Consider the following 72089-nt stretch of genomic DNA (forward strand, 5'->3'; position numbering starts at 1 on the left):
ATACTGTTTGCAGACCTCTGCATTAATTGATGCCACCTTTGAGGAAATAGAAAGGAAGTCGATTTAACATGAAGCGACGGATGGCACAAAGGGTTAATTGCTGCACTAATAACTGAAAGGTTGGCAGTTTAAACCCACCCAAAAAAGTGAGACGGGAGATCTGTTGCCAAACAATCATAACCTCGCAGTTCTGTTCTGTACACGCAGCTGTCCATGAGTCAAAATCAACTTGACAGCAAGTACCACCACCACCCATGCTTAAGTCATCCTGAAATAGTCAGTGTTCAATTGTGATAATGACCACCAAGCACTTGATTTTTAAGGTCGGAGGGTCACTTGACTGCACCAATCTCTGAAATCCTTCTTTTGACTTGCACACATATGACCTGTTTTTCTGTTTCATAAGTCATCATATAAAGGCTTCCTGTGCACTTGAATTAAATGGCCATCGCAGGCATAAACCTAGGTAGCTCCAGTGTTATGACTGAAATTTCAGGCATAGAATTTGAAGGTTCAACTAGGAAGAAATGGGTAGCTGCTAAAATGAAAATGCCTCTTAGAGGTCAAAACAATATAATTGTTATGACTATAATATTTTAAATTATTTATTAATATACATTCTCTTATACTCCTAAAAAAAACCCAATAAGGTAAATATTCTGAAGATAAGGAAATTGATGTTCAGAGTTTCGATTCCTCTTCCCTAGTACATGCCTAGTACATGCCTAGTCATGTAGTACAAGCCTGGTGTAATAGTGATTACACATTGGGTTGCTAACATAAGGTCAGCAGTTCAAAACCACCTGCTGCTCTTCAGGAGAAAGACAAGACTTTCTACTCCTGTAAAGAGTTATAGACTTAGAAACTCACAAGGACAGTACTACCCTGTCCTATAGTGTGGCTGTAAGTTGGCATTGACTTGAAGGTAGGACGTTAGGTTTGTTTGAGTACGTGCCTACTAAATGGTAGGCCTAAGCTTCAAATCCAGAGCTGGCTGATTCTAAAACGTGAGGGTTCTCTAGTGTACCTGTTTTGTTTTTTGTCTGTTGTATATAATGAATCTCTAACTCTTTTAAAAGATATTAAGGAGATTTATTAAAGCCATTTGTCATTCAAATGGTAGAGCATGAAAACTTTAGCTCATGCATCCTGGGAAGGGGCATAAATCACACAAAATGATAGGGCTATAGGAAGAACTACAAAAATAATATTCTGATTGGTTATGATGTTTGAGATCAGTCAAAATGGAACATGGCAAAACATGACAATTACTGTTATTGGTTGTATTAATAGAACTGAACATATTAATTGGCTAAAAAACACAAATATAAATTTCTGTTACTTTGGAAGATGCCACACGACTGTCAAAATAATGGCAGGATGATGGCATGAACGCTTCTGTTGTGACTAGGTGGTTAAGCATTACTTCACGCAGAGCATTAGATCATGCTGGAGATTGAACATAAAGCATTTGATAAAGTTTGATTACAGATTTATAGACTTAGCTTAACCACAAAACCTTAAGAATAGGGTTGGTTCCTAAGCAACAGGCTTGAATCTATGTGAAAGGTTAATGATGATCTTTCAGAATTAGACAATTTTATACTAGATAAGATTAAGATGCATTTTTTGTTTTATATCCCATGGATGGCAGTGGGTATGGGTACCAAGGCCTTTAACAATTTACTTACTAGCTTAAAGTTGTTCTGGTAAGACAGTTTGAAGAAAGGGGAAAAAGGAAGGGGGAAAAAAAGAAAGAACATTGGTTAATTAATGACTGAGAAGATGCTAAGAAAACATGAATTGACAATAAAACATAACAAACAAACATAAAACCTGATTTACTTTTTTCTGGGTTGGCCTGCTATATAGAACTCCAGATTTGGTGTTTCTTAGCTCAGTTGACATGAAATAGGATGCCTATTTCCTTTTCCAAGGATTGTCTCTGAAATGAGGGAATAATGTAGAACAGAATAGAGGCAGAACTATGCTTATCTGCTAGTGGCAGGAAGTGGTTGCATGGGTAAAGATTGCAACCATCAGTGTCATTAAGCAGTGAACAGGCTAATGATCAGAGCAACAAGTATCTGAACTCTAAGCTGGGTAGTTGTTTATTACAGGCTTTTTTTGAAGTTGTGCCAAGATATGTTCGAACATACAGAACTCTCCAGAAAAAAATTTCGTGTTTGCAGGAGTGTATGTTGGCTTAGTGTTAAATCCAAGCTGAATAGAAAGTTTTGGTAACTTTCCATCAGGACTTCGTTCCAGTTGGGAGGCTCAGAAATCTCAATCACAAGTGGAAGAAGCAAACACAGAGTGTTTGAGATCACATAAATGAAATTTCCTTTGAAAGGTCCACTTGGATAGGAGTCAGGGTTGAGGGTACCATTTGACTGGAGGTGTAAGCAATATCATCAGGTTGCTTCTCTCTGGAGAAATCTCTCAGATTTGTGACTTAGGTGAAATAGACCAGCTAGACTACATCATGTTTTAGGAAAGACAGATACCCCTGCAGAAGTCTCATGGAAACCTACTAGACCACATGTCCATCTCTGTCCAAACATTGTGGCTTGGGGGAAATACAAGACATTCATTGGATTAAGCGTGCATAAGTTTCTATTGATTATCTAGAGACATATTGATGAACTGCTTAAGTAGGAATGCACACAGACCCTTCCTTTGGTGTATACTCCTAGATCTGTATCTATAAGTAAGGAGGATGAGATGATAAAAATGGGTGCCTGGACTTGTTTCAGTGTTACTGAGTCATGTTATGTGATACCACAGGGCCAAATTCATGATTTGTACATGGTTGATATTGTACATGGTGAATATTAGGTCAACATACTTTCATCTTATTTGATGTTATTTGAGATATCTTTGAATCTTCAAAGTATCTCAGACCAGAGGCATAGCCATCACCTGAATGCTTCTTATAAATGCATGAAGGCTTCTTATGAATACAGAATTCCAGACGCCACCCCATATGTATGAGGGGGCTTCAAAAGGCTCATGTAAAAGTTCCATAATCTTTTAATTTCATTTATACCTTAAACATTGTGTAGATCATGACCTAGGACAGAGTAAATAGGCCCAGTAAGTAGTTCCTGGTTCATATAGTAACTCTTTTAGGTGCCGTGGGTCATATGTTCTCTGCCATGCCATGCTCAAGTCAACATAGGCAAATGTAACTTAATGGGTGTGGATGTGTTCCACTAATTCTATATTCAGAAAAAGAGGAGGGAGGCTAGATTTGACTCTCAGACAGCACTTTGCAACCTCTAGACCAGAGGAACAGACATCCTGGCAGAGATTGAAGTCACCTGCTTCTTATGTCTGCTTTGGATTTGGATTTTCATATGGATTATTATAACATTACTTGGAATTAATCTTTTCATTTATTTCTTTACAGTTTGCATGAGCATCTATTAATTGGGAGGTATTTTGGTATTGTTCAATGTTGTTGAGTCTGTTCAGACTCATAGCAATCCCACATACAACAGATGAAACACTGACCTTCATCCTCACAATCGGTGCCACAGTTGAGCCCATTGTTACAGCTACTGAGTCAATCCATCTCATTGAGGGCCTTCTTCTTTCTTACTGACTCTTTACCAAGTATTATGTTTTTATCCAGGGACTTACAACAAAGTCTCACTATCCTCTCTTCTACAGTGCATTCTGGCAGTACTTCTTCCAAGATAGAGTCATCCCTTTGTGATAGTTAGGTTTATTGTACCAACTGGGCCTCCTTAGGAACATGGGGGTAGAGTTTAATCAGGCCACAGCCTGATTGGAGGACAAGTGAGATAAATGCTGAGGCCAGCAACCCATCTCTCTCCCTGGTAATAGGGCCAATGTGCTGCTGCTTGAGCTAGTTCTTTGCCTTAACCATGTGCTGCACTACTTGTGGGCCAAGCCAACCCACGGATCATGTTTCCTTGCTGTGCATCATTATAACAGGAGGCTCCTTTGAGATATGCTTCGCTACACTGCTGATGGATCGTGTCACCGTGCACACTTCCCTAGAGCTCGAGACCCCATCGGGGCCTGCTTTGCTACATTCCTGTGCTATACTCCTATGCTATTGACTATTGTTGTCTGCTGCCTGGGTCTGACTCTGCCTATCTAGCCTGAGGAAAGATTCCACTGTCTGCTTCCTTGACCTTGGACCAGCAGACCATGTGAGTTGAAGAGCCTTCAGTATATTTAGTGTTCCACAAAAGTTTGAGTTGTACTGAACCCTCTATACTGCTGTTCAGACTAATTTATCATTACATTCCTTCTCATTGTATAAGCCAATCCTAATATATATATATTATATATTATCCTGATATGTGTGTGTGTGTATGTATAATCATAGGTGTCCTGGTTTTGTTTCTCTAGGTAACCCTGCTTAACACACCCTTCTTCTGTCAGCCCATGATATATTCAGTATTCTTCTCCAAAATCATAATTCAAATGAAGCAATTCAACTTCACTCTTTTTCATTGTACCACTTTTGCAGGCACATAACGCAATTGAAAACACCATTAGATGCACCTTAGTCCTCTAGAATTTAAGTCTTCTTAAGCATCTTCTACTGTGAGCCCTTTTTTGCCTGATATGTTTGTAACATGTGCCAAAAAGATTCATTATACATTTAATTTTGAGTTAATTGTTGGTCATTACATGCTCAGAACCCTTTCTATGTTGCTATATTTTTCATGACCTCCACATTCAATTGCTTGACCTCGTATGAGTCTGTGATCCCAGTTTAAGAAGCTTTGCTCTAGATAACCTGGATGACATCTTTGATCTTTAACACTTTATAAAGGTCTCTTGTGTTGGATTTGCTCATTGAAATATGTCCGTTGTCTTCTTAGCTGTTGCTTCCATGGATGTTGAGTGTAAATCCAAAGTAAAATGAAATTTAGGCAAGTCCATAATTATTGATGGGATCAAAAAGAATTCCTGTTGTAGGGAACTATGACCATGTTCACAGTGTACCATCAAAGGTCAGCCATCTTTAGCAAAGTGTTGGCTCATCATACCCATGGCAGACCCAAATACTGTCATGAAGAGTAAACCATCCAGGATGTAGCTGTGATGCAGACTTGCATGAGAGTGAACACTGTCCCTCCATGGAACCTTCCCCTTATCCCCAGTTCCTTCAGATCAACTTTTCTTTTGCTTCTTTCACAAGGGATTCCAGGCCATGGAGAGGCCCCTGCAGTGGTAAGCCACACAGAACGCCGAAGCCTGATGCCTGCTCCCTCGGTGGCATTGCTGCTCTCTTCCTTTTACAGCATATGTCAGATCTGCTACTGCTCCCCATCAGCTCACGTGCACACACACTCTTTCCATTTTCCCTGGAGCTTCCTCCTCTCCAGTACTCCTTTTATTTTACATCTAGAAAAGCAGAGACTCTGGGGAATGATGGGAAGAAGAGAGCGGCTCCGATTTGTGAACTGTGTCTGCAATTGCTGTTCCTGTTGCTGAGCAGGTGGAGAGGCAGGCTGTCTTAAGCTTTGAACCCCACTTCTGAGTTTCTGCTTTACTCAGATCACTTAGCAGTTAAAAATGTTGGCTTCACATATGGCACCCAGAACCTCAAGAGCAGAAAAAGGCAATTCAACCCTACTGGCACAGTGAGTTACAAGTTGAACTGCTAACCACAAAGTCATCAGTTTGAAACCACCAGCTTTCCATGGGAAATAGATAAGGCTTTCTGATCCCATAAAGAGTTGCAGTCTTGAAAACCCACAGAGGCAGCCTCTACTCTGCCTTATAGCTACACCTTATTCCTCTAGAATCCAGGACTTCTTATGCCTTTTCCACTCTAAACCCATTTTGTCTGAGATGTTTGCCTCAAAACTGAGAACTCTGTGGGTCAGAACTGACCCAAAAGCAGGAGCTATAGATACATGGACTCGGTCCCCTTCTGTGTTTACCTGTGTTCCCTCCTTCTCCACCATCCCATCCCTTCTAATGCTTGCTTTATTAAAAGCCTAAGAATTCACTCATGCCTCAAAATTTCAGCATGTCAGCTGGCCTGCCCCCTTCCGAGAACAAGAATCAAGAAGAACAATGAAACTTCTCCACATGGGGCACTGTATCTGGATTATTATGGGGATCTCCCTTAGGTTCAAATGACGAGAGACCCAATTTTGCTTAACTTGAACAACTTCAAAGGGTCACACCACATTCTGAAGCTTTCCTTCCTCCAAAGAAAGAATCAAGGAATCAGTTCAGAATGCCACAAGTGTGTGGCATAGGTGTTTTCATTAAAAAATTAGCCCACATTTGTTGAACATCTATTAACCTTTTCTTTTTTTTTAAACGTTTTATTAGGGGCTCATACAACTCTTATCACAGTCCATACATATACATACATCAATTGTATAAAGCACATCTGTACATTCTTTGCCCTAATCATTTTCTTTTCTTTCTTTCTTTCTTTTCCATTTTCTTTTTTTACATTTTATTAGGGACTCATACAACTCTTATCACAATCCATACATATACATACATCAATTGTATAAAGCACATCCATACATTCCCCGCCCCAATCATTCTCAAAGCATTTGCTCTCCACTTAAGCCCTTTGCATCAGGTCCTCTTTTTTTTCTCCCCTCCCTCCCCACTCCCCCCTCCCTCATGTGCCCTTTGTAATTTATACATCATTATTTTGTCATATCTTGCTCTATCCGGAGTCTCCCTTCCCCCCCCCCCCTTCTCTGTCGTCCCTCTCCCAGGGAGGAGATCACAAGTGGATCCCTGTAATCAGTTCCCCCTTTCCAACCCACTCACCCTACGCTCTCCCAGCATCGCCCCTCACACCCTTGGTCCTGAAGGTATCGTCCACCCTGGATTCCCTGTGCCTCCAGCCCTCATATGTACCAGTGTACAACCTCTGCCCTATCCAGCCCTGCAAGGTAGAATTCGGATCATGGTAGTTGGGGGGAGGAAGCATCCAGGATCTGGGGGAAAGCTGTGCTCTTCGTCGGTACTACCTTGCACCCTGACTGACCCATCTCCTCTCCTAAGCCCCTCTATGAGGGGATCTCCAGTGGCCGACTCTTGGGCCTTGGGTCTCCACTCTGCACTTCCCCCTTCATTCAATGTGGTATATATATAAATATATATACATATATATTCTATTAACCTTTTCATAGGAGTCTGAAAAGATGTCCCAGCTGGTTTTCCTGATTCAGCTATCACCCTGCAACCCCCTCCCCCCAATCAGTTCTCCATACAACAGCCTGAGTGATCTTTTAAAAACATAAATCATATCATTCTCTTGCTCAGAACCTCCAAGGGCTTCCAATTTCACTTAAACTAAAATCCATACCCTTTGCCTGTTTTTCTATTGGGTTGTTTGTCTTTTTCTTGCCAATTGGTAAGAGCTCTTTGTAGATTATAAATATCAGTTATCTGTAGTGCAAACATTTTTCTCAAATCTGTTGTTTGTCTTTAGACTTTGTTTTAGTTATCTTTTGTCATATAAAAGTTTTCCATTTTCATGTAGTCAAATATGTCCACATTTTGTTTTTATGACTATGGTTTACGTGTCTGGACCAGGTATTGTTCTTCACATGGTCATTCATGTAGTCCACCTGTATTGTTGTTCTAAGTATTTTGTGTTAGTTATGTTTTATGTTGAAGTCTTTGCTCCATCCAAAATTTGTATCTGGCCAGAAATAGGAATCTTAATTTTATTTTCCTCGAGCTCAAGAGATGAACTATGACCCATAGTCTGGCTGCCTGTTTTTGTAAATAAAGGTTTTTTTTGAACACAGCATGCCTATTCACTTACCTGTTGTCTGTGGCTGATTTCACAGTATAATAGTAGAGTTGAGTAGTTGCAGCAGGGCCTATGACCCACATAACCTAAAATATTTACTAGTTCTTTATAGAAAAACCTTGCCAGCCCCTGCTCTAGATGACTAACCATATATGCTGGCACAGTTTGTTCAGTAAACCAGCCCCTGCCCTCTGTAATGAAATTCTATCTTTGTTGTCAATGAAATTCTAATGTCCTATGATCTAACTGATCTCTTTGCTTGTATGGTTTGATTACTGTTACTTTATATCCAGAAAAGCATATCCCACCTCACAGTTCTTATTTTTCGTGCTTTTCTGTGCTATTCTTATATAAAGCCCCTTCCACTTGAATTTAAGAAATTTTTATTCTGTTCCCCAAAGTGAAAAAAACCTTGTTGGAATTCTAATTAGAATTTCATTACATTGATTATGTATTTGAGGGAAAGTGGATATATTTACAATGTGGTCTTCCTATCGGTCAATGCATCTGTGTGCTCATTTCTTATCCTAGGTCTTGCACTATGTTACATACTTTCATTAATACAGGTATCAGTCAGAGTCTGGTAAAGAGGTAGAAGCCACACCTGTAATTTTAGCAGTGAAATTTTATGTAAAGAACTATTAACTGGGGTTGGGGGGAGAAGTCATCAAAAGAATTAAAAGTCAACTTAATGAATACAGAATAACAGGTGTAAGAAAGTCGGTCTCTAGGGCTGAAGGAAAGTACACAAGGATGGAGGTAAGAATTTGGAAACGAATTTGGACCTTGTTGAAGAGTGCATGATAATCACAGGAATATTTATTATGTAGTCTAGGATATGAGTTCCTTTCAGGTACAATTTGTCCCTATGGATTTTTATAAGAATTGTAATATTGAAGGAGCTCTGGTGGCTCAGATGGTTAATCAGTTTGCTGTTAACCTCAAGTTTAGCAGTTTGAACCTACCAGCTGCTTTGTGAAAGGAAGATGAGGCTGTCTGCTCCTGTAAAGGTTATGGTTTCGGAAACACTATAGAGCAGTTCTCCTCTGCCCTGTAGGGTTATTGTCAGTAGGAAGCAGTGGGCTTTGGGATTTTATTGCAGTTTTGTTCTCATTCTAATGTCTAATTTTTATTGATACCAGAGAGTAAAGCAGTTGGTTTTTGTATATTCCATTCCATCTTTACTAAAGTCTCTAATTTCCTTGATGGGTATATTTTTAGAGCCTTGGATTTTTTTGGATATTCAAATATATTGACAGAAAGGAGAGAAGTTTATCTGTTTGTTTTTTAGTATTGATAAAAACAAATTTATTTTCTTGGAGTATATATACTGATTTATTGCTCTTTTTATGAACCATTTTATTAGGGGCTCTTATACCTCTTATAACAATCCAAATATTCGTTGTATCAAGCACATTTGTACATATGTTTCCATAATCATTCAAAACATTTACTTTCTTTCTATTTAAGCCCTTGGTGTCAGCTTCTCTTTTTTTTCTTCCCTCTTCTACCCGTCCCCTCCCACCCTAGTGACCCCTTGATAAATTATTATTTTTATATATTATACCATCCACTGACTCCCTTCTCCCATGTTTCTGTTGTTCTTCCCCCTCAGTGGTGGTGGTGGGGCTGTTAAAACATCAATCATTGCGATCAGTTCCCCTTTTCTCCCCCTTCTCCCTCTACCTTCCCACTACCCTCTTGGTGTCATTACTCCCCTTATTGTTCCTGAAGGGTTTATCTCTGCTGGATTCCATGTGTTGGGAGCTCTTATCTGTACCAATGTACTTGCCCTGGTCTAGTCAGATTTGTAAGGTAGAACTGGGGTCTAGGGGATAGGAGGGATGGGGCGGCGAGGAAGCCTTAAAGAACTAGAGGAGGCACGCTCGGAGCCCTGTCATTGGGTCGCCCGCCCCGGGTCGTCTGCCGAGTGCGAGGCAAGATGCTGAGGCGCAGCCTGGAGAGCCGGGACGAGCAGACCCGACAGCTGCAAGATGTCGTAACCAATGTGGAGAAGGACTTTGGGGAGTTGTGCCAAATCTTTGCTGCGTATGTGCAGAAAATGGCCCGACTGCGAGACAAGGCAGACCTCCTGGTGAATGAAGTCAACGTGTATGCGTCCACAGAGACCCCCAATTTAAAGCAGGGCCTGAAAAACTTTGCCGATGAATTTGCCAAACTTCAGGATTATCGACAAGCCGAGGTTGAAAGACTTGAAGCCAAAGTAGTTGAACCTTTGAAAGCTTATGGAACCATTGTAAAAATGAAGCGGGATGACCTCAAAGCAACGCTAACAGCAAGAAATCGAGAGGCTAAGCAGTTAACTCAATTAGAAAGGACACGTCAGCGGAACCCATCTGATCGACATGTTATTTCACAGGCAGAAACGGAGTTACAGAGAGCAACGATGGATGCTACTCGAACAACGCGCCATCTGGAGGAGACTATTGACAACTTTGAAAAACAAAATAAAGGACATAAAGAATATATTTTCAGGATTTATCACGATTGAAATGTTATTTCATGGCAAAGCTTTAGAGGTCTACACTGCTGCCTTCCAAAATATACAAAAGATTGATGAGGAAGAAAATTTAGAGGTTTTCCGGAACTCCCTGTATCCACCAGATTATTCATCTCGATTAGATATTGTAAGACCAATTTCCAAGTCACCTCTGTCAGCTAAGGGTATATCTGGAACAGGCCAGGTATCCACCTGTAGGCTCAGAAAGGACCAGCAGACAGATATTGATGATGAAGATGATGAAGAACTACACACTACAGAAGAAAATTAATTTTCTTAAGACTACTTCTGATTTCTGCGTCCATCTTAAAACGGCTCAGAATCTAGGATTACTAAATTGTAAAGCTTTATACTAGCCTGATATATGGAACCTCAAAATGATATGCTACAGGAAATGTAAAAATAATTAAAGGAAATGTATGCTGACCCAAAATGAAGGTTTTAAAACATATTAGACAGCAGCCATTTCAATGTCCTGCCTAGTGTTATGTGAGCTCTTTGTGTAAGGTCCTTCTTTAAGAGAATATATTTCTAAGTATTTCATTTTAACCATGTAGCACACCTGAAAGGTTGCTGCAAGAGGTGACAAGAAAAAAGAAAGAGCTTGTAGTTCACTCTGCTGCTTTTAGCTCAAGATACCCGATTTTTATCACTTAAAAGACCTCCTCTCCCAGTCAATTTGGTTAAATTCGGCTTATTTTGTGAAGCCCTAAAGGAAAATAGACCTGAGTTCTTTTTCCCTCCCCTGTAACTGTTACTAAAACATTCCCGCTATCATTTGATCTACAAGTTTACCTTGCAACAATCATGGGATCAGAATTATTTAAAAATAAGACACCACGATATCAATGTTTTGCAAATATGCAGAAAGCATATATCTTGGGCTTCTTAATGTTTTTTATAGGCATATTCAACTTCTAATTGTGAAACAAAACTGCTGTCAAACTAAAAGTGGTACATGGTACAACTCGTGGAAAGCTAATATACGTGGTACAACCTGTGGAATATTGCCTAAGGAAATAAGTATATGTGGGATATAAAAAATCATTAAAAATTCTATTAAAATGTTCCCTAATGACCATCTAGTGAATAAGAGGGTACACAAGGGGCTTCAGAAAGTTTGTGGGAAATGGAATTAAAAGATAATGGAATGTTTCCATTAATTTTAAGAAGTCCCCTTGTATAGTCACTTGTTCCTAAATATGAAACCATTGAATAAGTCTTTCAGTATGTCTGATGCACTTCTTCTTAAGGAGGGAGACTTTAATTGTGATATTTCACCGATATCAGCCAGGTATATAAAAATTACAAGATTTGTGAGTTTTGGGGGGATAACCTGAGAATAAAAAAATACCTTCTAGAACAAAGCAAAAAGAACTAGAGGAATGGCGTGTGTTTCTGCACCCTGGCTTCCTCGCCCTATCCCTGGAAACCTTGGGTGAGGAGATGTCTGATTGTCCACAGATGGGCTTTGGGTCTCCACTCCGACCCCCCTCGTTCACATCACTATGATTGTTTGTTTGAGTCATCTGATGTCTGAAATCTGCTCCCACCAACAACTTGCAATCATACAGGCTGGTGTGCTTCTTCCATGTGGGCTTTGTTGCTTCCCTGCTAGATGACTGCTTGTTTAACATCAAGTCTTTAAGACCCCAGGTGATATAGCTTCTAATAGCCAGGCACCATCAGCTTTCTTCACCAAGTTTGCTTATTCTCCCATTTTTACGTTAGTGATCATGACAGGAAGGTAAGTATTACAGAAGGACAGGTTATTAGAACAAAGTGTTGTTGCATTTAGGGAGGACTTAAATAAAAGCCCAATGTCCTTCTACTCTCTTGATACTTAACATGTAAATATATGTACGTAGACCTAGATCCCTATAACTATATATTAACATATTTGCATATATACAGTCTGACTATGTATTTTGCCTTTTCTAAATTAACCACCCAGCTGCCAGAGAGTCTTTCAGTGTCATGGCAATCCTCTGTGTCCAGTTACAACCATGCTCCCTCCATAAGAGATGCGTCCAAACTCCAAACCGCTGCCATCAAATCCAACTCACAGCAACCTTAAGGAGAGGGTAGAACTATAGGTTTCTGAGAGTTTAAATTTTTATGGAAGTAGGCAGCCTCATCTTTCTCCCTTGAAACAGCTGGTAAATTCAAACCACTGACATTGTGGTTAGCAGCTCAGTGGAGAGCTGTAGCCTCCTGTGCCATCAGAGCTCCATAGGCTAAGTTTTTTGAAAGATTATCCTTTCTTCTGAGGTGTTTCCAAATGAAATTGAACCTCCAACTTTTCAGCTAGTGGCTGAGTACATGAACTGTTACACCTACTGGCTGTCCTCTAAAAGAGCCAGGGAAGCTGTGTTCTACAAAGCACTGGTGGGGCCCATCCTCCCGCCTTTCACCAACTCAAACTGCTTTGTGAGGAAAAGATTTGGATGGAAAGACACAAAAGATGGAGACCAGTTGGAAGAGACTGTTGAAGTAATTGAAAGTGGAAGTATAGTAGAAATGTCTGTTCTACAAAGTCCAGGATTCTAACAGATAATAATAAGAACTTATAACCCCATCCATGGGTAGTTTAATAAAATATCTTAGGTCAAGAAACAACTCCTATCAGACCAGTTTCATAAGATCAGGGAAGAAAAATAATTGGGTGCATATAAGAATAAGTTGGTGAGTAAAACATTGAATATAGGGTGTTGCTTGGGATATAGGTGTGCATTCCTGGGTCATCCAAAATATCTTCTATTTATGTACCCAGACAGTAGAGGTCGGGAGCATTGTCCTTCCCTGACCATCACTTTCTATCAGCTTCTGAACTACACTGTCCTGAGCGACTGAATGGCCACATTAATCAAGAGTCCAGCTTCAGCATTGACACAGACCAATGGCGAAGGACACTCCACATTGCTGCCTGGGTCACATTAAGGAATATGAAATGGTTATGCTTTTTTAGATGAACTAACAAATGATTTTGAAGAGCGTCCCTCCTGTCATGGAAATGCAATGAATTAAGGTACAGTAAGAAGGTAGTGAGAGCCTTGCTGACATGGCTGAAAACTCTGTGGACAAGCTGATTGCAGGTCAGGGGAGGAAATAGTGCAAGACCTAAAATGATTTGGGGATTTTTCTACAGTATAAAAAAAGTGACAGTCAGTAATGAATTTCTTAAATTCACGGAACCACTCTAGTATTTAAAACTGAACCTTCAGTATTTATGCGCTAGCAACAGCATAGATAGCTCATTGGTTGTGTGCCAGAAAATTGTGTTAAGTGTCTCATAAGAAATCCAGGATAGATAAACCCCTTAGGAACAGTTGTGGGAAAAGTAACACCATGAGGGGCGAGGGAGAGTGAGGGAGAAAGGGGAAGAAAGGGGGAACCAATCATAATGATGGATATATAACTACACCCCCTGAGGGGAACAAATAACAGAAATGTGAGTGAAGGGAGAGAGCAGATGGTGTACAATATGAAAATAGCAACAACAGTATATAATTGATCAAGAGCTCACGAGAGTGGGAGGTTGGGGGAGAGGGGGGAAAGAGGAGCTAATACCAAGGGCTCAAGTAGAAAGAAAATGTTTTGAAAATGATGACAGCACAATATTTTCAAGTGTGCTTGATACAATTGATTTATGGATTGTCGTAAGATCTGTAAGAGCCCAATAATTTGATTAATAATAATAATAAAAGAAATAAGTTCTATAGTTAAAATAAACCAAGTGAAAAAGAAGTAACTTATTTTTCAGTTACCTATAGTTGCTGTTAAGGAGCCCTGCTGGTGTTGTCAGGTTAGCGTTGGAATGATAACTGCACTATGCAGTTATCAAATCATTGTTATGTTTGAGCCACTTTGTCAGTCCATCTCATGGATGGTCTTCTTTACTTTAATGAGCATGATATCCTTTTCCAAGGATTAGTTCCTCCTGATAGCATGTTCAACATAGTGAGACAAACTCTCACCATTCTCACTGCTAAGGCGAAGTCTGGCTGTGTTTCTTTAAGGGCATTAATTCTTCTCTTTTTCGTATTTATTGTCTAGCTTTCATATGCATAAGAGGTCATTGAAGATACTGTGGTTTGGATCAGGTACACCTTAGCTTTTGAAGTAGCATCTTTACTGTTTAACTCTCAAAAAGGACTTTTATGGCAGATTTGCCCAATACAATACTTTATATGACTTTTTATTGCTGCTTCCATGGATGTTGATAGTGGATCCAAGTAAAATGAGACCTTTGGCAATCTCATTCTTTTCTCTGTTGATTATAAGTTGCTTATTGGCCCAATTGTAAGGGTTTTTGTCAATTTTCTGTTGAGGTGTAATCTATACTGAAGGCTGTCTTTGATCTCTTCAGTGTCAGGTGTCCTCAAACTACGGCCCACGGGCCACATGTGGCCTGCTGAGGACATTTATCCGGCCGACCGGATGTTTTTGCCCCATTTGGTTGTTTACTTCAAAATAAGATATGTGCTGTGTGCATAGGAATTTGTTCATAGTTTTTTTTTTTACTATAGTCCGGCCCTCCAATGGGTTTGAGGGACAGTGAACTGGCCCCCTGTTTAAAAAGTTTGAAGTCCTCCTTCATTTCAGCAAGCAAAGTTTTTGTCATCTGCATATCATACAGGTTAATGAGTCTTCCTCCAATCTTGATGCTACGCTATTCTTCATATAGTCCAGCTTCTCAGATTATTTGCCCAGTTTATGTATTGCACACATATGGTGAAAGAATGTGTCCTTGACCTATATAATTCCTGGTCTTAATTCATTGTGCCCCCTACTTGTGTTTCATCAAGGTCTCTTGATCTATGCACAGGTTCCTCATGAGAACAGTTATGTATTTTGTAATCCCATTCTTCCATGGCCTCTTCTGGTCTTCCTTTTATTTCTGGCTGTTGACTGTCAGTGTACCTTTTTTTAAATTAAAAGATCATTTTATTGGGACCTCTTACAACTCTTATTACAATTCATACATCAATTGTTTCAGGCATATTTGTACATAAGTTGTCATCATTCTTTTCTAGACAGTTACTTTCTATTGAGCCCTTGGTATCAGCTCTTCTTCCCACCCACCCCCTCGTGATCCTTTGATAGGTTATAAATTATTATTATTTTCATATCTCACACCAACCAGTCTCCCTTCCCCCATGGTTTCTATTGTTCTTCCCCCTGAAGGGGTGTGTGTGATTGTGTGTTGATCATTATAGTCGGTTCCCCCTTCCTTTCCTCCCTCCCCCTTCTTACCCTTCTGGTATTGCTATTCCTATTCCTGGATTCCGTGTGTTGTGAGCTCTTATCCCTTATCTATACCTGTGTATATGCTCCGGTCTAGTTCGAAATGAAAGGCAACATTGGGGTGATGATAGTGGGGACTAAGCAAGCCTCTAGGAACCAGAGGAATATTGTGTATTTCATTGGTACTTTACTGTGCCCTGGTGGACTCATCCTTTTCCTGTGACCCCTCTTTGGAGGGATGTTCCATTGTGTATAGATGGGCTTTGGGTCTCTGCTCCAACCCCCCCTCCTTCTCAACAATGTGTTTTTGTTTGTTTTTTAACTGTCTTCTGATACCTGTTAACCAGTCCTGATGACACGTCATGATCGCACAGGCTGGTGTGCTTCTTCCATGTGGGCTTGTTGTTTCTCTGCTGGATGGATGCTTGTTTCACTTCAAGCCTTGAAGACCTCAGAAGCTATATCTATTAATAGCTGGGCACCATCCGCCTTCTTCACCACATTTACTTAAGTACCCATTTTGTCTTTGGTGATTGTACCGGGAGGGTGGGCATCGCAGAATGACAGTTTTTTAGAACAGTGTTCTTTTATTAAGGAAGTGTATGAACAGGGCCTTGAAGTCCATCCACTCCCTCAGTGTATTGCCATATAAATACATGTACATAGACCGATACCTCTATTTTTATGGATTTATGTATTTACATATAGACACACCTATGCTTATACCTCTATCCATAGCTTTGCTTCCTAGATCATTCCTGTTTCCTTTTACCTTCCTTCTTCCCCACCATCATGCTCGCCCTACTTCTGCCTCATAGTACTTCCTCTCAGCTAGATTGCTCTTGTTCCAACACCCCCAGGATCTCTATATCCTCCTTGTTGATTTTAATTCCCTAGTTGTTCTCCTGTCTGTGGTGTTTGCTCACCACACCCTACCCCCACCTTCTTCTCCTCCCAAGTCCCTCTGAGACCATTAGTCCCATTGCTTTCTAATCAATCTTGCTTCCCGTGCCTGTCTTATATAAGTAGGTATACCAATAATGGCACAGACCAAACAAATAGAAACCAAAAGATTGGGAAAAAGGGGGAAAAAAGAGAGAGAAAACATAGACTTCTAGGTCTGTCCGCTGCCTTTATGACACTCTCCCCGTTGGTCCTGGGGGGATTCCGGGATCTTCCCCTTCTAGCCTGAAGTCTATTTTGGGGGACTCTTTAGGGACTTTGTGACTTGGCTTTGCGCCAGTTGCTGATCTGTTATGTTCCCTTCTTGATTTGCCCCACTGCAGTGTTCAGACCATACTACCTCCCCACTGTGTGACCCCAGTATTGTCCTCAGTCACAGTATGCTCCAGTGAGAGGACATGTGATGAGCTGTTGTTGGCTCTGCAGTCCTCTCTGTGCCTTAGCAGCTCTGTGCAGGAATGCCATCCTCCGTGCTTGGTGTGCTGGGGTCTTGGTTTGCTTCTGTGTGGGCATGGTGTGCTGGCCCCTTTCCTCAACTTGTAGATTTAGTATTGTTCTGTGTCTCACATACTTTGAGAGTGGGGTCAGTGTGGCTCTGGTTGGGGCCAGCCTTGTAGCCCAATCTTTTCATGCCTTTCTCCACGTGGTTATGCTGCCCCATGCTTTGGTGTGCCGTGGTGGGTCTGTATGTACTCTCCCCTGGTGGGTTAGTGCCCTGCTCCCCCCCCCTCCCTGCCATCATCTCACTATGGCCTCCCTTTTTCTCTCTCTCCCTTTCCCTTTTCCCCTTCTTTGTGTTGGATTAACATGTACCTCCTTGGTTTGGTCTGACCTGCACCCAACTGCCTGTACCTCAATCCCTGTATTGTGAGATAAGTGACTTTTCTTCTATACCTACTGGGCTGGTTATACTTACCTCAGGGGACTCATGTTGTACTTGATCTTTTGTGATTGGTTGACTTAATTTCTTCCAGGTCTTCATATGATCATCAGTGTTTTTGTTGATAGGTAGTACTCCATTGTGTGTATGTGCCAGAGTTTATTAATTCACTTGTCTATTGATGGAAATTTAGGTTGTTTCCAACTCTGCAGATTGTGAATTGTGCCACAATAAACTTTGGAGCACAGACAACTGGTCATGTTTTCTTTCTTACCTCTTCTGGGTATATGCCTAGTAGAAGGATAGCAAGATCATACATAAGGTATATCAATTTCCATTTTTTAAATATCCCAAGATCGCTTTCCACAGAGGCTGTACATATCTGCACGATGACCAGCAGTGGAGGAGAGTTCCTGCCTTGCCACATCCCCTGCAACATTTATTGCTTTCTGATTTTCCGATTTGGGCTAACCTCAAGAGGGTTATATGATATCTCATGGTTGTTTTAATTTGCATTTATCTGATAGTTAATGATCAGGAGCATTTTCTCATGTTCATTACCCATATGGGTCTCCTCCCTAATTTAGCTTCTTTTCAGTTCTTCTGCCCACTTCCTGAGGGGGTTAACTATTTTCCTATTTTTGTAGGCCATGAGGGTATTGTAGATTTTAGTAATAAGCCTTCTTTTTGTTGTGTCATTGCTAAAAATTCTCCCCCAGCCTGTGGGTTGCCTTGTTACCCTCTTGTCTTTTGACACACACAGGTGTTTTATCCTTAGTAGATCTCACTTGTTGATTTCAGGGTCACCTGTGTGTATACCCTTCCCTATTGCAGTTAGCTTATGTGTTCCCTGGGCCAAGGTTCTTAGGTTTATCCTGATTCCTTCGTTGATGGTCCTGATAGTTGGGGGTTTTACTTCTAGGTCTGTGATTCACCTTGAGTTTGTTCTTGTTCATGGGATGAGATAAATATCTTGTTTCCTTTTTTGACATGTGGATATCCATTGTTTCCAGTACCACTTGTAAAAGAGGGCATCCGCCTCCCACTTGATGCTTTTGGGGTCCTTGTCAAAAATCAGGTGTCTATATGCTGATGATTTTATTTCTGGGTTTACTGTTCTTTTCCATTGGTCTGAGTAGCTGTCATTATGCCAGTACCATGCTGTTTTAACCACTGTGGCTATGTAGTAGGTGTTAAAGTCAGGTAAAGTGAGCCCTCTGACTTTGTCCTTCCTCTTGAGAAGTTCTCTGCTAATTCTGGGCTTCTTCCCTCTCTATATGAAGTTGTTGGTCAGTTTTTCCAATTCTTTGAAGAAGGTTGTTGGTAATTGAATTGGGATAGCGGTAAACTTGTAAAGTACCTTTGATAAGATTGACATCTTTACTATGTTGAGTCTTCCAATCCACGAGTATGGGATGTTCTTCCATTTGTGGAGGTTGCTTTTGGTTTCCTGTAGTAGGGTCTTACAGTTTTCCCTTATATAAGCCTTTTGTTTTGTCAGTATACCATTTTAAAATTATCGTTAACAAAACTTGACTTGAGTGTGGTGGCAGTGATATTGTTCAATAATCTCCTCATTTGTGGATCATTTTTATTTGAAGATAGCACACATATGGATCACTTCCAGTCAGTTGACCATATAGCTGTCTTTCAAATTTCTTGATGCTGACCAGTGCTGCTAGTGTTGCATCCATTCCTGGAAGCATTTCAGTTGGTATACTGTCAATTCCCGGAAGCTCATTTTTCATCAATATTTCAATGTAGCTTGAATTTCTTCCTTCAGTACCATTGGTTCTTGATCTAATATAAATTTGAATTCTATATGTATATAGACTTCACCAGATGGAATCCATAGGAATCACAGGATAATAAAGGAATCAGGTAGACTGTATCTATGGAAAGAGACGATCCAGAAGCTCACTACCATCAGTCAGAGCAAGGCACGGGCTGACTACTTATATGCAAGTTCAAATTGTAACTGGAGAAAATCCAAACAGTCTACAGGACACAAAATATACATTGTAAAGTCAGGAAGGGAAGGAAAGGAAAGACCAAATGGATGTAAAAAAAGACTCTAAAAATTGCTCTTAAACATAGAGTAGCTACAGCAAGTGAAAGACCTATAGTGAGAAGGGGAAAGAGAAATGAGTTAAGAAACTCTTTATTCTTTGACTATGCCTTGTAAGCATTTTAATTCGGAACAATATAAATATTTTCATAATTATAATACAAGAGTAAATTTTTAAAAATCCATCCATGGAATCCAAAATGAGATAAATGTGTTTTCAGTGAGTAACATACCATTTAAAGAGCAACCTCCTCCTCTTCGTCGTCTTCCCCGGCCCTCTGCTGCCGCAGCCATGAAGGTCGAGCCTGTGCAGCTTCAGCGGCTACAAGATTTACCCCGGGCACGGGCGGCACTACGCCAGGACCGACGGAAAGGTTTTCCAGTTCCTGAATGCAAAATGCGAGTCGGCATTCCTTTCCAAGAGGAACCCTCGGCAGATCAACTGGACCGTCCTGTACAGGAGGAAGCACAAGAAGGGGCAGTCGGAAGAAATTCAAAAGAAAAGAACTCGCCATGCAGTCAAATTCCAGAGGGCCATCACTGGTGCGTCTCTTGCTGATATCATGGCCAAGAGGAATCAGAAGCCTGAAGTTAGAAAGGCCCAGCGAGAACAGGCCATCAGGGCTGCCAAGGAAGCAAAAAAGGCAAAACAAGCTTCTAAAAAGACAGCAATGGCTGCTACTAAGGCCCCCACCAAGGCAGCACCTAAGCAAAAGATTGTGAAGCCCGTGAAAGTGTCCGCTCCCCGGGTTGGTGGAAAACGCTAAGTCGGCAGCAGAGACTTTCTAATAAAGATACAACTATAAAAAAAAAAAAAGAGCATCCTCCTCTTTCAAGTGACATAGTACAGAGTAAAACTGTCATTGTGGGTTTTCCGAGACTGTGAATATTAATGGGAGTAAATATATTTTTTAAAAACCCCAAAACTGTTTTCAATAACCATATTGTAGATGAGTGTTATCACTGTTCCTCTGAAGCAAATGTAGGATGAAACAAGTAAGCGTTGGATCATTGTCATTGAAAACCATAATTGTTAGCATTGGATAAAGGAGAGATACCATATATACTTATGTATAAGCCAAGTTTTTCAGAACATTTCTTATGCACTTGTTGTGGTAAAATTAGGTGCCTCGACTGATATTTGGGGCGACTTATACTCGAGTATATATGGTAGCTGTAATTTTAATGAGGTTAAATAAAACACTTTTATCTTTGAATTCAAAGAGGTTTCAGTATCAGTATGAACTTATATTTGAACTTATATATGCCTACATGTTTTACATCGTTCTTATAGAATGTATTATATGCCTATATAATCCACACAAGAGGCCATCAAAATGGTTGTGGCAAAATTCCATTATCTTGTATTTCCATTTTTCCATGAACATGTTGAAGTCCCTCGTATGTGCCATTTTAGGTTACACATTAGGCTGCTAACTACAAGATCAACAGTTCAAAATCATTAGCTGTTCAACAGGAGAAAATGAGGTTTTCTACTCCCATTTACAGTCTCAGAAACTGTGGAGAGGCAGTTCGAATCTGTGCTATACATTTCCTATGAGTTGGGCTAGACCTGATGGCAGTGAGTTTGGTTAGGTTTTGTGTCATGTGTACATTTATATGGCTGTGTGTGTGTACTGTCTTCTTTGAAAAGGCCTAGGAACAATGATTAAGTCATTAGCAATAGCAACCTCCGCACCCACTGTGTGGTTTCTAAATATTATGTCTCACAAATAAAAAGCCTCAGGGATACCAAGGCTCCTTAGAAAAATCGCTGATTTAAGGTCCAGATCCACATGGAACATTTATCATACCATAGAGAATGGACTTGAGCCAAGTAGAAGAGGCTCCCACTGGCCAGAGGAACAATGTGATTACCAATAGCAATAATAACTACAGTGAATTTCCTTGGATTGGAAAACAACAAATTAAATGTTTAATTCACATTACAGTTTTAAAAGCCCCCATTTATTATTCTTTAAAGAATTGGTGCGTGTGATGATTGTCACTGCTTTTCTCATCAGAGAGTGAAGTCAACTAGGCTGGAAACCACTGCTGATGCACAGCACCACCTAGGAAGACGTCTCATGATAACAGTGTGTCTGATAATGCCTCTGGATCCAATTGTGCTCAGAGATCTGGTGGACAGCAGGACATATAACTGCCACAAGGGGAACCTGTTCAGCAAAATCTGCTGTGTGAAACTCTGTAGGTCACATGAGCCAATTTCTTCCACAGTAATTACAATTTTGAAAAGACAGAAACCGGTGGGGAACTCAGTTGATTGAAGGGATTTTTAAAGAGCTGACAACTATCACAATGTGTAGCTCATATTGGATCCTTATTGGAGCAAACAAAATTCTAAGAAGTAAACTTACAAAATAGGGGAATTTGAACACTGACTGGATATTTGAGGATATTAAGGAAGCACTACGGGTTTTGAAATGGCTCATGGAAAAATTCCTTTATCTTTTCATTTAATTTCCACGAACTTTTTGAAGGCCTTTTTATGTTTAACTGTGGTAATAGCATTGTGGACATATTTTTAAATATGATGTTTTCTTTTAGAGATGTAATCTGTGGCAGTCATAGATCGAAAGGTATGCCTGAAATGTCCTTCTTAATAATAAGTGAGGGTGGGGAGGCTTGGTGAACTGAAAGTGTTCAAATTGTTGAAGCTAAGTGATGAGATGGATTTTTATTATTTTTATAATAAAACAGTTTAAAAAACATACTTTACATGATCTTATATTGTATATAATGTATTTGAATACAGTGTTCTTTGAAATATATCATTCTCTAATAAGTTCTCATGCTACATGTTTAGCCCATGGCTGGATCCCTCATCTTGTCCACTTTCCTTACTTCTGCTACCAGAGGAGATTTTAATGGACCATTAGAAAAGTTAAGAGGATCAATCTAAACTGCTGTTCCCCGACTTCTCCTGCACATACTGCATTTGATCCCCATTCTCCACCCAACAATGCATGGGCTTTGTAGTTTGGATTTGTGCAAACCTGATCATCTTGAGTGTAATTATACAGTGTAAAGTTTATTAAAGTAGCATGACTTCTCCTGGAGCTTTGTAAGTCATTTTTAGTGCAAAGTTTACATAGTCATTAATAGTCTGAAGGGTTAACTTAAATTTTTCCATTGCACTTTGTTGTATTGCATGGGGAAATTACATATTGTAGTAATGAAAGAGACAAGAATTCATGAAGGTCTCTTTGTAAAATTCCAAAGAAGTATTCACAGGGATGGCCTGAGGCATAGAAAGAGAATTTTTTCATGCACTGCCTCATTTTGTTTTGTGAACATGGATTATCTTGGACACTTATCCGTAGCAGAACATGTGCTCTTTGCTTTAGTGTTGCCATCAGGTTTTCAGGTGATGGCACAGTTTTCTAGCTGGAAGGAATGAAACAGGGATAAAGGAACAGGGCCCGGTGTTTCCATAGCATGATTTGTGAGACTCCCTGGGGTGACCCCTGAAGGAAAGGCTCTCTTAGCTAAGACAGGGTTAAGAAGCTCTTCCTTGTTGCCTGCATGGGCCATTCCCCACTGCATGTTGTTGGCTCCTAGGTCAATGGGGAAAGAGTGGACTCACTTCATGCAGTCATCGCAACAAAAATTCCTAATCCAGTAGCTCTGAGTTATAAAAGGCAGTGCAGCTAAGTCAGGGGGTCAGGAAATAGCCGTACAGTTGGTGAGAAATAGGAGCTCAAAGGCGGTGTGACAATTTCTCTCTCTTAAATTAAAGAAAATAGATCTGAACACTGGAAACCTCCCAGCCTCACAACTTCAGGTCCCCAGGCCCAAGTGTTTCTAATTCTTCACACAGGAAAAGTTAGAAGCCTCAGGACCAGCAGCAACTATAAGTCTGTCTCTTGATGGTCAACTCATTAAACTCTGTGAAAGCAATTTGACAGCAAGGGAACGTGTTTTGTCATTAGGGGTAGATTTAGCACTGCTGTTTGTTTTATCCAGGAAGAGGTGTGTGTGAAGGTGTCTGCATGTGAGTGAGAGTATATGTTTCAGATGGAGGTGACACTGAGTTTGTGTGTGTTATGGCTGGGTGTGAGGTGTTTTTTTTTTTTTTTAGTGTTTCATTACTATTTGGGTTTTGTGTTATTTCCACTGAAGAAATGCCCCTAAGCCCCTGAGTTTGCTTAATCTGGAAGTTATGTGATTCTCTTCTAAGTCAGTGAAATCAGCCAAAGTATAGCTTTCCTTCTGAACCGGTTTAAATGTAATAATTCCCATAAGCCAAAGAGAATCATCTCCACATGTGTGATATTTTCTTCTCCTTTAATTTAAGGATGGGTTGTCATTATAATTAAACAGCTTTATTACAGGGCACAAAGAATAACACATTTGAAATGCTTTTTCACTAAATTCCAGTTTAAATAAAGTTTTGCAAATAATTACTTTAGCATAGATTACTTTCCCATTCATCTTTATTTGAATTTGGGGGAATTCAAATATGTTTTCTGGCAAGTGCTTCATGACAAATTACTTGTGTAATTAGCAGTAAATGTGTTACTCTTATCACTTCTAATGTATAATAAGCAGAACCCAGCCATTTCTATTTCATGTGTTCTTTTTGAAGCCCTTTATCTCCCTTTTAAAAAAATCTTGTTTAATAGATCACAGACATGATCTTTTAAACTGTTTTCAGTAGTTATGCAAAATCTTCACAATAGTACTGGTGGGCAGACTACAGGAACTTCTCAACTTTAATCAGTCACAAGAGTAGGCAGGATTTAGAAGTCATTTCTCAACTCGGGATCACCTGCAGAAAATGACAAAGTCCCAGGGAAGACTGCTGAGTATAAAATGCCATTGTGTACATAGACTTTTATGGACTCTGAAAAGCCCTTTGACTCCTTGGAAATAGAAGCTATGTTGGAAGTGGAAAGAGTAGAAAAATTCGTGTGACATGTGCTTGTGAACACAGCACTGATGTTCAGGCTTGAAAAAGAGTGACGAGGTCCAGGAGGGGGCCTCGGAGCCACTGAAAATCTTAACTGCTTGCCCAGAGGGACTGGACTGAGACCTTGAATGTGAGGGAAAGGGCATCATGATCAGTGAGAGAGACTTTGAACTTTTTGCCAGTGACATTGACTTCAGAGCCCAAACCAAGCAACAAGAATCTAAGAACTGGAGCAAGGTCTGGAAAATGGGCTCGGCATGGGGATGAAGAAGCTCTGTTTAATTGGGCACATGATCAAGGGTAACTGCTCTTCAGGAGACACTGTCTCACTGGCATTTCTGGCAGCAAACCACAGCAGGCAGTGATGGGCTGCAAAAGGTTCACTGGCTTCTGCTGGTAGATGAAGCTTCCACACCTACCTGTGATGCTTCCCACTATATGACCTCAGACAGCTCGTTTAACTTCTCAGGCCTTCAGTTTTGTCACCTCCAAAACTGGGTCTTAGAATGGATGTCCTCAAGAACCTTTGCAGATGTTACACCCTGCAGTTCAGCACTGATAGACCAAGAGGGGAGGGCTTGACTTCCAAAGGATTCTAGTCAGTGGAGCTCTTTCCCCGAGTTTTCATCCTCTCTTCATTCCTGGGCCCCAGGCAGCTCTGGGCAGACTGTCTGGATGCCTACACCATTCATTTTCCAGAAACTGGAGGAGGACCTGTTAAGTCTGAGAGGGCTGGATGGCGTGAAAGAGAATGGCTTTGCAGGGACTGGTGAGGACTTCGAGGAGGCATCAGAAACTTTGTGGGCAAAATTCTATGATCTTTTAATTCACTTTTCCAATAAAATTTTTGAAGCCCCTTCATATAGAGGCTGAGTTCCAAAACTATCAGATTCCAGAACACAAGCCAGCAGCAGCTCCTACCAGAGTCCATGCTCCAGTCCAGCTGCATTGGGATGGAGCCCTCTCCTCATTGAGAGGAAGCAACACCACAGAGAGGACCATAGCATAAATATGGAAGGGGCAGTTCGGGCACAAATTTAAGTTGAGACTACATTGTATTAAGGGGTTACCAATGTGGACTTCACTCTACATTAGTTAACTGCTACTGGCACCTCTCGGTTTCCTATATATGTTCATGTACCACCCAATTAGCACCCCGTTAATGACTGCACACAGGCACCAGTTCTGCCCTGCCACTGAAGCCCTGCAGCCTCTTAACTACCCCCAAACTGCCTTCCCATGTCATAGAACCTTAATTAATACTCTCATTCAGGCAGAACAGAATCTGTTTTAAAAAATCAAATGGCTTTGGTGAGAAGATGCATGCAACTTGTCAAATACCACCAATCTCCTGGGCTCTGAAATCGTAACCCTGGTGATCACAGAGCTGATATGCTGGGTGACACAAAGGCTAGCACTACACAATCCATTTTCTACTTAGACTTGAAGTATTTCTCAAGAAAGACTGCTACTGCATATCCGTGTTTGTCATTGTTGGTCTTTTCAGGACCATGACATCCAGAAGCGAGGAAGCTGGGGGCGGAAGGTGAGAGCTGTGCATGAACTGGGCCTCGCAGTTCCAGTTCCAGCGAGGAATAATTCCTTGCTTGATGGTTTAAAAGGAACCTTTTGTGTGTCCAAAAGCCTTATCATTAGCAGACCGACCAAGTGGATTATTGACAGGATGTCATGGAGTGATTCTGATGGTGTTGGCTCTTCAGCTATACCTTAACTCTAATCTCAAAACCAAGAAAAAGAAACTAAACCTCCAAACTAACTGCCACGGAGTCCATTTCGACTCATTGCCGCCCTGTATAGAATTCCTGAGGCTGTGATCTTTAGAAAGACTGCTGGGTGGGTTTGAAGCTCTGATTTTGGTGTTAGTGACCCAGTGCTTCCCTGACAACCCTAACCAGAGCTCCTATTAAAATCTTACTTTTTTATTCAGAAGTGCGGCATTTGTAGGTCTTAACTGTGTATTGGAATTCTGTGGGGCTTGTTCATTGTACAGATACAGATTCCCCCTCCCGGATGGAAATTTCCAGGGGCAAGTTAGAGTGCTTGCACTGGGAACAGGTTCACAGGTGGGTCTGCTGCGTGGACAGGACTGGGAGCCTTTTGCATGGTGCTTGGCAGTCAGGTGAGGACGTCTTTTCCATTTGCCACTTCATTTGTTTCTGACTATGTACTGAGAAGGAAGGTCTGGTCTCTCTGCTGTATTGATGAGGAATCCCAGAGGATGTAAAAATACTTGAGCCTTTTCTGATCTCATTTATAACCCAGGGCCTGCCTGTCATTTTGTCCAAAGCTAGAGGCTGAGATACCTGTGCTTGGTTTCTTGCTTTGTAGTTGCTGTCTCAAATTTTCTAATAGTTTTTAAACAAGGAGCTCAGCATTTTTATGTTACATTCTTTCTGATGGCCATTTATCGAGCTAGTTCTGACCCATAGAGAACCTGAAGAACAGGGTAGAAATGCCCTGTGGAGTTCTGAGACTGTAACTTTTTACAAGAGTAGAAAGCCTTATCTCTCTCCCAAGGAGCCATCTGGTGGTTTCAAACTGCTGACCTTGTGGTCAGTACTTCAGTGTATAAACCTTATGCCACCTGAACCCCACAAACTCTGTGACTATTCCTGTTGCTTGCATCTTTTTGCACCTTCTTGCTTCAGCCATATTAAATCCATGCAAGGAATGGGGGTGAAAGGCTGGGAGGGGTTGTTTTCTCCAGTGAACCCAGGTCCTGAGTATACCAACCTAGCCACCTTGGAGGAAAATAACCACAGATGATAACTCTTCCACTTATTTAGCACTGTACTCTCATGAGCATATCAGAAATCATCTTACTTAATCCTTGCACAATTCACTATGATTGTTGTCACCATTGTATAGAAGAGGAGACTGAGACACAGAGAAACTAAGTATGAAACTGTGAGAGTCAGATTTTTATTGTCTATGGCAGTGGATCCTGAGACAGATTTTATAGGTGCAAATCCCAGTTCTGCCAGTGATCATCTGTGTAACCTTCATCCGGTTACTTGGCATCTCTGAATTTCCATTTCCTCACCAGTAAAACAGGAGTGCTAATATTTGTCTTAGAATTGTTTTTGAGAATCAAATAAATTAATAAAAATAAAGTGTTCAGCATATAATAGATGCTCAGTGAATATTGGGCACTGTAATAACCTTTGTGCTCAAGAATGTTACTCATTATATACTGAGAGAGGTATTTAAATGGTACCTTACTTAAGGATCTGAAGTGTTTTTACGGCACAGGATAATATAGTCAAGGTGTAATTAGCCATACGTTATGATATTTTTAAGTGATTCAAGTGACACTTCTTATGTCTAAGTGTAATCTTTCCCACTTTAGCATTTATCATAGTTTAATAACCATGGCATGCTGTTGAATTAAAATACTGTTCTGTCTGGGGACATGTTGACCCTTAGCATGGCAAAGCTGATCTGAAGCTCAGCTGGAGTCTAGAAAAAGCTTACCAGAGCTATTGAACACAAATGCTCCTCAGAAGCAAGAAGAGACCAAAAGTAATATAAGGAGCTCGTGTTCTTTTGGGAAAGTGAAACAGCTTCACACTTATAAGAGGAAAGGATATAGACCAGGGGTTTGGTTATAGTACTGATTGCATTATAACATGTTATAGGAACCCTAGTGATGCTGTAGGGTAAACATTGGGCTGCTAATGACAAGGTTGGTAGTTCAAACCCACCAACCACTCTAAGGGAGACAGATGAGGCTGTCTTCTCCCACCATGTCTAGAACTACTCTGAGTTGGAATCGACTGATGTCAGTGATCTTGGAGGTTCTCCTATTTCATTAATTCAGTATATGGTAGGAGAGGAGTGTGGGAGTAAGACTTTAGTTGTCATCTCCAGGTATCCGCTTCAGGATTCCCTATGTGAGCATGTCTAGGTTCTGTGTTCACTGCTATGCATGCATTGGTTCATAGAGTTCTTGTACAGATTGTATGGTCAGTAATGCTATCCCATTTTACAGATGAAGAAAATGATGCTCAGGCACTAGAACGACAGTCAATCTTCATTATATATGAATTCCACATTTACAAAATTCACTTAATCAGATCAAATTAATGTGTAACCCCAGGATCAGTACTCAACAACTATTCATGATCATTCACAGACATGCATAGAATGGCAAAAAAGGGGGAAAAGCGTGATTATTTTTTAGCTGCTCTCTCTGTTCTTCATGCAAGTCCCGGCTGATGTCATATGAGGCAATATGCCTCCGTCTTGCTTATTTCAGCTTTCGTATTGTATACTAGTCTCCTTTGGTGACATTTTTTTTCTTTTGGCATTTTGGTGCTTTCTGTTGGTGATTTCACTGTATAAAATAGAAACTAGACCAAGCGTATTTCTAAAGTGCTAGCTAGTGTGCCTCAGCTCAAGAAGTCGTGATGTGCCTTATGGGAAAAATATGATTGTAAGTCAAAAAAGTATTCCTGTAAAATACTTTACTAAACAAAAAAGAGCAAAATAGGAAGTCTTTGTTTCTATACATAGTCTCGCCTGTGTTTATATGTGTCTGGAAGTGGTATTTCCATCTCTCTAACCCTTCCATGAATAATTCTATGCTCTACAGTTTGTACTACATCGAAATGCCAATGTGAGCATCCTCGTGGGATTCATCTAGTGTTCCTCTGAAATGGGTAACAGACAGACATCCCAGGTGGCGAGATCAGGAGTGTAGGGTGGGTGGGATAAAGCTTCACCATGAAATTCTTGTAGAACAGCCTTTGCAACCCTTGAAGAGTCAACAGATGCGTTGTCATGGTGGGGGACAATTCATTAGTGCCATGCCCTGGCCCTTTTATCACCACGCTTTTTCCCATTTTCTTAAACTTTTTCTAATAAGCTATCAAGCTCATCCTTTACAATCCCCCATACAATCTGCATAACCTTCAGAGAGCTGTCTTTCGTGCCTTGAATTCATCTGGCCCAGTAGATTCATTCAGAAACCACTGTTTTGATTGCACCTTGCTCTGTGGATTATATTGATAAATCCAAGACTTATCCCTGGTTACAACCTTGCTTCCATAAAATCTTCTTCATTAGCTTTAATCTTGCAGAGAAGACTGACACAAAGCCCACTCTTTGAACTAACCATTTTTCTACCAATGATCTTAACATTGAGTCAAAATTCTGCTGACGCCAAAATTTTTGCATACAATTGAAGGTTACACACCACATGAAATGCCAGCTTCATTAGTTATGACATCAATGATAATTCTGCAGTTTTCCTCCCCCCAACTTCTGGACTTCAGTCACATGTTCTTCATTCATGATCTTGATGACCTTCCCTCTCTTCGCTCATGTTGGAAATTTTCCCAACCTACCTTAAAGATTCGTCTAAAAACTGCTGTTTTATGTAGGGTGGCATCATCATTTGGAAGAGTACAGCCAGAATTCTGGAGACTGGAGCGACAATCCCTGGAGAAGGACAACATGTTTGGTGAAGTAGAGGGACAGCAAAAAAAGAGGAAGAGCGTCAACAAGATGGAATGACAGTGACGGCAGCGATGGGCTCAAACATAAGAATAATTGTGCTGATGGTGCAGGGCCGGTCGATGTTGACTTCTGATGTGCATGGGGTCGCTATGAGTCTGAACTGACTTGATGGCACCTAACAACAGCATACCAGCACCCTTGTCAGTATTGTAAAGCTTCACTGATTTGGGCCGCTGTCCACTTGAGTTTTATTAAAAACTTGATATTAGCTCTGACATTAAGATCATAATTCCCACTACACAAAGAGTGTTCTCTGGGCTTTGAAGGTATCCTAAGGAAACTAACACAAATTTGCCTGCCACTGTCACTGATTACAGACACATGTTTAAATGTGTTTTGTGCTTTGAATAAGTTCAAGGATATATGAACTGTTTGTGAGTTTGGTGTTTATGGAAACTTTCTAAACTGCAGGTCCTCAGATACTGAACTTTTCACAGGGGTCACCCAATTCATAACAGTAGGAAAATTACAGTTATGAAGTAGCAACAAAAATAATTTTATGGGTGGGTGGGGGTCACCACAACATGAGGAAGTGGTATAAAAGGGTCACTGCATTAGGAAGGTTGAGAACCACTGGTCTATATAGAGCTCTCTTGCCTCAATGTGTCTTCAGGTGCTGGTTCTTCTGCCTTGAATTCCCCTCTTACCTTTCCTGGCTGTCTCTATCAAGCACTAGCCAGAAAAAAAGACATTATGAACAAGGATTGTAAGGAGGAGAATGTGGCTTACCTCAGGGACTGGCTGTCACTGTGAGCTGAGCCCAGAGGGCTGGTGAGAGTCTATGCATGTGTGTAAGTGGGTCACCCTCAGGCACAGTGGAGATCACGGGCATCTTTGTGCTGGAGATAGAGTATGTACACTTGTGTGAATCATTTGCACGAGCATAAATCTCTGAAGCAAAACAACATACTGAAAGGAGCTCAGGGTTTAGAATTGAGCTGACACTGAATCAAGCCAGAGCTCTGCATTCACCTAGCTCCATGACCCTCTATATGTCACTGAACAGCAGTTTCTTCATCTGTAAAAGGATTAATGAGATACTATTTGGCTTGATACTGAGCCCCATAGTGAGCATTTCATAAATGACTTTCTTCCTCCATCATGAGCCTTCATACCTCAGCAGCGTCTGGCCTCATGTGTGGCTCACAGTAGATGCTTAATAAATATTTGTTGAATGAATAAACACTGACACATAGCCCAGAGCAGGTGTGGGCACCAGCCTCACCTGGGTCCCAACTGTGCAGCCCAGGCAGATGAGCCGGCAGTGCCTGCCGCCGCCTGGGGCAGTCTGTGCATGATGCAGAAGAGTCTGCGATGGCAAGTGCGCACGTAGCCGGGTAGCAGCTGTCACCAAATAAGAGGGTGGCATCATGCCAAGTACCCGCGGCCTCTCTACAGAGGCACAGTAATGATTACAATCCCTCATCTGTCTTCTGGAAATCACCTCTCGGAACAGGTGGCTCTTCACAGACATCGCTATAGTGATCCTTACCACATGCTGGTGAGGGTGGGGGTGAGGGTGGGGGCACGTGGTAAAGGAGAGTGATAAGGGGAACTGACGGGGAGGTGTGTCCATACCCGACAGGTGGAAACATGGCAGAGAGAGGCCCAGCATGTCTGCAGCTGGTCTCTGAGGTGCAAGGGTCTCCACCCTAAGGTTTAGAATGGAAGAAACCCACCTAGTAGTACAGTCCTTGGATGTTGTTGATGGTTGTGTGCTCAATTGCCAGCTGAAATATGGAAAATTTGAGTCTCCCTAAAGGTGCCTCTGCAAACAGGGCAGTTGACTTCTGAGAAATCAGCCATTGAAAGCCTTGGGGGAACAGTTCTACTCTGCCCCATGTGGAGTTGCCATGAGCTGTAGTCTAACCACCAGCAACTGGAGTTAGTGGCAACTGGGGGATGAGGGAAGGAAAGAAGGAGATACACTTCCAGAGACACAGGGAGCCCACCAGTCAATAGTTCAAGTCCACAAATGTCTTAAAACTCAGTCTCCAGTCCTTAAAACCAAACCACACATACCAAGAGTGTCCTAAAACTCAATACTTAAGTTGTAAAGATGTTTAGCTGACAAGTTCCCTGACCAGCACCCACCCAGACAGACACACTCTACTATGATAGCTCTCAATGCTGTTCATTTGGTTAATTTTAATTACTTGTTTATTAGCATGACTATACATGTGATCGCTGTCTTCCCTATGAAATTAAGAACTCTGTGAGGTCCAGAACCACTTGAGTCTGCCTTATCTATGCCCATTTCTGAAGGCAGATGGGGCATGGTAGTTCCGTGACACAGTTCCCACCTTTCTTTTGGGAGACCTGGGTTCAATTCCCAGGAGCTCTGGTGGCCTAGTGGTTACGTGGTGGACTACAATCCTCAAGGTCTGAAGTTTGAAACTATCAGCCACTTGCCCTGGGCGAAAAAACAGGGCTTTCTATTCTTGTAAAGAGTGACAGCCTCAGGAACCCACAGGGGTAGTTCTACCCTGTCCTGTATATTCCTGTACGGTCCCTATGAGTTACTGTTGACTCGATGGCAGTGGGTTTGGTTTCCCTCTTTGTGCATAGCCAAGGCCACCCCTTTGTCATGGAAGCTTTGTCATGCTGTGACACTGAGAAGGTTTCATTGGAACTCCCTGACAATGATGGACTAGGAAAAGAAAAAAAAAAACAAACCTGGTGAGCTACTTTATAAAAGCAGCTGATGAAAATCATACAACCCAGTTCTGGTGATGAAAACCATATAGTCCTGTGCTGCGAGCAAATCAGGGGACCAATAGCACAGGACCAGGCAGTTTGTTGTGCTGGTGGTCATAGGGCTGCCGTGAGCTGAGCACTGAGTCTACCACAGCTTGCATGTACAGTAAGCATCTTACTGAAAAGGAGCCCTGGTGGCTCTACTGGGTAAATGTTGGACTGCTAGCAGCAAGGACAGTGACTTGAGCCCACCAGTAAAGCTGCAGGAGAAAGATGCTGTGTAGGCTCCTGTAAAGATTTCTAACCTCAGGGATCCTCTGTGGGATCACTATGAGTCAGAATCACCTCACAGGCAGTGAGTTTGGGTTTAGATGACAGAGAGACAGCTGGTAGGAAATTTTTGACAGTTCCTTGTTAACTATTTGGGGGACCTCTATTTAGACAGCTTGTTCTCCCCCTAATTTCATGTTAGGATGTTTCATTGTTCACTTTTGCCTCTGGAAAGCAAGAAAGGCTTTGTCGTGTATATTCCAGTGAGCAGTTGCTCTCATGTAGCCAGGTGCCATCTTTGACTGCCAACATTTTACCTAGAGACACACTTCGTTGGTTATATTCCAGGTACTGGAATTGGTTCAGGTAATTTATCATTAGTTCTGGAAGTTTCATTGTAGCTCATTTGCAGGATATTCAGCAATCCTTCTAAATACTGCCAAGCGTCGGAGGCGGAGGGGTGTGTCTGGTGAGGCCTAACACCCATTAGACTCCACTGCTGTAAATTGGCTGTATCCGCCCCATTGAGCTGGTGGCAAGGTGAGAATTAGATAGAGACACTTTTGACTGTTCCTCTGGCCTCCTGATTCTGTTCCTTGACCATCTGTTGGCCGATCAAACCTCTAGGCAGCAAATGTGACAAGACCAGGTGATCCCCAAATAGGCAGCAGAGGGACCTGTGGCAGCTCCCTCGTGCTGTTAGCAAACTCTTACAAAGTCCAGTGGTGCTCAGAGAGTTGAGCTTCTTCCAGTTTCCCTCCTCGGATGTAAGTCTTCCTTAGGGGGAGGGAGTGTGGCGGGACAGAGCACCTGGGGAAGAAGGAAAGCAAGGAAGTATGTAGCCCAGGGTGGAAAGCCAACCCATGTTGGCAGCCATTATTCTACCAAATCATGTTATACCATGTTGTCTAGGAATAACTTCCCTTTCATGAGGCTATGAAACATGAGACTGGGCTATGAAGGACCTTGGGAAAACATGCCATTCCCTAAAGATGGAAGAAAGGAAGTTGACACATTGCTTTGGGGTGGTTCCAGGCACGCAATATGGGCAGTGTGGATACGGGCCACTAATTTCCAGAAGCATTGTTGTGAGGGGGAAATCCTTCCTGTTGGCTAATCTGATGCCTGGTGTTACGGGGGAGCCTCATAGCAATCATCTTCAAGTAAATGGAAGTAGTCCCTTCAGTATTACCCCCAGAGTTTCAGAGAAAATTTACTCAGAACCCAACATATTGTCTATGCATATCACAATATATGAACGTTTTAAAGGATACTTTTTAATGGGTGCACACCAAATCTCTAACTTGTTTACCTCTACATAGCAGGCATGAAGACCGTGATAAGGGAGGGTGGTCAAAGAGAAATTGAGTATTAACTGTAGTCGTCTAATTTTCTTTTTAAAATGAAAGAATGAGTTTAATGTGTACCTTGTGAAAATAAAATATTTTTTGTTATTTCTATGTAGCAAGCTGCCTTAACACTTAGGGACTGAAACCAAGGGCAGTGTATAATTTGCATGATTTCCATTGGCCCTTCCTGGCTACATGGTTGGTGTAGAAGGGTCTCTGAGGGGCTGAATTCAACTGTGAGCCCACACTTCTCATTATTCAAGCCCATATTCTTTACAGCGTGCCATCTGGCTCCCAGGGGGACAAGACCCAGTGGGCAAATACTTAGCAAGCCTCCTCTTGCACCATTCTCTCTAATGTTGCATTGGTCGAAACAAATGACCAAGCTTAACTTCACTGTGGGAACAGACAAACCTGGGTATGAATACTGGGAAGTGTGCTTCATTGGGGGTCACCAGACCAGCAGTCTACTACTGTCTTGCCACTTGTTCCAGATCAATGATTCTCCTGTGTGCAGATAAGTCATGTGGCCTTGCTGTCGCTTGCCCAACTTTGATGAGCTTGCCTAGAGTTCAAACTCCAAATTCCAGCACTACCCAGATTTCTCCATTTACTCTTCATTTTGTGGGGGTTTCCCCCATTGTTTCTCCTCTTCTCTCTCTCTCTCCTTCCTCTTCTAGTGATGTGTGTGGGAAGGCGGGTGACTCTTCTATCACTCTCTTCCTTTTGTAAAAATAGTGATTTGGATGAAAGTTGCAGAGCAAATGGTTTTTCATTCGATAATCTATTATACGTGTTTAGTTTTGTGACATTGATTGCAGCCCCACAATGTAGCTGTGCTTTTCCCACTTCCTCTCTATGTTTACCATTTCCCATCCCTCGTTCTTTCTTATCCTTCCTGAATTCTGGGCTTTATGGCTCGGCAAATGCTACCCTTAAATCTCATAGGAAGTAAGTTTAAAATATTGCAACTAGGCTTCTAGTTCATACATGTACGAGTTTATTCCAAATAAAATGTCTTCAGACATGTCTCTGTGATCTGTGGAGGGCAGCAGAGAAGTTCTCTCCATAACACATTGTTTCAGCCTAGTTAAGTTGCCTTCCAGAAAAATGTCCAGTCAGAGCAATGCCTTCTGCAGGTATGTGCTGAGCCAGTTGAGTTTTCAAGGCAGAGAGGTCAGCTCAAGGGTTATGGCAACTGTTTTCTGAGATCATCAAGGAGGTAATCTTGGTAGGTTTTTCTAGAAAGACACGGAATGATGATGGAGGATTATTGTGAAGAAATTTTAAGAAAATTGAAAGCTGCATTGATTAGAAAAAGGACAGGAGGAAAGTCGTGCTTTTCCATCACAACAATGTCCCTGCTCGGTCTTTGAGGGCAGCAAGAGCTATTCGACCAGAATTTCTTTAAGGAATTTTTTACCCAGTCCATTCTAGATTCTCATCTCCCCTTCAGACTTCGTTTTGTTTCCAGAATTCAAAGAACATTGAGAAGGATTGGACTTTAGTCCCTCAAGGATACCCAAAGGTCTGTTTTGACCTGCTGTGAATCACAGATCACGGAGCTCTTTGAACCAGGCTTAGGAAGATAAAAAACACCATCTTCAAAAGTAAATAGACCTATCTGAGACCTAGATGGAGATATGTTGAAAAACAATAGCTTTATATTTTTATGATTTTGTAGCATTACTTAATACCCGTATGGTTGACAGAAGTGCTTACCTCCTTGGTATGATTGTTCACCTGGCTAAAAATTAGGCCATGAGAGTAGCTGAAAGACGACTAAAGGTCTCTGTCACTTTCTTTTGCATTGTTACCTGGACTGCCTATTTGGTAAGAAGTGGAGGGCCTCTAGAGTCACAGATATGGGTCTAGTAACATAGGAAAGCGGTAGCATGAACTGCTGGGCTCCTGTCAGTATAGATGACTGTCAATTACTCTGCATTTATGTAGCAGCCCTGCCAGGCAATTCCATCCAACACTGCAATTCCTATATGAACATAGAGCTGACTCGACACAGATTGCATTCCTTGCGCCACATTGTGTGGCCTTTGGCAAGTTTCTGTGCCCCAGTGTCTTCATTGGGTGGTTCCAGAGATTCCAATAATTCAGACATAGAAAGCAAGAATTATTCTTGGCTCATAGTATGTTCTTAGGACAAATTATCTATGTTGTTGGAGTTATTGTCACTAGAAACCTCATGCTGTAGGTATTAACACTCTCACTGTACACATCAGAAACCTTGGACTTAGGGAAGTTACGTAATTTACCCAAACCCCACAGCTAGTGAGTGGTAAAGCCTGGACCATGCAGTTAACTTCAGAGCTGTGCTCTTTATCACTGCAATTCATCTCCCTCAGGTTTGCCATCCAGAAAACATGGTCCATTCTGTTGGGTGATCCTTATTTAGTTTTTTGCAATAGTTATTTGATCATTTAAAAAAATCCCATCTAACGAGACCAGCCCCATAATCAATACCCATCCACACTGAATCTTTAATGCCCTGTCTTATGTAATTAGCAGCTTCCACCACAACTCAGGGTGGAAATCAATGTTCCCTTGACCTTAAACATGTACCAGCTTGCAAGGACTTATGCCTCAGTGCTTCGATGGCTCATAGATGAAGGGGGCCACTCTCAGTCACGTCCACTTCAACCTGGACAGAAGGCGGCTTTGGGTATGTCATGCTGTGACAAGCCCTGGCAAGCCCAGAAGTGGGGGCTCCTCCAGCCCCAGGCATCCCTCCCTCCCTTCCTTTCTTCCAGGACCTGGGGATTCCTGTGAATGACCCCATGTACACAGCATAGTGTTGATGGCCTGCTGGTATGCTCTGTATCCTAACACCAGTCCTAATCACATGGGCCCTCACACTCAAATTCTCCACTCTAAGCCATGCTACCCTCAGCACTTCTCACAAATGCTCAGCAACAGCCACAGAGATTTCCTTCATCCTACAGGATCGAGCCTAAGGCTATATCAGGGGAATACAGGTTTCTGATTGGTTGATGTCATTTTCCCCAATGCTCATCTTCACACCAGCCACAAGTGTCCTTCCTCAGGTTCTGTGCCCATGTCAGGGCTGCTTGCTGAAATTCTCTGTCTCTTTGCTGTACACCGAAGTATCTGATTGGTATAGTGGTTATGTGTTGGGCTGCTGCAAACCAAGTCAGCAGTTCAAAACCACCAACTGCTCTGAGGGAGAAAGACTGGCTGTTTGCTCCCATGAGGAGTTACAAGCTCAGAAAACCACAGGAGCAGTTCTACCCTGTCCTATAGGGTTGCTATGAGTCACAATTGTTGCGAAGGCCATGAGTTTGGTTTGGGTTTTCTTGGATACCTGTATGATCTCATCAGTTCCATGCCAAAAGTCTCACTCCTTTAAATATTCCCAGAGAATCCAGCTCATGTGCCCCCTTTACCTTCTTTAAACTTCTTCCTCTTTTTTATGAGAACAAGGTGAAGCATGTAATTGTCTATTACCTTGTGGTGTTTTCCTTCATGAACTGAGGCTTTTCCTGAGATAGAATGCATGATCCTCAAATGTTCAAAGATTGTCGTACATCTTCTGTTAAATTTTTTTTCACAAGAGTGTGGTAATAGATAGCATTGATCATGTGCTAACTGTGTACCCTGACAGTATAAGCCACTTAAAATCATTACCTTGTTTGATATTCAGAAGTACAGTATAAGGTGGTTCTTACTCTTATAGTTACCTGCATTGTGAAGATGAGATACCTGAGAAGGTCACCTACGTGGCACGAAGGCGTCACGTTGGTAAGCAGTGGAGCCAGAATCCCACTTCCAGATACAAGCATGGGACTGTGGTGCCTCTGTGACTTCACACAGAGTTGTTTTCTCATCAGTCCCAGTTATTAAACTTGCCCTCAACAGTTTACACTATTTAAATTAATCTCACTGACTCTGTAGGGTGACCACATCCAATGATAAGATATAAGCTAGTGTTATCTATTATTGAATTGAAAATTACCTCAAAACCTAGTGGCTTAAAACAGAATTTACCAGTTTCTGGTTTCTTTAGGTCAAGAATTCACAGACTCTGGGTGCCTCTGGCCCTAGGACTGCATTCAAAGTGGCACCAGAAGAGACAGCCATCTTAACTCTTTCTAGAATGAATGCCTTTTTGCTTTGAATTTGTTGTCAAAAGCAAGTGTTTTCAGTAATAGAAGGCATTTCGGATGAAATAGGGGGAAAATGTATTTTGAGATGTTGATTTTTATACAGTTAGTGGTACATATGTGTCCCAAGGGGTCTCTAGTGCTGGAGTAGGTGGGATGAGGCCCGTTTATTCTAATTCACATAGCTATACCGCTCCTCCCCCCAGTTAGTAGCATGTACCCTACGTGAGATAGCAGTTTCCCACTAAACCCTAGAGGCAGAAATGGGGGTAGACACTACAGAAGACTAAGAAATTAACTTACCTGGTTGTTATCAGGAGTCAGTTCCTCATAGATAGTTGACTGTAGGTTGCATTTTGTTCCTTGTCATGTGGATTTACCTATTGGGCAGCTCATATCATTTCGATTTGCATGATTAGAGCAAGCAAGGAAGAGAGTCAAGAGAGAAAAAGAATACAAACAATGTGGAAGTCAGTCTTTTGCAGCTTAACCTGGAAGTGATACACCCTCACTTTCTCCTTATTGCAGTCTTTAGAAGTGAGTCAGTAGGTCCAGCTCACACTCCCAAGGACGGGATTACACAGGGTATGGGTTCCAGGAGATGGGAATCATTGGGATCCTGTTCAGGAGCTGCCTACCACAAATCAATACAAGGAAATTTGAGAAGGCAATCCAAAAAGAAGTAGCATGTAAATTGGCAACTGGTGATTGAATAAGAGTTGATAAGCATGTGTGTAGGGTATTGGGAAGCCAGTCCCTGGGGAGAAATTGTTGGCTAGGAAAACCAACATATGTGTGTTGAAAGGATGAGAGTGGGGTAAACAAAGAATATTCATAATAATAGGATTGAAAATATTTGTATATAATTAATCCTCACAGAAATGCAAGCTCGTCCTTGATATATAAAGGTGGCCAACAACTGTTAATTAAACATGTTATTAGTGTCATTGTGTCACCCAAGGTCTCTTAGCTTATAAATATCTGCTCTGGGACAATACCACCAGGTCATCTGTGCTGAGCCCATTTGTCTTCAGACTTCAGAACAATGAATCCATGTGTCACCATAATGTGGCATCCTCTCCCCATTATGCAGACAGCTCAAGGAGAAAGGTCATGTAGGAGACTGACTTTGCCAACATCCCTCCTGATTTGGGTTAGCCTGATTGGAGAGACTTCTTTGATAAAATTATGAAAAAGGAAAAAACAAACAAACCCAGAATGGCTTCTATGAGACTACAGGGAGGACAGATGAGGGATATAAAAAGTACCCAGTTCTTGCCCTGTCCAGTGTCTCCCTTCACCCACTTTTCTGTTGTCCGTCCCCCAGGAAGGAGGTCACATGTAGATCCTTGTAATCGGTTCCCCCTTATTCATCAATTATCAAGGGTTCATGAGGGATGAGGCAGTGGGGAGGGAGGGGAAAAATGAGCTGATGCCAGAGGCTTAGGTGGGGAGCAAATGTTTTGAGAATTATGAGGACAATGAATATACAAATGTGCTTTACACAATTGATGTATGTATGGATTATGATAAGAGTTGTATGAGCCCTAATAAAATGATTTTAACAAAAAGTACCATTGACTTTGTCCATTAAGCCAAAGTATATGGAAAGACAACTAGCTAGTAAGACCCTATCTTGCGTTTTCTTCTGAAGTCCAAACTAGGTCATCCACTTGGTTGTGGGGATAATCGACCCTTAAGAAAATGCCCTTGAACCCCAAACTCATCCAGTCTTTGCCTGTGTTTATACTTGGTCACTCTTTCTTCCTTTATTAAGGAACTTTGATGTTTCTTCAGAAATGGGAGATGAACTAATGCTGAGCAGAATGGCCACTGTGGAACAGAAGGGTTGTGGGAGAGCCATGTGAACAAAAGGGGCTATGCTGGACTTGGGGAAAGCAACAGCTGCATTTCAGCAATCTGAGGGACTAAACATGCGATCCCGACTGAGAGAAGTATAGGGAATTAAACTTACATGGAATACTCCTACTGTATATCAGGCACTGTCCATGATGCGGTCACAAGCGATTGCAGTTCATCATCACAACTGCCCTGTAAAGCTGGTGCTAGCATTCCCTTTTCTACAGAAAGTCCTGAGCTGCCGGCAACTTGTTCTAGGCCACCCAGCTACTAAGTAAAGCGATCATCTCCACTAAGGTCTGCTCAACTCCAAAGTCTCAGGCTATCTACACAGGCTGTGTCTCAGTTTTCTTCTATGTGCTTCAAAGGACAGTTGTATAAACTGTATAGAAAGTGTCTCTTTCTGTCCTCGCTGGTGTGGAGCATTGGAAGAAGCAGACCACCCTGGCTCCTGCCCCTGCTTGGAAAGGATTAACAGTAGAACACTCTACCACCTGCAGAAAAAACACAAAGCCAGAGGGATCCCACTTGGCTGCAGAGCCCCTGCCACTCGTGAATCAACGGACAGTGTGGTTCTGGTCACAGTTAGCAGAATCCAAGTGGAATTTTTTAAAATATATAAGCCGGAGCTTTTTATTATTATTCATGTCAGGAGTCTACTGGGGAAAGCTCTATCTGCATTAAAACATACATTAGAAGAGGAGAGAAAAAAAGACGGACAAGAGTGTTTCCTGCAGAGCTACTCTTTGAGCCATGCTCTGTTCCTCTGTAAAGTTCTTTGTGGCGCTCTCCACAAAGATGGAATCTGGTTCAAGGTTGAATTGAAGCTGGCTCCTGAGGAAGCGCATATCCCCTGAACACACCTCTAGGAGATTAGCCCGTCATTAAATATTTGTAGGATAACAGGAGAAGCCTAATTTAGTTTTTGTTTCTTTCTCTCTGTGGTTTAATCACAGATGAAAGAGACTAATAGCACTGCAGAGCTTTCTGGTGATCAAAGGCCAATCAATCCTCTTTGTGGAGTAATTAACTATTTGCTAAACTTGCAGAATTGATTTCCATTTAGGGCTAAGAGAGAGGGTTTTAAATGAAGACCGATTCACCAGGAAAGAGGAGGGAATCTCGGGGCTGATGCCAGGAGATACTCAGGGTGATGAATTGGAATCTGCTAATTAGAGACTGAAAAATACAGCCAGAACCTGACCCTATTCAGGAGTACTTTGGGGGAAGGACGGGCAGGCAGAAGGGTGGCTGGGGACGCTGTGTTTCTGTCAGGCAGCTGTGCACACTTGAAGCAGGGAAGCCTCTGCGCATCCTGTTCCAGGCAAGAAAATCTCAGCTGCAAGCAGCTAGCCCGTTGCATGTAGCTGGCTGAGCAGTCTAACGTAGAAGTCTGCAGGCAGAGAGCCGGGGCTGAGGGTCTTGTGGGAGTACATCCCACAGCCCTGTTCTCTGGGCACTGTGGCCCTTGTACAGTCATCAGATTTTTGCAGGCCCAAGAAGCTTGGACTTGTAGCCCATTGAGTGTATGCTGGCATGTGTGTAGATAGCCTGAGATCTGACCAGCTGGGTACATGTAGGACCTTCTCCCAGAAGGTTCTGCCAGCTTACAATGAAAAAGACTTGAAGCAACCAAATAGCTCTTTTGAAGGTGGCCAGGTAAAATGCAGAATGCCTGTGAAAAGTTGAATTTCAGATGAATTGATATTTTTTCAGTATAAATGTATCCCAAATTGTTTGTTGTAGTAGTAGTAGTATGTCCTAATTTGTTTGTTGTTTATCTGAAACACACATGTAACTGAGTGTCCTAAAGTTTTTGTTTGTTAAATAATCAGCCTCCATGAGTTAGGTCTTGGCCCCCAGCCTCCTGAGTTATAACCTCCCTAAGCGTCAGTGTCCACTCTATCAATGAGATTTATAGTGGTAGTAGTAGTAGTAGTAGTCAGGTGTTGCATCGTTGCTTCTGACTTATAGGACCCTACATACAGCAGAAGGAAATATGGCCTGCTTCTGTCCTTCCTCACCATTGTTGCTCCGTTTGAGCCCATGTTGCAGCCAGTGTGTCAGTCCATCGTGTTGGGGGTCTTCCTCTATTTTATAGCACCTCCCAGGCACTGACCGCTTAGGATGATATGTCGAAGTATGTGAGATGAAGTCTCACCATCCTCACATCTAAGAAGCCTCTGGTTGTACTTCAACCAGGGTAGATTTGTTCATTCTTCAGGCAGTTCTCTGGTATATTTAATATTCTTCACTAACATCATAATTCAAATGCACCAACTCTTTTTTGTTCTTCCTTATTCATTGTCCAGTTTTCACATGTAGATGAGATTCATCATCACAAGTGATTATTTTGTTACAAAGATTAAACAGGAGAGTTGAATGTGAAGCGCTACATACAACGCAGTACCTGGCACACTTAATGCTCTTGATAAATGTTGCATCTATCATTGTAGCAGATACTATTTGATAAACACAAGTAATGATGTTACCTATGAATAATGGACTTATATTTTCCTATCTCCTCTCTCTTTCCCCAATCTCTTTTATTTTTATTTTAAAAATTCTTTTATTAGGGGCTCATGCGACTCTTATCACAATCCACCCCATTCTCTTTTACCACTCTCTCCTCTCTTCTATCTTTCACTATAAATTAGGTCTGAATTAACAATGTTATTTTGTAAACAACAGTACCTCTACCTGTTCTCACGTTTCCCCTTCCTCAGAGGGGCTGGATGGGTGACCTGGATCAAGGTATTAATCCTCAGGTGTGGAGCATGTGCTTTTCTGTGCCTCAGTTTCTGTCCATAAAATAATAATGACGTTCTCTGTTGGATTGAATAGGCGAGCCCCAAGAAGAGGGTCCACCGTGTGGTGAGTGCCTTGTCTGAGATGAGTGTGGGGAAACCAGTGCTGACTCATGGCGACCCTTCATGTGTCAGAGTAGAACGGGGCTCCACAGGGTTTCTAATGGTTGAGATTTTGGAAGGTGGCTCTTAGTGGACTCAAAACTGCAGCCTTTAGATTACTTGCTGAACAGGAAACTGTTTGCAACACCCAGGGCCTCCAGTGAGTGTGTAACAAAGACTGATTTTGGTAAAGCCACTTGAACCTAGATGGCTCTCACTCAGTCCAGGATGTGCCTGCAGGGAAGTAGGACCCAGCTTGTGCTTCCACAGCCCCACCAAGGCCAGAGCAGCGACAGTGTCAGCGAAAACCAGAGTGCAGGATGAAAATGGGAGCAGTTCCCTAGAATCCTGCAGCCCAGTGCTACTGCTTCCACACCACCGGCCAGAGCAGCCTCCCAGGAGGTGAATCTTGAAGAATTCAGAGGATCAATCTTCCACAGGCTATTGGCACAATGACCCTCTTGCTACAGCTGCCCAGAGTCCCCCTGGAAAGAGGTTGGGGCAGCCTGGGGATGTCCCTTCTGTGCTCTGCTCCTCAACTCCCTGTCAGCAAAGGATCAGCCACCAGACCACGTGGTTTCTAGGAGACCCTTGCCCTAACCAAGCCAATTTAGGGAAGCTGGACTGGATAGTGCTTCTAATTGATTAGTGGGCTGTGGCTATCATAGCAGATGAGGTCCCAGATGAGGAATCGGCTCGGTTGAGTCTTTTGTGTTCTCTTTGTACGGCTTCCTTAGTAGACAGTTGTCTCCTTTTAGCCAGCACTTCAGTGTGCCAGACTGGGTTCCAAAGGCTTTACAAATATTAGCTCATCTTATCTTTATGACAGCTGCTTAGGCAAGTGCTACTATACCTCCTTCTACAGACGAAGAAATTACAGACACAGAGAGGTTCAGCTCGTGCCCAAGTTCATATAGCTGTGAACAGATCCATTGTCATTACAAGTTACTTTCATCCACCTGTATAAATATGAGGGGACTTCACAAAGCTTGTGGCAAACATCCATAGTCTTTCACTTCCCCTTTTCCATGAACTTTTGGGAGCCCCCTCGTAGTTGCTGAGTCGTGCTTCAGACGGCTCTGCACTCTCCACGCTGGCAGCACAGAGAATACCCAAGAGCCCATCCCTGAGGCCCTCTCTGTAGGTGAGGAGCACACGTAAACAAATGTCACTGAGATGCAGCAACTCTGGGGATTTTCCTGAATGTAAGACATATATTCATTTGCCAGAAGATGAGGAAGTGATGGAGGGAAAAGAAAGTGGTGGACCTCTGGGTTTACTGCTTTCCCTGTCGCCAAAGAGAAGGCAGCTTGTTTGGCCTGCCTAGCAGTGAAGGAAAAGCCATGTTCCTGTGTATAACAAGCAACCTCCCAGATCTAGAGACGAGGTGAGGTGTCAAAGCCTTTGGAAGACCCCTCTATGTTTGAGAGACTCGGCCCAGGACTGGGGGACTTGAGTGTCTTGAAGGGGAACACACTGAACTGAGTGGTCACCCCCAAACCTGCTCCAGGCTGAACAGGAACTTGGCCTTCAAAGACAGGAGGAGGTAAGCCTTCATAGTGTTTTAAAAGGACGCGATTTGATTCTTTAGTAGAAATTGAATTCGCCTATCAAACAGCACATGAAACTGGAGGCTTAGCAATGGCTTAGAAGTAGGGGCAAGACAGGGCCCCCTTAAGATGTAACTGTGGGGAATCCTCATTAAGTCTTTAAATTATTGAGGAATGGGGGGAAGAAAGTGACTGGCAACAAAAAATAATTAAAAGAATAAAAAGTGTTCTCCAGTGCCCTGTGGAGAAGGTACCTCGGTGCTGGCCAAGGCCTCTCCTTGGCTGACCAGGAGTGCTTAAATGCAGGGGCTGCCGTGAACTGACTCACTGCAGGATAATTACGTTAGGGACCAATACGGCCTGTTGAAAATCAATTCTGTTGGACCAATGTGTTTGTTCGGAAAGCCACTCAGCCAATTCAGGAGTATATTAGGCAGCGGGCCCAGTGCGGTGACCTCTCCTGGATTGGGGTTGACACTTGAACGAAGGCGTTTGTCCAGTTAAAGGACAGGACTAGCAGCAGGCTCTTATCTCCCCTAAATTGGATTACTCAGATCTGCTTGTTCTTTTTAAAGATAGCCACTCTTGGGTTTTTCCCCTCTCTTTCTATCTGTCTGAGGTGGTTACGTGGTGATTACTGTTTAAGTTGCTATCCGTATGTATTCTTGGACAGTTAACGCTTAACGCCACCAGTGTCACTTCCCTTGCCTACATGGGGAAGGTCATCTGAGGCAGACACCTCCACTTTCAGGTCACCAGTCGCACTGGGGGGTGGATTGAGCTGTGCACTGGGCTCTCTTGAGGAACCCCTGCTTGGCATGCCTGTAATGTGCTGACCTGGGAGCAGAGCACAGTCTCATGGATCACACATGCCTCCCTTGACAATGTCACCACCTGCCAGAGAAACTGCTCCTGAGAGGCGTTCTATGGCTTAAAATCTCTCAACCTGCTTACCAGCCTCACACACAGTCACAACCTGTCTGTTAGTGGAGCTTTGCACCTTGCGATGGTTACATAACTGGCTTCAGTGGAGCATCCCGACCAGGACAGACTAAGGACGGACTACTTCTAAAAAGCAGCTATTGGAAACCTGGTGGGTCGCCAGGGTTCAGTCACCATGGATCATGGGGGTGGCACAGGATCAGGCAATACTTCATTTCATGTTGGGTAGGGTTGCCAGGAATCAGAGCAGTGAGCAAGAACAACATGGAGGAATGATGATTGAAGAGAATTCCTATGAGAATCCTGAGAAATCCCCCATAGGGCCAGCTCTCTTGGCTTGAGTCTTCTCAGCCACATCCTAACCTGAGTAGGGCATGAGGAAGGCATTGGGAATCTCAGGGAATCCTGCCGAAACCTTTTGAAAGAATCCAGGAAAGACTTATTGCCACAATTATGGTTCTTTTAATGACACATAAAATTAACAGCTTCACATATCCATTTCGTTTGACAGCTGAGGATTTCACTGTGGTGGAAGTAGAGTCTCGCACACTGTTAGTGATTTACATCTCTGTATCCCAAACCCTGTCAACCAATTAGACTGCAAGAACGAGCAGCATCATTTTCTAATGAAGCTATAATCGGGCTGCTCCCTCACCCAGAAAGAGTAGAGAGTTTTGTCCTGAATAAAGAAGGAAGCCATCGGGGGAAAGGATTTGAATAAATCATGTGTGATAACAACACGGCAGCATGCCACCAGTTGGTTCCAACTGGAATCTAGGCTTGTGGGGACTCGGCACCCCCCTCAGACGTCTCACTTCAAAGCAAGCAGACGTGTGTGTGTTTCAAGACAACATGGTGTCTGAAAGTCAGAGCTGGAAGGCGGGGGTCCTAAATGCCAGGACTGTACTGAGGACAGGCTGAAATATGAGCCCCTTGTGTGCAAGAAAGGGGTCTGTCTTTCTACTTCCAGCACCTTCAGCCAGGGAGGAGATGAAGACTGTGAAGAGGAACGGGAAGGGAGAGAAGAAGAGAGGTCGAAGAGATAAAGAAGAGAGACAGGAAGAATGAAGGGAGGGAAAGGAGGAAGAGAGAAAGAAAAGATGAGCAAGAAGAGGGATGAAGGTAGAATAAATGGAGAGAAGGAAAACTGGAGATAAGATAGCTTAGGTAGCTCTCTACCCATGCTTCCTCACACATGACAACTGATGGACAATATCTGTGCTCCTCATCTCTTGAAATGACTGTGAACTTAAACATGACCACGTGGGTGAGGGAGAAGGCACAGCCCCCTTCTATAAATGTGAGCGAGCACGGAGTTCTGTGGGGAGCCTTTCCCGATCCTGTTTGATGGCAGTGATTGTGCTAGAGGCAGTTCTTCAGAGCAGTTCATTCTCCAACAGGGACATGCCTAAGGTTTGTGTCACTCAGGATGGTCACTCGTGGCATCACACCCCCTCCGCACCACCACCTGCACCCCGTCCACCCACCCCCCATGACCCTCCTCATGTACCAGGCCATACAGAATCCCTAGTGATATGTATTATCAATTTTAATTGTGGAGTAACAAAGTGATAAATAGCATCGTAAATTGCTTAAATGTAATATTTGTTTGATTATATGAATACTAAGAACAAAATTGCTTTGTAAAATCTTTCTATGTTGAATTACAACATTATTAGTTACCACATTATTAGTAACTGAGCAGAAACCTTTAAAATTCTTTTCTCCTGTTTTTCCTTTAATTACCACTGCATTCTCAAAAAAGTTATTGCCAGAGTGTAGGTTCACAAATACTAATTACCACAATATTGTACCTCAAACCCCAGAAAAATTTGACAAACTTGACGACAACAAACACTGTGCAACAACAAAAACAATAGCCTTTCTTTGTAGCTCGCACCCTTGATGACACCACATGGTTCAAAGAATCATTAAAATTGAGAACTAATGACAGCTCTGACTGAGCACATTAGAAGGTTCAAAAAAGAAATTTGCACAGTTTTATCCCTGCTAGGTCTCTGGGTAAGCTGGGTTTATGAGAAATGTTTTTGCTATTATAACTAACACTAGGGATATTTTTATGAAAAATAATAACCATAAAATGAAACACTGCACACACATTTTGTAGACAGTCTTATCATTGTCGCCTCTCTAACATTGTCATCCCAGAGTGACACCAGTGTTCTCCCAACAAGGAAGCAGGATTCCAGGGTCGCCCTAGCGACAAGTGGTTGGCAGCAATGACAGTAGAAACTCCCAGCCCTTCCTGGCATCCATTATAGATTTTTATTGTTTCAATACCGTTGCTGTGGCATATTAAAGCAGAAAGTCAGTTGGGGACCTCGAGAATTCCCTTGAAGGGGGGTGGTGATGATTCTTGGATGGAAAAGTTTAAAGAATACTCTCTGGGAATGTGTTCTGCTTGATTTATGCTGTTGATGCCCCAACAGAAATATAGGATCCTCTAGACCCCAGACAGGAGAAGAAAACTATCCCATTCCTACTTCCAGTTTAAAAAACAATGTTTTTCCCCTCAGTGTGTTTTAATGAAGGCATTGGTTTTTCTACTGAACGAAGGCATTGAAATGCCACCAGGAGATCTCTGATCCCTATGTAAATGCATGCAACTTGCCATAAGTGGATGAGAACTCACTAGACTTCTGATAGCTCCATTTGCAGGCTTTGCCATTCACCTCCCCCTGCTTTGGTGAAGGCTGGTCAACCGCAATGAATTTTCCCATAGTTACCTTTGCAGGCGAGCGCCACGAGAGTGTGTTGCTTGGACCAACTTGGCTTGTGTAGCTAATTGCACTATGTGCAGAAAATAACACCTGCAAAGATCAGTCCATCTTCTGAACACCAGCCTCTCAAAGTCAACCACAAAGCGCTCTGGGTGAAACCCATCACTAGAAACGCTTGTGGAAACATCAAACACAGCTTCAAGTGGAAAGTGACTGAGAGTGAAACTTTAAAGATCAATGAGAAGGCTAAATTGAACCGGATTCTGTCAGGGTCTGAAGAAGATGGAGGCTGGAGCAGAGGATTGGCAAGGGGGTGGAGGTGGAGGGTGAATGACGCACCCTGAGGGTGAAAGACCCTAGCTAGAGAGGTGATTAGCAACTTCTCCCAGTTGCATGGAAGAATGGGGCAATCCTAGGCTTCTCCTGAGGAACTATTTTCTAACCAACTTCAAGTAAACTTGGAGGGGCCAGGTACTTGGGATCCAATTACACAGGGCATGCTTTGGCTGCCAGCAGAAAGAGACCCATGGTGCTTGCAGGCTGGGGGCAGTTCCCTTTTAAGCATCAACCTGCCTAACTACAAGATTAGTAAACAGAGATGGGTGGGGGTGGGGGTGGGGAACTTCTAGTGAGAAGGAAGTAGTTCACACTGGTCCTATTAAAGGTGTTTGTGAAGATGCCTATCCCCCCCACTCCCCTCTACCCTTAACCAGTCGACTGCCTAAGGAATGAGCTTGATATTCTGCCAGCTTAAATATCAAAAGTTTTCCCTCTTTTCTGTGTGTGCACAATATCAGCTTAAAGCCCAATGGGAGTTAAAGTTCTTGCTTAGCATACAAAGGCTTATGAGTTTTATAGTGTTGGGGACTTTAATCTACAAAGTATAATTTAATCCTCTCTGAGCTCTCTGCACCACAGCGTCCTGGCTGTAAATAAACCATATGGCTACAGTGCCTACAGCCACAGCTGCCTGACTCCATCACTCACCCTCAGTAAATATTTCTGCAAAACAGATGAAATTAGCTACTATAACAGATAAATAGAAAGCAGAGGACTCAGAGCAAGTGTTTTACCATGGCACTCATGCTTAAACACAGCCGATAGCTCCAAGTTGAGCCTCAGCCTGCCGGTAGCAATGACTCTCTCTCTAGTTGAGTGCGGCCACACCTGGTTGCCAAGACCTACCTCAAGGCCATGAGGTAAGGAGGGTGTGTGTGTGAGGAACCGACTGGATGGCCCATGTTTCTAAGTAGAGCAGATATATGTTAAACTATCTGCAGCAAGGATCTGAGTACCAGTACAGATTTCAAGAGTGCCCCATTCTGGGGTGTCAGGCCCTGAGAGAAAGCACAGAGTAAAGCCAAGGAAATTTGGCAATTCTATGGGACTGAAAGGTGCTCCAGATACTAAGGAATGCTTGAAGTCCTGCGTCTTGCTATGGAGGGAAATAAAATCGGATGAGTGACTTTGGTTTGGAATGGCATGAATATGGCACTAACTGGCAAGCGCAGTTGGGATTTCTGGTCATTTGAAAGAGCAAATATTTTTCTGGATTTATTCTCCGTGTGATTCTGGTATCACAGAGACTTGAGTGTGAAACTGGTTCTTTGCATCTAGGACTTGTATGTCCCTGTATTGGTTATTTCACCCCTCTGAACTCAACTTTCTTCCCCTGAAAGACCAGACCTTCCTATAGCATATGACCATGAGGATTCATTGGAATAATCACTCTTGTTATCAATATTAAATGAAATAATAATGATAAATGGGAGAAAACTGTGGAACAAAGCTCAGAATCATAGAAGAGACCAGATCCTGACAGATGCTGGCAGAACCCCAAGACTGTGACCCTGCAAGCCTTGAACTGAACCCACCTCCATGGATCAACTTTCAACCAATTAACAGCCCTGCACAGTGAACAATACCAAGAGTGGCATTCACTCCTTAGAACAGTAAGTCACACAAGATCAAAAGGGTAGTGTTTGTCCAGGGATAAAGTTTAGCAGAAAGGGAAGCATAAGAAAGAAGGACCCATGGCAATGGACAACACAGGGAGGTCAGAGGAGAGCCCTTTTACATTGTGGGGATCGCAATCAGTGTCACAAAGCCGAATGTGTGCGTGAAATGTTGAATGGCAAACCACTGGCTCTGTAAATTTAAATCACAATTTAAAAACTAAAAAGAAAATATTGTGGCCAGAGTAAACCATAAACCTCCAGGTGTGGTGAGGACAGGAGAGGAGAAAGCTCCTGTGTCCACATGGATTTCTTCCTGCCACTGGTCCCTTTGGCTGAAGCTGTGGCCCCTACTTCTAACATTTGCCACTCATAGATTTCTGGCTTTCCCTGGCAGCTTCAGCCAAGGAATGGGAAAGCTACCTGTCCCCTGTATACAATGGGGCAACACAGCAACAGGAAAATATGGAGGGTTTTAGATATGTCAGGTGTTCAAAAGCCAAGTCTCAGAGACTGTGAAGGATATATGCTTAACCTGGGGGCTGGAGAAGGTCCCAGATGTGGGTAGGCAGGGGCCTCAAGGAATCCACCATTCTTGTGGTAGACATCCTACCAGGCAGGGCTCTCTTAACACCCAAGGAGGAGAAGGACTATGTGTGTAGCATTGGGTGCCTGCTGTGAGACAGAATAGAGCTCCTTCATCTTGGCCTGGGAGACATGGCAGGAGAACTGAAATAGCACAGAAAAACTGCTGGGTTTTGTAGACTTAGTTACGCAACTCTGAGCTTAGATGTTTTAAACTCATCCACTCTGGTTCGGCTCAAGTTGACTCACCCCCTAGGCCTAGAGGTGCTGAGGGATGTGGCAGCAGTGTAGCAGCTTTGGGGACTTCTTACTCACAGATTACCGTCATACTGGACAATAACTTGGTCTAATTGGATAATTTTAACCAACATTAATACAAGTTTTAAATCCAAGGTCATAAGAAAACAGATCTCACGCACACCCTCTAAACTAAAGAAGGGCTAAAGAGTTCCACAAACAGGGCAGAACATAAAATTTGTCATGTTTGGAAAATACAGACCCCTCTGACCCAGGTTAGCTCATGGCCCCCCATGTTCTTGGGTATGTGTTCAAACTGAAGTATGATTCACTGTCTTTTTATGAGCTGTGTTTTATTCTTTATTTGTTATTTTTTCCCTTTATTTTAAAACTTACAAAAAGTAACTACTATTGAGAATTCAAGTATAACCTTTGCCTTACCTTCCCAATTATTTTTACTTTGTCCTACTTGTTTTATCATTTAAGTCTTCTCTCCTTTCCCCCAACCTCTCTGCTCTGTCTATACATAGATAGGTAGCTGAATCGGCAGGTAGATAGACAGCTATAGATATATGCTTACATATGTAAATATATATACATATTTATATAACTTTCTCAACCATTGGAGAATAATTTATTGATATTTGTTCCCCTTTCTTACTAAACATGTCAGTGGATATTTCTTTAAGAACAAGGATGTTATTTTACTTGCCATAATACAAGTATCCAAATCAGAAAAATGAACATTTATACAAAGCTATCGCCCCATACCAGCTACGTGGAAAACTGCCCCTCACCCCAGAAGAATTCACTTGAGCAGACAGCACTGAAGCTGCAGCTCGGGGTGAGGGGCATGTTCAATCACAGAAAATGGGAGCAAAGAAGGGGGAGGAAGAGAGAGTGGAGCACATCCTGGCCCATTAGGCCTGGAGGACAATATGCCCGCTCTGAACAGCCAATGGACAGAGTGGACAATATGGCTGATCCCACTATGAGATACACCGTCCTTTGATGGCCCAGGGTCCTAAGGGGAACAACACTGGAGACTCAGGGTTGGGACTGGGCCAGACCGACCCTGTGACACTGAGGCAAACCACTAAAAGCGTGTGGCAGAGCAACCATGGGAGCAGAGCGGGGAGCCCCTAGGGAGTACAAAGGACAGACTCTGGGGCCAAAGCATGATACTCCATTGGACCTGACTGAAGGACACGCCTAGAGATAAAAAATCAGACCTTGATCTATTTACAGGTTTTTCTTTCTTTTTAAAAATTTTCCCTTTAATTAATTTATTCTTCTATGGGTAATTAGTTTCCTTCTTTGTTGTCATTGCTGTGTTCTCACTAATCGCCTGTGTTGCAATGACTTGATTTTTGGTGCGTATTATTATCTCTACAGATATATCTAGATAAGATAGACTGGATGAATAGTCTGGAGGAGAAAACAACGAGACCAGTGGTTCCAGGGGGACACGGGAGAGGGGGAGGAGGGGGCAAGGAGATGGTTCTGACCAACCCAGGTAAAGGGGAGCAATAAGTGATCCAAAATCGGTAGCAAGGAGGGTGTGAGTGTCCTGGTAGGGATTCAGCAAGGGCAAGGTAACCTAGAAAAATTACTGAAACCCAAATGAAGGCTGAGCATGATAGTGGGACAAGAGGAAAGTAAAAGGAAATAGAGGAAAGAACTAGGTGACACAGGGTATTTATAGAGGTCCAAAGACTGAAATGTACATATGTAAATATATTTATATGAGTATAGGGAAACAGATCTATGTGCATATATTTATAGGTTTAGTACTAAGGCAGCAGATGGACATTGGGCTTTCACTCAAGCACTTACTCAATGCAAGAACACTTTGTTCTATTAAATTAGCATTCCAGGATGATTGCTGAAGAAAAATGTGTACATAAGTACATACTCCCCCAATACCATTGCACCTCGCTCTGCTAAACGGTCATTGCATGATACCCACCTACCCGACATGATCATTGAAGGCAGACGTGTGTGTAAGCAAACATGGTGAAGAAAGCTGATGGTGCCCAGCTATCAAAAAGATATAGTGTCTGGGGTCTTAAAGGCTTGAAGGCAAACAAGCAGCCATCTAGCTCAGAAGCAACCAAGCCCACAGAGAAGAAGCACACGGCCTAAGCGAATACAGGGTGTTGAATAGACCATGTAGCAGACACCAAGGAACAAAAACAATCATTGTGTGATCACCTTCTTCACATAATCACTGAAGACGAAGGTGTGCATAAGCAAGTGTAGTGAAGAAGACTGATGGTGCCCAGCTATCAAAAAGATATAGTGTCTGGGGACTTAAAGGCTTGAAAGCAAACAAGCAGCCATCTAGCCCAGAAACAAAAAAGCCCACACGGAAGCAGCACACCAACATGGGTGATCATGAAGGGCAGAGGAGACCAGGTCTCAAACAACAAAGGCTGGGGGTGGGGGGTGGGAATCACATCACCGTGAATGAGGGGGAGTGCGTGATGGGGACTTAATGCCCATCTGTAGACAGCTGGACATCCCTTCCAGAGGGGTGGTGGGGAGGAGATGAGTCACTCAAAACCTTCCTCTAGTTCCTGAACGCTTCCTCCCCTCCCAATCATCATGACCCCAATTCTACCTTGCGGATCTGGTTATACCAGAGGATGTACAGCAGTGCAGTAGGGATCTGGAAACACAGGGAATCTAGGACGGACGAACCCCTCAACACCCACGGTAGGAGTGGCGACACCAGGAGGGAAGGGGGTGTAGAAAGGGAGAACTGATCTTGGAGACCTATGTGTAACCTCCTCTCTGGGAGATGGGCAATGGGAAGGTGGGTGAGGGGAGACGCCTGGCAGTGTAAGATAAGATATAATAATTATTTATAAACTCTTAAGGGACCAGGGGGGAGGGGGGAGCAGGGAGGGAGAGGGAGGGGAAAAAAAGGGAAACCAAGCTGATTCCAGGAACCCAAGTGAAGGTGAATTTTGAGAATGACGAGTGCAACGAATGTATAAGGGTGCTTTGCTCAATTGATGTACGTTTGGATTGTGATAAGAGTTGTATGAGCCCCAATAAAAAGATTTATTAATAAAAAATTACCTCAAAAATTAAATAAATAAAAAATAGTAAAATCAAAATAAAAAAGCAACATTAAAACTCCAATAAAACAAACAAAACAGAAACAAAAAAACTATCAACTAAGCCCCAGTCCAAATTCCTGTTTTTTCCATTCTTACCATAGTGTACTTTACCCAGAAACATGTGCTGTATACATTCATTACATATCTTTTTTTATAGTTTTTTAAATCTTTTTATTGGGGCTCATAAGGCTCTTATCACAGTCTGTACATACATCAATTGAGCAAAGCACCCTTATACATTCGTTGCACTCGTCATTCTCATAATTCACCTTCCACTTGGGTTCCTGGAATCAGCTCTGTTTCCCTTTTTTTCCCCGTTCCCTTCCCTCCTCGATCCCACCCCTGGTCCCTGGATAGTTTATAAATAATTATTATATCTTATCTTACATTCCCCGGCGTCTCCCCTCCCCCACCACCCCATTGGCCATCTCCCAGAGAGGTGGTTACATATAGATTTCCGAGATCGGTTCTCCCTCATTACATCTCTTTACTTTCCTTTAAACTAGAACAGTTGCTCCATCATTCTGTATCTTTACCTTTCTTTTATCTACCTTTCTTTAACCTTGACATTTTTGAAACAAGACAGATATTTTGTTGAAGGTTAGTCAATTTGAGTTTTTCTGATGTTCCCTTGTGATTGGATCCAACTGGTGAGTGAGGGGCAGGCATACCCCACAGGTGATGTTCCATTGAGTCAGGGAAGGGTATGATTTTGGTTGGTACTGTGATTGGTGATGTTATCACCAGTGGTATATGCCATATTATCAAATTATCATCCACTCCTTTTTGATTCATAAGAAATTTATGGGAAGATAACTTGGAGACTGTGTAGATAGCCTGGTCCTCATCAAACTCTCTAGTTTTAGCATCCATGGACAATACTTGTCTGAATCAGGCATAATGATGATGATAGCCAACTGGTCATTTTCCAATTTCACCGTTCTGCATTGATTAGTTGAGTTTGTCAAAGAATAACATTCCTTTCTCCCTCATTTGTCTATTAATTTATTAATTAATTTTAATCAGATTTTTATAGCTTGTTCAATAAATTATACTTCATTTTCATTATTTATTTTTGACACTCAAATTTTCCCAGTGGTAGGGAATAGAAACCCTTCCTGTCTGTTTTACATGTTCTCTTCACTTTTAAAACACTTTCTTATTTTCTGGAACAACAAAATATTGAGGTTTATCGTATGTGTTCCCTGCCCTGAATGAGCCATCTCTCCAAGGAGCCCTGGACCCTTGTGGGGAAGAACAGAATTTAAAAACCAAGATCTAGACATAAGATTCTGTGCATTGGAGCTACTGGCTTGTCATTACACTTAGGTCCTCTCAGTGGACAGAGTTAGCATGTAAACAGACAAAAAACATGAGTTCACAACGAGACCTTCCATTCAAACCCAACAGTTTTCTAGCCTTCCCCAATTAGTAAAATTTTAAAGACTCCGATAAACACCTCACTCTCATTTTCCTCAATATTTAATCCTTTGTCAATCCTAGAATACACTGAAAATAGCTGCAGACTTCCTCACACACACCACTGTGAAAAGCAAATCTGCTAACTAGAGGTCAAGGTGTCTTGACACCTCTTTTTGTTGTTGTACGAAGGCACAAGGTCAAAGACCGTACAGCAGTTCCTTGGGACAGTTGTCCCTTCTGTGCCTCCCCACATTTGAAATGCAGTTAGTTCACTTGTGTTCATTAGGGCTTTCTCCCTATCATTGTAGGTTTTTTGAATGTATAGATATTAACATGGTTATAAAAGTCAAAACTCAATAAAAAGGCATATTCAGGTAAGTGGCACTCCCTTTACTAATTTCTCTCACCCAACCTTTGCAGGTACCCAATCTCACTCATTTCTAGTTTTTTTCTCCATGTTTCATTTTGCTAAAAATAAATGCATACATGAATAGTTGTATCTTATTGTTTCCTATACAAAAGAGAGCACACTATAAATGATTGTCCTTTCCCGTTAAACAACACATCCCGGAAATGACTCCTCATTAGTTCATAGAGCTCTTCCTCGTTCTTTGTTTTCCCAGCTCTTTATTTGTGAGCATTTAGATTATTTAGGATATTTTGCTGTTATAAAGAATGCTACAATCTATAATTCTATTTAAAAGTATTTACACATTGTTGGACAGATACTATCAGGGTAAATTCCTAGAAGTCTGAATACTGGGTCATAGGTATTCAAATATGTAGTCAAGTTAGAGATTGAAAAATCTTCCATAGGGGGAACACCAATTTGTATTCCCTCTCACAAGATGTGTGTGTGCCTGTTTCCTCGTGGCTTCGCCAGCAGGGTATAATATGAAGCTTTTTAATATTTAGCAGCCTGAGAAATGAGAAATGCTGTTTCACTGTCTTTTTTTCCTTTCTTTTTAAAAAATAGCTTTATTGACATAAAATTCATACTCCATACAGTTCACTCGTGTAAGTGGGCACCTCAGTGGATGGTAGTGTATTCAGAAATCTGCCATTATCACCACAGGCAATTTGGGGGCATACACATCACCTCAGAAGGAAATTCCATATCTTTTAGGATCGTATACCCTGCTCCTCCCACCGTCCCTTCCAGCCCTAGGCAACTACTAATCTACTTTCTGTCTCAATAGATTTGCCTATTCTGGGCAGTTCATATAAATGGAATCATATAATATGCGATTTCTTTTACTTAGCATAATATTTTCAAAGGTCATCTGTGAAGTATGTATCAGCACTAAACTGTATTTATTGCTAAGTAATATTCTGTTGTATAGTGTTTCATATTTTGTTTATCAGTATGGACATTAATTTTTTTCCTTTTGGGAATTTTAAATACTGCTGCAATAAACATCTGTGTACAAGTGCTGATACGGACATAGATTTTTCTATCTTTTGTGTACATAGCTGAGAGTAGAATTGGTGGATCAAATGGCAACTATGTGTAATCATTACTGGAACTTCAGAACTGAAATAAAGCACTTAAAATTTTCAATTCAGTTTTATATCTCTTTTGGTGAATTGTTTGTTAATTTCCTGTGCCCATTTTTCTGTTGGATTTTTTATCTTTTTACCGCAAAATTTTAAGAGATCTTTGTATATAACAAAATTCGCCTTTTGTCTGCAGTGCATATTGCAAACATTTTTGCCCTTTTTTGCTCTCACAAAGTTACTTTACTTACAGTGTTTTTGCCCTAAACACCTTTTTCTATGATCAAATTTATACGCCTTTTCTCTTATTGTTTTTCGATTTTGATTCATGTTAGAAAGTCCAGGTTTTACAGGAATTCACTCATGTTGTCTTCCAATACATATAAGGGTCATTTTGTTCATACAACTCTCTGATCTGTTGTGTAGTATATTCTTAAGTGTGGTTGAAGGTATAGGTTTAAGTGTATCCTCCTCTAATTGGCTACCCAATTGTCCTAGCGCTCTATTAAATAGGTCATCTTCATCCCAGCGATTGGAGATGCTGCCTTTCTTATGGCCTGTTTTCATGTAGACTTGGCTCTAGGTCCTGACATTCTCCTCTGCCACAGGGGCCAGTTTTTTATTGAGGTCCAGGCACCATGCTGTTTTAATGTCCATGAGCAAGTTTGATAACCCTTTTAGGCCATTGCTAAGACCCTTGTTCTCTGGAAGTTCTTTGTACTATCTAAGGGTCTTCTTCTCTCCGTTGCTGCAGCCTCACTTCTTCCCCTGAATTCCCAGGAACTCCCGTTTGCTTTACACACCCCTTCTGCCTTGTCAGGTGCTGGAGCATTCTCCTTTCATGCAAATTAAGCTGCTGCCTCCCGCCCCCAGAGGTGACTTTCATTGACAGTACTGACTGTGGGACTTTACAAGTGATTTGCTGAGTTTGTCAAGCACTGCAGAATCATGTAAATGCCATCATTTTTTGTCATCCTCGTCGTCGTCATCATCATCATCATCAGCTTCTGCTTCCAATCTTTCACCTATTGTTTAGAGAAAAGGAAGCACTGATATTTAGAACAGAGGATTTTTTGTACAAATCCAAAATCATAACCCAGTCATAAGCTGCTGTAGGTTGGCTTATGTCTAAAAGTTATTGGATCTGTGAGGAGAAAGATTACACAGTCCAACAACAAAAGAAAATTGTCTTGATGTCGTTTTTTTCAGGCCTATTTCTGGGGTTATGTGGGACACTGAAAATTGCTTTGATAGGGCACATCAGTGGTGTTGCACTATATTTTCAGCTATAGAGTTATATTAATATACTAACTTAGAGTGAGTTATGGATTTATCATCCTGGTTTTAAATGTGAGAATTCAGACCCACAAGTTACAAGGTAAGACAGAAAGGTAAGAAGTATTTGAAAAAGAATGAAGTATTGAGGGACCTCCAAGGGAAGCTTGGTATTTTGTTATATATTGAACTGCCAAACTTAAGGTCATGGTTCAAACCTACTGGTAACTCTGCAGCCTTTAAAGGATTTAGAGGTTTGGAAACCCACAGTAGCAGTTCTTCTCTGTGCTGTAGGGTCACTGTGAGTTAGAATGGCTTCGATAGCATCGGGTTTTTCTGTGGTCTGGAAGGCTGTGCAATATCTACAGAGACTACAAATTGGATACTGCAAAGCCAGGACACAGCTTGAGAAGAGTGGGGGAAAAAAGGAAATTGAAAAGGCACAGTAAGGAAGATATGTGGGCAATTTAGAGTGTCAAAAATGTAAGACAACAATTTTCATAAATATTTCGTAGAACTAAATTTTCCCTCAAATTATGCAGTTAACATTTCAGAACACCTTTTAATATATAGATGTCAGTGGATAACTCATATTAAGTGTTTCAGAGGTGAGATTGACTCCAAGCTTCAAGAAAAACTTTATCTTTTCTTTTAAGAGTTTCTGTGCACAGGTGGAAAAGTTTTACCATCTTATAACAAGACATTTTAATTTAAATTGAGTTTGAATTCTTACAAACCCATTTTGGGTTACAGAACATTTTAATCAATTTATGGTGCCAAACTCAGTGGACTACAACTTATAGCAACCCTATAGATCAGAGTGGAACTTCTGTGAATTTATGAGGCTGTAGATCTTTTGGGGAGCATAAAGTTGCCTGCAGAACAACCGGTGGGCTCAAATAGTTGACCTTGTGGTTAGTAGTCAAACACATATTCCAGGATGGCACCAAAACCAAACCAAACTCACTGCCACTGAATCAATGCTGACTCACAGTGACCCCCTTGTGGGTTTCCAAGACGTTTAATTGCTACAGGAGTAAAAAGCTCAGTCTTTTCTCTGGAGCTGCTTGAGGTTTCACACTGCCAACTATGCGGATCGCAGCCCAACGCCCAACGATTCTACCACCGGGCTCCAACTGTGGCACCAGGGCTCCTTATTTATTGTAGAACAACTTTCATTTCTGGCCCCCTTTCAAGATAACAAATTGGAATGCCTGCTATTCAGTTCCCAATAAAGGCAAAGTAATACTTGAAGAAAAATGCCAGGCTCATGTAGTTTGAACTGTTCAAATATACCTTTGGATCAAAGGACACCGTGTAAAGGATAACTTGACCTAAGTATTTAGTACAACACAAACTACTTTAAATAAAGCCAGCATGTACTTCCTCTGTCTCAGGCTAGCTAACACTACATTAACATTCCCTGATTTCTTTTTTAATGGGCAAGCGGAGTGAAGAGTGGTATATGGCATATGTTATGTATCTCAAAATTTAGAGCTGGTAGGGGAAAACTGGTGCTTACCCCCCCCCTTTTTTTTCTTTTTAAATAAGAAGGACAAAATAAACCCAGAATCAAGTCTAATATTTGAGGCCCCAAAATGTATGTTGGCAACTGTTAGCAAACACAGCTCACTTTTTGTGGTTGAAGGGTTGGCTTTTCTCTCAAGGGTTGGGTAAACAGTCCCCCGTAAATTTGTTATAACACTCTTGATTGTGATGACAAAGATCTAATGGGAAAATATGTTGATGCTTAAGGAATTGTTGAGAGGAAAAAACAGTTGCAGACTTTAGAATTCTGTTACTTTCACTATAAGGTCAAATGCAGGGCTCTATAACTGGATTTCAGAAAGTTTATGGGAAATTAGAATTTTAAAAAGTGGAATCTTTCCAGGAATTTTTGAATGCCCTGCTTAAACTCTCAATAATTAACCATTATTGAGTCAACAACTATAGGGTGAGTGACTATTTTGTGTAAAACACTATTGTAAAAATCCCAAAGGTGACCAAGACAAGACATTGTCCATAAGGAGCTCAAAGAATGAGGGGAAAATAAAAGAAAATATAGACCACCACAGGAAACATGTGAATGAGAAGACTTCTAAGGACTCTGTCTCTCAAAACTCACTGCCACTGAGTCAGAGACAACTCATAGCAACCCTATACCACAGGGTAGAACTTCCACTACGACTTTCTAAGACCACAGCTATGGGAGTAGAAAACCTCACCTTTCCACCTTGAAGCAGCTGGTGGTTCTGAATGGCAGCTGCTGCACTTAGCAGCCCCAAATGGAACTACTACACTATTGGGGCTCCTTCTCAGGCCTGTAGGAAGTTAAAATCAAATGAGGGCCTAGTACTAAACAGAAAAGATGAAAGGAAAGACATTCCAGACATGGAATTGTCCCCGGAGATACATTACTGGATCAAAGTAAAAGCAAGAGAGAAGTAAAATCAAGATTCTCTAGGAATCTCCCAAGGACACTCTGTTAGTCCAGGTAGACTAGAGAAACAAATCCATAGACATTCATATATATATATATATATAAGAGAGAGAGTTTTATATAAAAAGTAATTGAACATTGAGAAAACATCCCAGCCCAGTCCAGATCAAGTCCATAGTCTGATATTAGCCCATAAGCCCCGTACCAATCTATAAAGTCCTCTTCAGACTCACAAAACACATGCAATGACGCAGAATACAGGATGATCATAGGCCAGTGGGTAGAAAGTCCTTGGATCCAGTGGCGTTGTAAGCATCTCAGTGCTGGCAAGGGTCTCTACATAGCTTCTCCGGCTTCAGAGGTCTATTTGCATCAGGATAGGTCTATGTGGCATCGCCGACTCAGGGCACTAGCATAGTTCCCTGTGTCTTGTCAGCTGCAATGTTTCCAAGGGAATGAGCCTTGTCAGTAGAGTCTCCAAGGGGGCGGGTGGGAGTCGGGAGTAAGGGAGGTAAAAGGAGGAGATATCTTCTGCCTCCAAGGAGAAAAATACAGGAATATCTAGAATCCTCAGGGGAAGGCCATGCCCACACAGAGGCTTCATTGACTATAACCCAATTGACAGACTTGACTCCACCCCTTCACTCTTAATTCTCTTAAGCCCCCAATTGACACCAGATTATGTAACTACCATAGACAACCCACTCTCTTATTCATACAGTCATTTGAAAACTACATGTTAAGCATTTACTGTGAAGTGAGCATTGCTCCAAGAGCTAGGATACAGCAGAAATCAGAATATAGGCACACTGATGTAGAGAGTGAGAAGGGACAGACAGTCGATGGGTAAACAATAGATGCAATGACAGAATAGTAAGCCCTGTAAGGAAAACTAACCATGGTAAGAGCTCTGAGGAAGATAGAGGAAATGTCTTCACAGAGACAGTCAACTCTGAGTGACAGAACAGAGTAAGTACAGGATACCCTGGAAGAAGGGAGTCCCATGGAGAAGGAGCAGTTGCTTTAGAGGCCCTGAGATAGGTCGAATCTTGGATTATTTGAGAAACAGATGTAAAGCCAGGATACTTAGGGGGTGGGGATAGGAAGAGATATAGTGAAAAGACGAGACAAGAACATGTCACGCCAAGGAATTTCTATCACCAAAATCATATTTCCCAACTATTGTTCCTTCCTTATTGTTTCCAACTTTTGCATTCAATCTCCAGTAATCATCAGTGTATCTTGACTGAATGTTTGATCAACTTCAGACTAAAGATATTTGTCAAATTCTTCAGTTTCTGTTATCACTAGCTTTAGTGGTAGGTGCATAAATTTGAATAATAGTTGTATTAACTGAATTTCCTTGTAAGCAGATAGATAGCCTATCACAGACAGTACTTGAAATATCCTTTTTGACAATATATGCAACATCATCCCTCTTGAATATGTCATTCCTGCCATAGATAAAATGATACTCTGCATTGGGTAAACTTGCTGCACAAAATCTTTTTAACATGTTGAAAAGTAAGGATTATTTTTACTCAATAACTTTTCTTTTGAGGACTAGTAAGGAGCACCCGACCCAAGTCGTGGCATTGTTAATTGCCTCATATGCATGTGAAAGTTGCACATTGAATAAAGAAGCCCGAAGAGGAGTTGATACATTTGAATCATGGTACTTGTGAAGAATCGTAAATGTAATATGGGCTGCCAAAAGAACAAACAAGTCTTTCTTGGAAAAAGTACAGCTAGAATGCTCTTTAGAGGGAAAGGATGGCATGGCATAGTCTCACATACTTTGGGCATGTTGTCAGGAGAGACCAGTCCATGGAGAAGGACACCATACCTAATGATGAAACAGAAGAAAAAAGGAAGGGCTGCAACAATAGGATCAAACATAAGAACAATTGTGAGGATGGCACAGGGCCAGGCAGTTTCATTCTATTGTAAGTAGGGTCACTAGGAATCAGAACTAACTGGACAGCAGGTAGCATCAACCATCTGAGTACCCGTTGGCAACCAGCAGTCATAATTGGGAGACTTGTCTTCGAGTTTGTTTTGAGTACTGTAACTGTAAGTTGTGGATGGCTTCATTGGTGCCTTAGAAGGCAGTAATTAAATGAAAAAAATATTCTGCAGCTAAAACTGTGCTCTTGGTAATATTAGATAAATTCAGGAAAAGCACACCAGAGTAAACCATTTGGGGCCTTTTACCAAATCTTTTATCACTTTATTTTTTAACCTTCAGTCCTCTCTAGTGTTTGAAGAATTAAAAGTTTAAAATTTCCTGAAAAAACTGAAGTCCTAAGGAGAAGAATCATGTCTCTGTTTTCTGAGGAAAAATGCAGGCCGTAATACATACAAGTGAGTAAATAGTTTTTATTACTGGTATCACGATTTAAATTTACCTTACTAACCTAAGACACTGAAACCATTCTGTGTTTCTTGATTTTCTTGGGAAATGATCGCACGCAAGATGCTTAAAACCATGGGTTCTTCACATAATAATTGGTTACATGTCTAAATTACCTAGAATATTTTCAACTTTGGCTCAAACAGAGCTGTTGAGTAGAGCCTTTTGCCGTGATGGGGAGACCAACTCAAGGAAAAAAACCAAGGGCGCAACATTAGGACGAAACAAAGAAAGAGCTCCTGTCTAGCAGATTGGGAAAGAAAGCATTCATCTCCCAAAATGAATGAGAAAGAAAAGAAGAAGGGATCTCCCACAACAGTTTAAAGGAAGGTCACTGCACTGGGCAGAAAAGGCCAGGTTCAAATCCTGAAACCTTGCCACTTGCCCCCAAACTTCTGTTGTGGGAGCCTCTTGAGCTGGCAGCTCCTTGTGTCTAATCTCTCTCAGCACAAAAGAGCAGGACTGTGAGTGGCCACTCGCTGGCGGCCCTTTGAGGAGCAGACAGAACAATGGCCCCTGTGCAAACCTCTGGGGTTGAAGACAACAGGAAGTACACAGCAGGGAAGGCAACGACCCACTTCCTTCAGTGGCTAGAACTGAAGTGGTCTCCAGGAAGCCAAACTGCCTTGCACTCTTGCCTATAAGATTATTGTTATATTTGTTCTCTGCACTTTAGTAAGGTTAATGAGTTTTCTTCTTCCCTTACCATCCCCTCACTCTTTAATCCCCTACGTCTGCTCCTACCTCTGTAAACAACCCTCTTACAGGTCAGCAAATTCAATAGCCTCTTCTTTGTTCTAATCCTGTTCATTTTATCCTCAGCATACAGACTCTAAGGAGAACTGTCCCCTGCCCCGCTCTCCTTTCTTAGAACCCTTCCTACTCTGGCTGTTGAGACCCTGGATTCTCCCCACTCTGCTGCCTGCATCTACTTTTCTGCATAGTATCATCCTGGACATTCTCACTTGTTCATTTCTATGTGCCTGTATTAGTTTACAAAAGCTGCTGTAACAAATTAACACAAGCTTGGTGACTTAAAACAGCAGAAATGTGTTCTTTCATAATTCTGTTGGCCCAGTTAAATTCTAGATGGAGATGTCTCTCAGAAGGTTATGGCAACTTTTATGACATTTCAAAGGGGGTAATTTTGATTTATTTTCTTGAAGGATACAGGAAACTACAGGGGGTTATTATGAAGAAGGTTTATTATTATTTTTTTAATTGAAAACTTCGTTGATGAGAAAAGGCTAAAAAAAGTTGCACTGAGGAATTTTTTTCCATTTTGAAAACACACCTGCTCCTTCTTTGAGGGGAGACAGGGCTGACCTAGGGGAAGTTTGTCGGGAACTCTTAACTGAACCACTCGACAGCCCCTTTAGATTTCTTTTTGTTCCCGAACCTCAAAGAACACATGAAGGGAAAACTTCCATTTCAATGTGGAATAAAGAGAGCAGAGTTACTCAGGGAAGGGGTTCGAGAAATGGAAAGATTACCTTCGGAAATGTGTAGATCTCAATAGAAGGCATGTTGAGACACAATAACCTCATATTGAGGTGGTTTGTTTCACACAGGTTTCTATGATATTCTAGAAAAACTTTGTGGAGAGCAAATGTTTTGAGAATGATGAGGGAAATGAATGTACAAATATGCTTTACACAATTGATGTATGTATGGATTGTGATAAGAATTTTATGAGCCCCTAATAAAACAATTTTTAAAAATAAATAAATAAGTAAACATACTATGACTACCAGAAGAACAAATTTGTGTTAGAAGAAGTGAATTCAGAATGCTCCTTAGAAGCAAGAATGGTGAGACTTCATCTCACATACTTTGGACGCATTATCAGGAGGGTCCAAGTCCTAGTGAAGGACTTTATTCTCGGTAAAGTGGAAGGTCAGAGAAAAAGAGGTAGACCCTCAAAGAGGTGGTTTGACACGGAGGCTGCAACAATGGCCTCACGCATAGCAATTGTCAGAGTGGCTCAGGATCCAGCAATGTTTCCTTCTGTTGTGCACCATCATCACTGTGAGTCAGAACTGACTTGATAACGCGGAACTGCAACATCGCTGCCAGTTTATGTTATTTAGGGTACTTCTACCTTCAGTGCCCCTCCACTTCCCCAAGCATAATATTCTTCTCCAGCAATCAATCCTCCCTTGTCTTGTACAGCATAAATTAATCAAGGTTTCAGGTAATACTCTGTGATCCACAGCATTTTTACTGACTAAATTTTTTAAGTAGATCACCTGGCTTTTCTAAATAGTCAGGAAGCTTTATTTATCCTGTTCACCCACCATGGGTGACCCTGCTGCTACTTAAAATACTGATGGCCTGGCTTCCAGCATCATAGCAACCCGCATGCGCAGACAGGGGGCAGTTTGTCCATGAAAACTCACTGACATCAACTTATAGTGACCTTATGGGACAGGGTAGAACTACACCTCTTGGTTTTTTGAGACTGTAAGCCTTTATGGAGTAGAAATCCTCCTCTTTCTGGTGGTTTCAAACTTCTGGCCTACAATTAGCAGCTTTGAGTGTAAACACGAAGACTCCAGGGCTCCAGTGGTAAGTGAGGGACCTCATTATCTCTAAATATTCTGAGTGACCTGTGACTGCCGTAACCTGTAGCACACATGCCTAATTATTAGCGTTGATGAAGCCATCCTATACTCGCTAACAAATGAATATTTCTAAAACAAAACATTGCTTAAGAAACTGGTATCTATCATGTACATGTATAAAGAGATTTAAGATGTTCATAGAATTTTTCAATTAAAATATGATAGACTATTTCCACTAACTTTTGTGATGCCCCCTAGTGTTTAATTTCCTTCTCCCCTAAAAGTATCAGTAACTGAATGTCTGAGTTGTGATGGGAATCTTACAAGCATGTGAGCTTTTAAAGTACAACTATTGGTCGCTCCTCATCCAGAGGAGAAAAGAGTGATGGAAAGTCAAAGACCTGGAAACAACTAGTCCAGTGAATGAATGGGCCAAGCAAACATCAATCTGCAACCTTGCTACCAGAAGGACTAGATTGTACACAGTTATTAGTACCGACTTATCTGAAAAAGATCATGGAGGAAAGCTAAAGGGGGAGAAAATGTGGACTAAAACTCAAATCATAGAAGGGACCAGATTTACTGCTCAGAGACTGTTAGGATCCCCAAGACAAGGGGCCTTGGTTGCCCTTCACATCTGGAACTGAATTTACTCAAAGGCTCAATTTTCAGCCAAAAAAAAAAATCAGTAGGGGAACAATGACACAAGTTAAGGACAACTTAGAATACTCAACAAATTAACATCAAAAGGACAGCATTTACCCAAGGACAAAGTTCAAAGGGTTAGAACATAAGAAGAATGGAAACAAGAAACATAGGAATGAAGTGGGATGATGATGGTACGTTAAGGGAATTACAATGTATTAGATGAAATAGAATATGTGTGGATTGTTGATTATAAAACTGAGTATGCGGTCTATAAACCTTAGTTCGTAGTAAAAAGGGGTTTTGTTGTTGTTTGGTTGGTTTTTTTAACGTGAAAGGGAGGTGAATGGAAGGGAAGGGAGGCGTGGAGGAAGGAAGGCTAGAATGAAGGAAGCGGAATGAAAAAAAGAAAAAATTGCCAGAAAGCAACTACCGGCTTCTTTCTAGGTTTGGTGAGAATCTGGCCTCTGGACAATTATTGATAGTCTCTTTGCCTCTTGGAAACGCTGAAACTTAGATCACCACTGTGTTGTATAGAGCGTTTTCTTCAGTGACTATCTGGGGAACCTTGTGAGTCGTTGGTGGGAAGCACTCTCTGCACATTTATTAATGTTGTGGTCGCATCATTTTAACAAATGTGGTCGTTTTGAACAGTCCCAGATCAAAATCAGTGTTTGCTGGTGATACTATCTTTTTTAACATCTAATTGCATAAATAATCTTAAACGTCAACCAAGAATCTAGTTTTTCCTCCTGACAAGTTAAGTAGTTTTGAAAGAATTTCAAAGAAGGTTTTTTTGCTAAATGAAGTGGAAAGAGGCAAAAAGAAGATTAGTATGTTTTTGTCTGAGTAGTTGTGTAGCCAAGAGCCTTCATTATTGAGGGAACATGTAATCCTTTGTGCATTGAGATAGTCCAGATCACCTGTAGCTAGTCAGAATGGGTTCATCCTCATCAAAGAAAGGGTAGTTGCGGGGTTTTCATTTTCCCTTGGAGAGTTGAACAAAATTTGAGTTTTTAGGAAGTGGTGGGGGGGATGAGGAGCTGATACTCAGGGTTCTAGTAGAAAGAAAATGCTTTGAAAATGATGATGGCGTCATATGTACAAAAGTACTTGAGACAATGGATGATGGATGGACTGTGATAAGAGTTGTACGAGCCCCCAATAAAATGATCTTTTTTAAAATTTGGGTTCTTTACTACTTTTCAATATTAGATAGTTGGTATATAATGTATATTATACCCATGGTAATGACCTCCTATTTATTTACTAGTTCTAATTTCCCTGCAATTCCATGGTTTTCTCACAGTTTTCCATGTCTCCTCTTTCAGTATTCCGGAAGTATCTCTCAAACAGGTTCTTCCTCATGAAGGTATGTTGGGAAAGGAAATCTAGAGGCATACCTTACAGCTTAGTCTCTATAAAATGTACATGGTCCTGAGTCCCTTTCCACAAAGCAGAGTTGAATGGGAGTAAGGGAATTTCAGAACGTTCCGTTACTTGTTGCTGCCTTGCTTCCCTTTTGGCGTGTGCTGAGGTGCTTACACCCACTGGTTTACCAACACTTCCCCCATGTTTTGCTGATGTCTCCCTTCCAGATCCAGCACACCATTAGTGACGTTCAGTTCTGGCAGTCTTATCTTAACTTCTTCTCAAGTAAGACAAGTAATTGACTAGAAATTAAATTATTTAATTGCCTCCCTTTTAATATTATCTTTGTATTGTTGCTTATTATCTGTACTAGATTCATTTCAGATAACTATAATAGGAGCATAAATGACTTGTTTTGTTATTTTTCGTTGCTATATGAATAGTTCATGTTTTTTCAGAGAACCGGTTAAGAACTTTAGGTATTCCCATCCCTGAAATAAGTTGGAGAGTTATTCCTCTTAGGAACATTTCATAGATGGATCCTGACACTGATTAAACAAAATGCTCACTATAGACCACGTGGTGAAGTTCTATTCTGTGGCTCGAGAAGAACAAAGGATTTCGAGGCAAAAAGCCAGAGATGACTCCAGTTAAAGCACTTGCCCTACTGGCGTTGATTGATGCTGAACACCAGGTTTTCAGTCATCTCTCTTGGTTTTCTGTTCTTCTTAAAGAAGACTCAGATAACAACCAAGGCAGTTCCTGACTAAAAAGTAACACTAATCTCTCTTATTTGTCCCTATTAAATTTCCCAGGGGATAGTCACTGCAGCAGACTACCTCCCAAAACAGAAAGGAGATGCTTGACTCCACCTTGCACAGTCTACTAACAAACCCACTTTCCCTTTTTACCACTAACCACACGTGTCATCTGTCCTCTCTTTGATAGCTGTGTTAAGCGCAGCCCAACATCATCCCAATATCAGTTAGCTGGTGTAGATTAATTATGAAATGCAGTTCATTCACTGCTTCCAGTCTTTTCTTCCTTTTCAACCTGGTTGTTAAACTATTTACTACTTAGGCCACCTGGCTATTTCCCCTGTCCATCAGCAGGTGGCTCAACACACCCTCTTCTCTGGTCCCCATCCTGCTCAAGCGTGCAGCTCCGCCTGCTTTGGAAGCGAAGCGGCTTACTTAGGATGACCCTACTTGATCCCAGTTACATTCCTCTGGGCTTGTCAAAGGTTTGCATTGTGTCCCTGAGTAGCTGGGGCATGCTGTGAAGAGTGAGCCTAGCCCAACCCTAATCATGACAACCTCAGCCCTAGTGAAGGATGAATAATAACAGCGGCTCTAGCCAGTCCCAGAAGGGCCCACTGAGGACATTTGTTGTGGAATAATGAATATGGAAATTTAGAATCCATAATAAACTGCAAGCAGTCTCTCAACTCACTCGTGCCGAAAATTCGAACTCGCCTTTCCCATAACTTGTCACTTGTGTTTTTTATTGTTCGATATGTAAACAAGGCCGGGAAAGCCTTTGTTCCTTAGTGCCTACTTAGATTTGCCCATTAATCCCAACCCCCCTCCCTTTCCCACCAATGCATGGAGGATTACACAAAGCAAAAGTCATTAATTTTTATCTCTGACTATCTGTAGGGTTTTTAATGTGGCCTGGCTTGCTTATGCACCACCAATTACATGTCATAAGTGCTTGTAGATGCTGGAGCAGTATCATGGGCTGATGAATCACTGCCTCTTCTCCTGATTAGTATGCAAGGGGCCGTGCTCCTCTTTGAGCAGCTGGCATGCCAATGAGGATCTGGCTCCGCCGGTCAAGGCATCTGGACATGAATTCAATATGGATTGCTTTAATTAAATGGCTAAGCACACAAGACGCTAAGAAACAACTCCATCATTGAGTGAAACTTGAAAATGTAGTCGACACAAGCAAGAGGATGGAAAGGGTAGGAAGCTATTCCATCAATGCCACCCATTCCACCTAAAATCCCTGAACTCCCTTCCCACCCTGTGTGAAGCACCACCGGTCCCCCACCCCATCCTCCCTTATCCCCCCAGTGTGAAACATAGCCACTCCCTGAAAACATAATGGCTGTGGGATCCACAAGGAAACACTAGAGGTGACTCTTGTTCATCACCCTGAAATTTAGAAATCAAAGCAGCAAGGCAAAGCCTACTCTTCCACCCTTTGAAAAAGTTGGATTTTAACTATACACTTGCTTGCAAATGATAGCTCCAGCTGTTTTAAAGAAGGAAAGGTGCACTTAGACATGGGTGGCATAGAGTCCAGATATACCTGTTATCAAAAGTCCTGGAGGAGGAAGACTCGGTACAGCTTTGGAAGCTATTAAGATGTCCCATCTGCATGCCACTTCACTGAGGGGGGGGGGGAGGAGGGAAAGCAGCTGAACCTTTATTTCTCACTGGGATGGATTGTGCAGAGAGCAGAAAAAGTATCTGTCAGATTGTGCTCCCTTTCAACCTATCTTTTGTTAGTCTCTTTCCAGAGTGAAACAAAGCGGGGTATTTTCTTAAGACCGTATATGTTACAGTGATAACCCCAGTTAATACTCATCCTAAGTTTCCTCTGATTTCGGCCCCTCGCCGTAATTGGCTTGCCTTCATATTTCACTGGTAAGCAGGAGGGAATGATTAAAGTAAGGACTCTGGATTCGTACAGCTCTGGTCTCCTGTCCCAGCTTTTCATCCTTGTCTAGCTGTGGCATCAGGACTGGCCGTGTCCATTCTCTTGTCCATAGGGTCACTGTGTGGTGAAACTGAGTAGACGGCCCTGAACAAGAAAGCCCTGTCATCTTAGACAAATTCCTGGGCTTCTCTGACACTCTCCACCTTGCCAGTATTTTGTGAAGGTTGAGTTAATGCACACCGAGTTCATAGCCCACAAAAATGATGGATACTGTTGATGTTTTTTATAAATTGTTGTCCAGTAACAATATTTTACTGACCAAATACGGGAATTATTTGGCCAGTGAAATATGTTTCCTGTAATTGACTAGATTTACTTATGTGCTTCAGTAGGTATTTAGAGTAGACCTTTACAATGGATTACTTTATAACTAGTCCTTCAGTTTCTACCCATCCTCTAGCCCATTAAAAATCTGGTACTTTTAATTAATAATAATAGGCACTGTATATGGACCAAGGATTCTTGGTGGCCCTGTGGACTAGGTGTGGGGCTACTAACTCAAAATCAGTAGTTCCTAACTACCAGCTGCTCCATGGAAAACTGTGAGGCCATATGCTCATGTAACAGTTCGAACTCTCGGAAACCCTACACAGAGTCACTGTGAATCAGAAGCAAGTTGATGGCAGTGGTTGTGGTCTTCCTGGTTTGGTATATGGACCAGATGCTTTATTTTCTTTTAAAAAATAATTTATTAAGATATCTTTGTTAAATAGGTCCCAAGGCCCTTTGCCTTTGGGAAAAAAAAAAGGTGGGGTGGGGGGTGTTTGAAAATAATACAACAAACTCAGCATTCTGGTTCGTGTTCTTTCCTCATTCTGACCTGAAAGGTTGATTAGTAAATACAACTAACTTTCAACCTCTCTGTTCATCCTAGCCCTGCACAGTGCAAAACTCCATGGAAAATTGGAGCATTTTATAGCAGCAAGACCATCAGAATCCTAAGTATCCCTTAATGACAAAGGACAGAAAGTAATCTATCCTACTACTCAAAGCTAAGTTAAATTATACACAGAGAAGTATGTGAAGTTGCACTAGTAACTGATTACAAAGGTTCTTTCCATTTCAGAGCTTCTCAACATTTGATGCATCAATTGGCCAGGTCTGAGCTGAACATTAAGGCAGTGTTTTTTACGTAATAAGACAAGATACTTATGGAATCTTGTTATTCTCTTTTGGCTCTTTAGAAAAGAGATGCCAATCTACATTATCCTTGGGGCATCATCCAGTCACCTGCAGATGCCACAGTCTCTTTTGGAAGAATATGTGTTGGTATAGATGACTGCCATAGGAGAAGGGACCTGAGTCTGCACTTTGATACAGTATTGGGTCTTCAGCAGTTTCAAGATAGTGCACTCACTTCTCCTTCTGGGGAAGCTGGGAAGAGGATTCTTTGGTTGAGCACTGACTCCTTGAGGGGTAGCGGTAGGGTTATGGAGT

General features: G+C 41.9%; 1 protein-coding gene and 1 pseudogene across 1 annotated transcript; both read left to right on the top strand.

Moving 5' to 3' along the window:
• Window positions 1-9728: 9728 nt before the first annotated feature.
• LOC142431465 (CBY1-interacting BAR domain-containing protein 1 pseudogene) lies at window positions 9729-10726 on the top strand (annotated as a pseudogene).
• A 1317-nt stretch (window positions 10727-12043) lies between these two features.
• On the top strand, window positions 12044-20282 carry LOC142431773 (large ribosomal subunit protein eL24-like). Its single transcript, XM_075536731.1, has 2 exons — window positions 12044-12054; window positions 19764-20282. Exons 1-2 carry the CDS (start codon window positions 12044-12046, stop codon window positions 20230-20232), a joined length of 480 nt encoding a protein of 159 aa, XP_075392846.1. The 3' UTR covers window positions 20233-20282.
• Window positions 20283-72089: the final 51807 nt, after the last annotated feature.

This window comes from Tenrec ecaudatus, chromosome 18, assembly GCF_050624435.1.
Source record: "Tenrec ecaudatus isolate mTenEca1 chromosome 18, mTenEca1.hap1, whole genome shotgun sequence".
Classification (NCBI taxonomy): domain Eukaryota; kingdom Metazoa; phylum Chordata; class Mammalia; order Afrosoricida; family Tenrecidae; genus Tenrec; species Tenrec ecaudatus.